At 43.7% G+C, this 70,654-nt stretch overlaps 3 protein-coding genes, 1 long non-coding RNA gene and 5 other non-coding genes across 11 annotated transcripts; 4 read left to right on the top strand and 5 right to left on the bottom strand.

Moving 5' to 3' along the window:
- The first annotated feature begins 20,958 nt into the window (after positions 1–20,958).
- On the top strand, positions 20,959–32,367 carry ctps1a (CTP synthase 1a). 2 transcript variants are annotated; one of them, XM_070846475.1, is made up of 19 exons: positions 20,959–21,141; positions 22,573–22,754; positions 23,196–23,366; positions 23,461–23,561; positions 23,701–23,817; positions 25,973–26,056; positions 27,696–27,776; positions 27,870–28,021; positions 28,150–28,282; positions 28,599–28,687; positions 28,792–28,886; positions 29,017–29,079; positions 30,520–30,563; positions 31,120–31,216; positions 31,298–31,353; positions 31,438–31,534; positions 31,659–31,803; positions 31,883–31,968; positions 32,046–32,367. In XM_070846475.1, the coding sequence occupies exons 2-18, from the start codon at positions 22,586–22,588 to the stop codon at positions 31,965–31,967; spliced, it is 1,779 nt and encodes a 592-aa protein (XP_070702576.1). In that variant the 5' UTR covers positions 20,959–21,141; positions 22,573–22,585; the 3' UTR covers position 31,968; positions 32,046–32,367. The 2 variants fall into 2 exon arrangements, with proteins under 2 accessions (XP_070702576.1, XP_070702575.1); XM_070846474.1 differs by having other exon boundaries at positions 32,058–32,367.
- Positions 32,368–32,370: 3 nt separating this feature from the next.
- Positions 32,371–34,335, bottom strand: LOC139215497 (uncharacterized). Its single transcript, XR_011585522.1, has 6 exons — positions 34,264–34,335; positions 33,609–33,670; positions 33,298–33,351; positions 33,073–33,125; positions 32,764–32,832; positions 32,371–32,589 (listed from the first exon to the last, which is right to left on the bottom strand). It is a non-coding gene; the product is annotated as an uncharacterized lncRNA (long non-coding RNA).
- On the bottom strand, positions 32,654–32,728 carry LOC139216095 (small nucleolar RNA SNORD99). The gene has a single exon (XR_011585556.1). It is a non-coding gene; the product is annotated as a small nucleolar RNA SNORD99 (small nucleolar RNA).
- LOC139216088 (small nucleolar RNA SNORA44) lies at positions 32,901–33,030 on the bottom strand. Its single transcript, XR_011585549.1, has one exon. It is a non-coding gene; the product is annotated as a small nucleolar RNA SNORA44 (small nucleolar RNA).
- On the bottom strand, positions 33,194–33,262 carry LOC139216092 (small nucleolar RNA SNORD103/SNORD85). The gene has a single exon (XR_011585553.1). It is a non-coding gene; the product is annotated as a small nucleolar RNA SNORD103/SNORD85 (small nucleolar RNA).
- Positions 33,431–33,567, bottom strand: LOC139216096 (small nucleolar RNA SNORA16B/SNORA16A family). The gene has a single exon (XR_011585557.1). It is a non-coding gene; the product is annotated as a small nucleolar RNA SNORA16B/SNORA16A family (small nucleolar RNA).
- Positions 34,336–34,719: 384 nt separating the features above from the next.
- rab42a (RAB42, member RAS oncogene family a) lies at positions 34,720–37,654 on the top strand. The gene is made up of 2 exons (XM_070846510.1): positions 34,720–35,359; positions 36,487–37,654. The coding sequence occupies exons 1-2, from the start codon at positions 35,145–35,147 to the stop codon at positions 36,926–36,928; spliced, it is 657 nt and encodes a 218-aa protein (XP_070702611.1). The 5' UTR covers positions 34,720–35,144; the 3' UTR covers positions 36,929–37,654.
- A 4,009-nt stretch (positions 37,655–41,663) lies between these two features.
- Positions 41,664–41,798, top strand: LOC139216093 (U11 spliceosomal RNA). Its single transcript, XR_011585554.1, has one exon. It is a non-coding gene; the product is annotated as a U11 spliceosomal RNA (small nuclear RNA).
- A 484-nt stretch (positions 41,799–42,282) lies between these two features.
- gmeb1 (glucocorticoid modulatory element binding protein 1) lies at positions 42,283–54,001 on the top strand. 2 transcript variants are annotated; one of them, XM_070847101.1, is made up of 10 exons: positions 42,283–42,325; positions 43,597–43,789; positions 44,017–44,069; positions 44,193–44,308; positions 46,132–46,235; positions 46,964–47,112; positions 48,056–48,181; positions 48,269–48,406; positions 48,714–48,851; positions 51,823–54,001. In XM_070847101.1, exons 2-10 carry the CDS (start codon positions 43,662–43,664, stop codon positions 52,674–52,676), a joined length of 1,806 nt encoding a protein of 601 aa, XP_070703202.1. In that variant the 5' UTR covers positions 42,283–42,325; positions 43,597–43,661; the 3' UTR covers positions 52,677–54,001. The 2 variants fall into 2 exon arrangements, with proteins under 2 accessions (XP_070703202.1, XP_070703203.1); XM_070847102.1 differs by having other exon boundaries at positions 48,729–48,851.
- Positions 54,002–70,654: the final 16,653 nt, after the last annotated feature.

Below are 70,654 nucleotides of genomic sequence, written 5' to 3' on the forward strand. Positions count from 1 at the left end.
CGTCATTATTTCCCCAACCAGGCAGCCAGAAGTAGCACAGATGAGTCAACAGCACACTCACAGAGTACATCTGGTGATGTATCTGAGCTGTATAACACATCGACACACGATTTAATTGTGCTGTTAGGTGTTTTTGGAGCAATCAACAGATTTCAGTATAGGCTGAAACAACCCCATTATTCATTAAGCTGGGCCTCTCTGCTGAGCTGAGTTGTATGACAAAAACACACGCTTGGTCCTGATTAGATGCTCGAGAGCACTTACTGATTTTCCCTTATGGCCTTGCAATCAGTGTAGGATCAGGATGAAACTCTCCCCTGACAACTCCCACGTCGGTAAATTGCGACTCAAGTCCTCACATGGCTTTATGACTCCTGTCATACGCAATTTTGATGTGCTGTATGCCTCCTTTTGTGCTCCTGAGGGGGTACAGTAATAATGTTTGACATTTTCATTTCAATAAATGTTGGTTTTTGCTTCTCATGGCAGTATTGCACTGTGTTAGGTGATATCAATACTAACAGAATCCCATCAAGTCCTCTAAATTAAACTTGTCCTCGTTGGTCCACACGTTTGCTGGTGTGACCTCACTGTTGACAGCAGGTTGTCAGTTTTCTTATCTTATATGGTTTTTGTCATCTTGGTTACCATAATAAAGTCTTGGTTACAGAACAACCGTGGTGAAAAGTACTAATGTCTGACATTCTGCCATTGCTGCCTGAGTTTGTTCCAACTGGTTCTGGTGGCTGTGTGCGTGGAACACTGAGTGAGATACCTTCCTTTTTTGAAACAGGAGAAAAGAAACAGTTCTTAAAATATAAAATATAAAATACTATATTTCCTCTAATAAAAAGAGGCAGACAAATAACAGCCGAGTCTAAATTAATTGCCGGGGACGTGGTCGGCAATAACAAATAAAGGCCACATTTTAATTAATTTATTTTTTACATTCATCAATATAATTAGACTATTTTCAGCACCTTGTTGCTCTGGATCACTCTCCAAAAGTGTGTTAATATGTGTTAATGTCCAACACATTCCTGTCCCAGGGCATCAAATACCGCTGCTTTGTCACGTCCTTTAGCATCTCATACAGACACACAAGGGCGCCTCTCCGCAACAACATGAGACACTCAGAGCAGCCGGATCAGTCAGTTGTCATTCCCAGTTCGTCAAATTCTGTATGAGGCGCAGGATCCCCCAACCGCGGCATACATACCGCACCTTTGTTGTCATGGTGACGACAATAATCACGTCACAGTTCAGAAGACTCAAGCGCAGATTCACTGGACGGAGACAGAAGTTAGGCAGCGCAGTGACTTTACTGAAGGGTACAGAATAGTACAGTCCGTTCCAGAAGTCAAAGCCATAAATCCAGGCAACCGGGCAGAGGTACAATGGCGTCAGGCAGAGAGACAAGTCAGAGGACGGGCACGGGTCAGGAATCCAGATGATCAATCAAACAGACAGGCAGGATACGAAGTAATCAAAGCACAAACAGTGATCTGGCAAAGAAACGAGACAAAAACACTGGTATGAGGACAAATGAGCAACAGGTGAGTGGCAGACTGAACAGCTGATTGGCAGACAGATTATGCAGAGGGTGCGGCAGTGGGTGTGGATGGAGGGTAAAGGCTGGCAGGTGCTGACTGGAAGATGAGCAGAAGGGTGTGCGCAGGAGGGGTGGGGTTTAGGAGCAGGAGGCTCCAGCAGTGTCCACGACAAATCATGTGAATAACGTTTCTAGACAGTTGCAGTTTAATCAGTCACCAGAACTATGTGGTTGGGTTCAAGAAAAGAAGATAGTTTGGGTTAAAATAAGAATGTTAATCACGTAAGTTAAGTTTTGGTTTCACGCAGGACTCGACCCCCCAGTCTCCAGGGAGAAAGTCCAGCGTTTGAGAAACAAAGGCCTCCCTCTAATACAAGCCTGCTTCAAATAAAAGCCGGGTGCTCTCTGCAGCTGAGGTAAATAAAAGCCCTGGTCAATATTTGAGGAATACTTTTGAAACCGATATTAGCAAGATAATAAGACAGAGGTGATTGTTTTCTACTTGGGGCCCCCTACTTCCCCCGCTACTACCCACAGGGCCATTGTCATCGAACTTTGATGCCCATGGCAGCAATCTTGGTGTCCTCTTTGCCTCAGAACTAAAAGTCCACAAACAGATTAACTCTGAGGTGAAAGGTTGCTGTTTTCAGCTAAAGAAGGTTGCCACCTACGGCCTAAGGCTACCAGGATTGATTTCAAAGTTCTATTATTTGCTTTTAAAGCTGGCACTCCTGTACCGTTCAGAACTTCTCAGCCTCGATCTGTAGGCCTCTTAGATCCTCAGATGAACTGTTCCGTGATGGTGGCTCGTGGCTAAGGGAGGTTGTGCCTTTGCGGTGGCAGCTTTGGAATAGCCTTCTGCTAACAATCAGTGTGTCAGTGGTCTTTGGCCGTTCTTAGTGTGAAATATTTTATATTCTTTTACCAACTTTTGTAAATCTATCTTACAAATTTTATTCAGTTTCTGTTTTACATTTGATACAGTTTTGCATCATTTATTTATTTTTCATTGCTATTTCTTGTTGTAATTGTGCCTTTTTTTTTACCACCATTTGTGCCCTTTATGCTACTGATGTCATTTTATTTCATTTGCACAGCACTTTGGTCAATTCTGGTTGTTTTTAAACACGCCATATTAATAAACATAATTTGATTTGATATCAGAAATAAGGGGCTGCTATTAATTTAAGCCTGTTCTAAGGCTGTCCTAATGAAGGGAATTGGCAATACTGGACTACAATACTGTAATACAATACAATAACTAATTAACATCTCACATAAACAGAATTCAGTATTCTGTACCATGTAATATACATCTCGCAAAAGTAAATATTCAGTATAAAACGGGGAAAAACAGCAGTGATAGTGGATGTGGTGTAAATTTTTCCATGGTGGTCTCATGCTGTGTTGCCATAGAAGCCTGATTCAATGTGTAATTGCTGATGGGCTCATTAGCGAGGGGGAGAGATGTGAGAGGGGAAAGGAACATGTCCAATGTTGTGATGCAGCTTCTTTTCATGTTAACTGTGCTACATCGATGCGGTTAGATGCTCTTTAAGTTGTTTTGAACATCAGCGTGACTTTGGTTGGCGAAGAGAGAGAGAACATTTCAGCTGCTGTGCGAAGACGCTGATCCTGATCCTTAAAGTTTCACAATTACCGGACATTGTCGAATACAAATTGACCGTGGACAAACAGAGAATTCGAGCTCACTTTTCTAAATCCTGAGTGCTCCAGGCGGAGAAACATGCTGACCCTGTACACACGAGTATGCTGACTGTGGGTCAAAGAAATAAGGGAGAGGGTGAGCTTAAAAAGGCTTTCCAAGAAGGATTACATGGACTGAGCTTGTTGTGTTGACATATACTATGTTTCAGAGAACTTATAGTCCTCATGATAATAGGTTGCTAATAGGAATAAGGGAAAAATAATATGTTTTACACATGATTTTTGTCTTTGAAATATATTCTATCGCCTATTACCATCTCAATTCTTTTGAATGGCTTCTTTTGTTTGAGTTATTACAACATTTTCCACCAGGCCTACACTTTACTGTTTCAAACTGTACAACAGATGGCTTTAGTTGTGTCGGTGTATTAGTCTAAATGGCTTTACAGCATGATAATTGATGTTTGATGATTTCCTTGCTGTAATAGAAAACATCACGTAGTTAGAGCACATCCAGTTGCTAGCCATGACTGAGATGGCGGTTAATGTGTTGTTATTTAGATAACCAGAGCAAAGGGAGTGTAGATTCATCTGGACCAGAAGAAAACATTCACTTAAAGGTTACTGCCTTGTCTGATTCTGTGCCTTCATCACGTTTCTATTGTTTTTTCAGCACAATTTATCCCCCTTTGGAGAAATCAAACAGTTTCCCAGAGCTCTCTCAATAATTCAGGGACTATCTCCTTCTCCTCCAGAGGAACCAAATTTGTTTCCTTGGCCGTGGCTCAGACATTCTCGAATGAAACACTGTTAAACAAGCAGCAGCACTGGAAGCTATGGGAAACAGCTGAGTGAAAAGCCCAGTCACTGCAGCACACGAGCATAAAAACAAAGAAAACAGAGATTCAGATATTAGTGGCAACAATCAAACAAAAGCACCTGTTTGTGCGGCAGAAGAGGAGACTCAGAGGGCTCGAGATGGCGATGAGAAAGGATGTTTCCATGCAGCAGAGATATTTACACGCTACATTCCTTGGAGGGTTTGTTGTTGTTGATCATATCTGTGCTTTTCAATTTCTATAAAAAAGCTATATACTATAAAAAAAACACAGAATGGCCTTTTTAATTCATCAGAAAAATTATCATCTGGCATAGTTGTTACTGCTCATGTTACCTGCTCATCAGTGTTTCTCAAATAAACTATAAAGTCACACCTGCATTAATCACGTTTCCTTATTTTGGTTTTTGTTTGGGTTGTTTGAGGGTGTTTTTTTTTGCTACTTTGGGGTAGCAGTCCACAACAAGCTAAACAAAATGTGCTTTTGATTTGGTGTTTTTCTGGCCACCTTGATGAATTTAGCTCTGTTTTGGTCACCACCAACTTCTGGGAAAAGTCCTTCAAACTGAATGACTTTGACTGTGATGGTAGAATGACATGCCAGTGTCTTCAAAAACCACTAAATCAATCCAGAAAAATCACTGTTGAAAAATAAATGATGGGAATGCTATGGCTATGGTTTACTGGGCGTACTAAGTGTTGAGAAAAGATTATGGTTGGCATTTAGTTAACAGGAGAAAAAGGTTGTGATTAGGGTTTAAATGAACCTATTATACTCCACTACGTTTACCAGCTAATCCCTAAACTATGATTGCCGTTTGGTGCTGGACTGGCATCGTACAGTGGGTTGATCAGAGCTTCTGTGCTGGACACAGTTGCCTGCTGCTGCTGGAAACAAGGTGGATGAGCTGTGGGACTGAACCAAAACAGCAAAACTGTTGGCTGTGACACCAAACCAACGAGCTGAAAGGTGTTAAGATGGTCAATGGAGCCGAGGGGAAATTTCCTGGAAAATTCCCTTTGTGGGTTTGTTACTTTGAGCAACCCACTTTCACGTTACACATAATCATCTCAGCTATGGTTAAAGAGCTAATCTCAAAGATTTTCAGTTAAATGAATGTCTGTGAAGTCACTATCTATCGCTGAATGAGTTAACACAATGAGTGTCGAGCCAACATTCCCAGCTAAAATCACAGGCGGCGTCCATCACCCAGCAGTGGTCAGTCTGCCAGGGAGGGTAGGCAGAAGCAGAGAACTGTTGTCTTCTATCTCTGCTGTGTGAATGGCTATTATGGTCAAACAAACACAAAAAAGATCGTTGACTACAGACAATGACATTTTAAAAACAAGTGCAAATCCAAAGAAAAAGAAACTAATTCCACATTCAGATGAATAGCAGTCAAAACCATCAGTGAGGCCACTGTTTGGATCTCTGTTAGGATGAGGTCAAAAAACACACCTGTAATTATTGTTTAATGCCATCGGTGTGCCAGTGGAGCGCATCGATTTAGTTTTAATTGATAAAATTATGTATTTTAGTACATTTTGACTAATTCATAGTACACTGCACATTTTTGTAGCTACAGTGTAAACAAGTGCAAGTACAGCCCACAAATACAATCCAGAAATACATTTAGCTATGATTCACTACATCTTGTCAAAATAGTCACATCATCACAGATATTTTCAACAAGTATATTTTCAGCAAATATGACCTGTTATCTTAATGTTATACAGTATTTCAGAGCTGCTTGTTAGTCCTAGGTGCTGCTTTGATTTCCTGTGGTGCAATTCCATGTAGGTGCTTTTTTGATGCAGTGGGCAGATTGTATTCGTCACCTGTTTTGTGCCCACACACACTCTGTCCACTGAATAAATCAAAGGCACAGAGTTAGCTGTTCAGACGTTTTAAGTGAAACATTTACCTCAGTGACCAGGTGTAGCCGTTAAATACCATTTCACAAGGCCACGCATGCATATGGCAACATATCTTACGAACGGATTTTGTTTTAACTCTGTTCTTGATTTGGGAGTAAAAGTTTAAACTGAGGAAGTAAAGAAAATGAGTGAAATGTCTCTTTTTTGTTTCATCTCACTGTTGACAGAGGTCGGTGTGGCACCTGGGTACCTGAGTGAACATTTTCCTAATGGGTTTATGGTCATAGTCACTAGTTTCAATCTAGCTTCAGTCTTCTTCAACACAGCATGGTGTCTGGTTTGGAAATGATGGACCATAAAGCAGGGTACGCTTTAAGGCGGGGCTACTTTGTGACCGACCAATCAGAGGTGCTTCATGCCTAAACCTAACCAATCAGAGAACCAGCTCCTAATAATCACATAATGGTAATAGATGTAAATACATTTCCCCTGCAATTGCTCTGAAAATCTATACATACATGCATTGTTTTTTAATCATTTCTAATATCCACAAGTGGCATCATCATTTTATTGTATTACATGGCAATATAATGACAATGAGTTTCTGGACTTGATCTGATGTGACTCAGGTAGAAACCACGTTCACCAACAAGTTCATGTATTAATGCTTTAATCGCATTATGTTTATTCACATTATGTAACTTCATTCTAATAAAACAGCAGCACATAATGTAACTGTTATCTTTTTAACTTAACCATTAGATGATACGTCTACCCATGCAGCTACTGAGGCTAACATTATGTAGAGAATTCGATCATGGGCTGTGGGGTGGCCCAGCACTGTTGTCTGTAGTCAAAACATTCATACTCCAAATGTGCACAGTGGCGCGGAGGCTAGCATGAGCCTCTTGTCATCATAGCACATCATAGTAAGCTATACTGTGATTATAGTTCTGTGTTACTGTTAATGAGAAAACAAATACAGATTTCTGGAACAGTGTAAGAACACGACTCAACAAAATACATCGATCTAACCATCTCTGGATATTCTAATGCAGAAATGTTACATATTATAGCTTTAAATGCAACTTGCTTTTATAAAAAATGAAAAATAAAATAAATAAATAAACAATAATGACAACTATTTATATGTGCAGAAAGTATTCATTCAGATTCATGATGTTGGAATTATATAGGTCTATGTAGAGTACTGACATTTAATCAAGTTATGATGGATTTATTTGTAAAATTGCTGTTACATTTGTTTGGTTGCTAAATGTTTGCGGATTGGAAAATGCATTCATTAGTAAGTCTTTGCATTTGTGTATCATTAAAAATGCATTTAGTATTGATCCAAAAAAACAAGAAAGTGAATGGGCGCACACTTCCCCATTGTTTTACAATACGTTTCATTCATTTTCATTACGTCACTTAATATAATCACAGCGTTGGTCTTATTCATGAAACTCCTCGGGCGTACAGGAAATGCTGATTTTTACATCTCCGGTCTGTTTGGAATAGATAGTCAACAGCCAGAGTGACTGATGGACGCATATAGAAAGTCAAACTTCAAGAACATAAAATTCTCAGCACTGCCCACACGTTGACTGACAGGTGATGTTTGGGTTGCCTGCTGTGAGCCTGGACGACACCAAAGATGAAAGCATAATGAAAACAGTTCTTTGGGATTATTACTTTGAACAGTTTAACAGGACATCTCTTCAGATATGCAGTATGTTTCCAGGATGGGGGGTGGGGGGTGGGGTGGGGGGGGCTCTTTGGATTCAGGCCACACGTCCATCAGCTAAGTTGTGATGACTCATGCTGTTACACCATGCCTACGCATCTATCCCTCTGCTGCACACCAGCTTTATCTGCCTCTGTCTTTCCCTTTCCATCCCTAACTGCTGTTGTCACACACACACACACACACACACACACACACACACACACTCACACACATTAATGGACAAACTCTCCTCCCCCTTTATTCTGCGAGGCAAAAAGCTAGAACACAGTATTCTTCACTGCCACCAATCCGTGCCCTCATTTTAAACATATCTCCTGCCTAATTCGCTCAGTTATGTAACAGACAATTATACAACCAATTCAGCGTGCTCCTCAAAGACCAGCCTCACAAGGGCACTCCAAGCTCAGCGGTAAGCAGGACACTGGTGATAGGGGGAAGAGGAGGAAATGTGTAAGTAATTTTAATAAAGAGATGGAATACAGTTAAGACCCATCATGGACTAATGATAGGAAATGAATAACGGGGGAGGGAAGGAGCCGGTGTGAAATTGTCAATTAGGATTTTCTTCCTGTGGTGACTAGAGGGAATTCAATAAGCCAGAGGCAATAGTAGACCACGTCTATATGGAGATCACAGAGGCCTACCTCTCCCTCTCTGTGTGAGCTGAAGCTCTACAAACTAAAGGCAAACTGCAGATTATAAGATCAGCTTTAATAAATGCGCTGAAGTGGTCATGGAGGAGGTATTTTTATTATCCAGTTACTGCCGAACACCTCTGCAGTTTGACTGATGACAGATTATTGGGGGAGAGGGGAGGGAGGGGTGAGGGGGGGTGTACTTGTAGATCACATCTAAACGGACTCTAATGGCACTCTCTCATCACATTTCCCAGCATGTTGTGTAAAGTCGAACAACACTTCCCACACTGTCAACAGTTCTCTTACTGTCAATTTTAGAAATATGTTAATTTTATAAATCTTAAGCAGACCATTCCAGTTATCACACGGATCCGTGTGGCTTCCTGACCCACCCCCCCAAAAAAATTGAGAAAATTGAGATTGATGCCGATGTGGGAAAGTATAAAAATAATAAAATTATCATATTTCTATGTATGATGTACTGGGAAGGAGCATTGATTTCTTTAGGCTATATTTTATATTATGGTTATGGCAAGACAATGTGAAAATGTGTAAAAGGGGCAGCTGGATGTGATGAACCCAGACAAGAATCACCTGAATCCATGTGCGTAGGAAGCATTAAAGCAGATCATTTCTAATAGAGCTGATGTTGTTTCCTGTATTCTGGTGCCTTCTAAGTATGAGTAGTATGAGTTAATGATAACCATTCGTCGTTTATTTAAGCTGGTGCTGTCTGTCGGGACAGGGGCTTTGTAACTAAATATGAACATCAAGTTAAATACTAAGACTTGGTTTATAGTAATTTATAAGTAATTGATTTCCTGAACATTTTATGGTGAGTGTGACCCACCTCAGCTAAACGTTATCTGGCCATCAATAACGTGCTGTGTGCATTAGTGACGGGTCAGTCGGGGTTTTTAACACCTGCGGCCACCTGTTTTGCGAGAGCCAAGCCACACCCACCGCCAAACCCACAGAAATATGCGTTAATCAAGCGGACCGCCAACTTTATTCATTACAGAGGCACAATTGACAGGACTGAGACGAGGACCGAATGTGCGGCCGCCCTCAGCTTTACAGAGCTCCACGGTGAGTGCCGTCTCGCTCTGTAGCCGTCCGGCTCACAGCTTTACAGGTTTAGTTCAGTCTCACAGCTCTCATGGCATCGTGGCTAGCGAGTTAACAGTTAGCTTGCCAGCTTCAAGTATGTCACCCTGACAGTAGTCAACTATTTCTAGCTAATGACTCAAGGGTCACTTTGCCATGACCAAAGTATGGAGCTGCGATCACATGATAACAGGTCATATGTTCACATGTTATGACATTAGAAGCTTGAGTTCAAAAATATTGGTACTGGCATTGACCTTCAGACATTCGGATCAAATGAATAAACATCCAATTCCATATCATTTATGGCTGCTTGGCTGCTCCCTTGAAAAGCAACACAACCAGTCCAGAAACGCTGTTTATTCTTCCTCATCCTGAAATAAACTGAGATCCTCTACTGTTTTCATACTGGTGGCCACGAGCTTCCCACTGCTCACCCACAACAGAGCCTAACATTCCTGGGAACATGTGATTTTCCCCTCTGCTTCCTCTCCCTGCCCCCCACCTCCCCGACCTCCATGACCACCCAGACACGTGACCACAGTGCTGTTACTCCCTGGAAAATAGCCTGACTAGGCAGCTAGGAGGCCTGCAACTGCAGATAGAGATAACACAGGGACTACTAATGCTGCTAATGCATGTACTACAGGCAAAACCACTGCCGCTGGTAGGACCACTACTATTGCCAATAATACTGCTACCATTACCACCTCAGCTGCAACTATTCTTACTAATACTATGACTATGACTCCCACTTGCTATAATTACTATTTTACCATCACTGTTGCTACAATTACTGCTGCTTTTTAATTCTATGGGATTTTTCACATTTCACATCAATAGTTCATTTACTCAGGTCTAGATTTGTGTTCTGAACTAGTGGATATTTCAAAAGAATGCTGACCTCTCTGTGAGAGAAACATTGCTATGATATTCCAATATACCCGGCCAAACTATACTAGCAGAATGCCAAATACTGCTTCACACTTCGCAAAGACAGTGTGCTGCCTTCAGACAACTGAGCTAATATTGAGCATGTGCGACAACATGCTCAGGAAGCATGATATGTTAATTTGTTGTCATTCTTGGTTCATTCTCCCGCTAGCTGCTACTTCTTGAAAGAGTTTGCAAAGCACTGGCTATGAGCTCAGGATTGTGGAGTTCACCCGGTAGTTTGATCGAATCAAGGTCGGATCACGTTCCCGCCACAAACAAACGGCTCCAGCTTCCTCTGGGACCAGGTCCGATCTAACTGAAAGGCACAGGTGTGCACAAACACTGTTATTTCTACTGCTACTATGCTACTTCTCCAACCACTGTAGCTACAGCAGTTGCATGTAATACAACTGCTACTACTACATTGCAGCTGCCACTGCTGCTAATGATACGTCAGCTATGACTACTGACGCAACTGAACTAAATTGCTGCTGTCACCATGCCACTTTAGTTGCAAAAAAAAGGAAACAAAACACAATAACATGCGGAGGCCATCGGTCCAGATGGATGTAAGAATTGCTGGATGGGATGGGGCAGTGTGCATCTCTTCTAGCCAAAATGAAACAGCTGTGGTGCGCCACACTCCAATCATGTACTGGCCACCATATCCAACAAGGTCAGCAGGCCAGCTGTTAAAACGTAGTCACACATCTGCTTCTTTGAGAAAAAAAACCATATATAAGCCCACTTGTGGAATATCACCGAATTAGAAGAAGTGAAGACACAAGAATTGTGTAGATTTTCTGCCATTGCGGAAAAGCCTCAAGCCAAGGTCAAATGGGTTCTGTGAAACATGACAACACATACTTTTATGCTGCATTCACACAGATTCAGGCAGACAGCACAGGAAAAGCAGTGCAACGGAATAGCAGGATGGCAAAACACGCACAATGCTAAAGTTATATAAATACAGCAAAACATATTAGGTAAGATTATTATGTGCATTACATTGTCATAATAAAGCAGCATACAGTAGGGTATGCATTATTGCAAGTTTTCTCCTTGTATGAGAGAGATTCATAAAATTCAAATTGTAAATCGATCAGGATGGCAAAAAGCTAAAATCTTTTACGTTTGGACAGCAGTGCCATCTATTGCTCACTTAATCTCTGTCAGCTTCATCTAATTTTTCCGTCCTACTCTCGTCCCCTTAAATTGATGTTTGCCGTCTTCTGTCTGCCTGAAACCACGTGAAGGCAACATTATATTTTTTTATAGTGTGTTTGGTCTTAAGGTGGTTGTAGCTGCCAGTTTATGTCTTGGTGGCTCCAAACGGCATCCATACTAAGAGGCTTGCTAAATGTTAACATTAAAATCCCAGCAAGGTGGTTTGTGGTCTCAAAAGAACACTAAAAGTGGCTAAAAGCAGATTTAGGATGCAATTTTTGGTCATTGTTTTTAAACGATTGGTTCTTGATTTCAGACACTGGTAAACCAAATGCTGGTTTCTCATCTTTAACCATCGGCCATCAATGTCTAGGGCTGGCATGTCACCAACTAATTGAAATGAACTTGTAATATTGCACTAACCTTGTAAAAGGGTCTAAAAGACTGTTTGAGAGTGTTTGAAGCATTTATTAAGGTTGGGACACTTTGAACAAATGTGCATCTGCATCTTTAAAAATGTGTTTTTCATACAGTGGGTGCAGTTCACCCTTAGTTTAGTCAACTGTGTAAAACACGATTCAATGAAAGCCTCAGCTTACCTTGAGCGGCTGTCAGCCCACCTTAAGGAATCTCATCTGTCTGACTGTCAGCAGAGGATCCTATGATGGAATAAACAACTAGCCCACATCTACTCCACAGAAGGGTAAACACTTAATCCGTGTAAATATTGGCCATATTTCAGCTCAAACATGGTCTAAAATGCTGAAACATATCATCTATGGCTGTGGTTTAGAGGACTGGTTTTTCTGGTTGAACCAGAGCTTGACCTTCACCAGCTGCACAGCAAGGGGAAGCACCAGCTCTGGATGTATACGATGGTCATGGTCAGGATCGTCCAAATGGGAAAAAAACATATCAACAAGAAGGACACCAAAGTAGACCTTTTATAAGTAGAGTTTATAAAGGATCAACCCAACCAAGGACAGTGTGCGTGACATTCAAACTCCCCTTCCCATTAAGCCGGTAATTTATATGAATGAGATCCTAAAAAAGTGGTTTTGCCCTTCGCCTCCCTCTGTCTCAATCAATGGCAGCAGGAGGAGTTTTGATTTATGTTTCCCAGGATGTGTGCTCCAGGAACAGCCCCAGCTGTTCCGTTGACATGGCTGAGGCCAGAGGAGAGATGAGTAATGACATTAACCAATGAATGAAAGGATGAAGATGGAGAGATCAGTCACGTGAGGGGGACAAGGAGCAGGGATACAGTTGCTTGCCGATGTTCCCACACGGCAGAGCCATATCTTAGCCTATACAAAAGCCCTGCTCCGATGTCATACTCTCAGCATAATTAAATGAGATACAAAGACGCAGCGGAGGAGTGAGCCTCAAAGCCTGCCGACTGCATTTGTGTGATGCTGCTCTATAGCGTCGGTTCATGTTTCTGTGATATGAACATGCTCAGTTACATGTCTGCAGGGGCAGCTCAGCAGAGACCCATACTGGCTAGTGCCAATACTGATGGTTACACTGGTGCTTAAGCTGCCATAATCTGAGGTTTTGCTAATATTAAAAATCAAATGAACTAGATAGATAGATTTATGTATATATTTCTGTTTCCTTTTATTATTATCACTTTTCAGTCACAGCTTGGTTAGGTTTAGGCACCAAAACTGCTTGGTTGCCGGTGTACATTAAAAAAAAACATACACCTGGGTGTAAATAGCCACATTGTCCATTCACACTGCAGTGCAAATGGCAAAAACACTCTTTAATTATGCATATCAATATGGATTATATATAGTCTGTAAATTGCTGTAGATGTGTAAACAACCCAGTCTCACAGAAGTTCATAAAATAGTCAGGAAATGTAATCTATGAGTTCCTGAGCACAAATTTCACTTACGTATAAATAATGTATTTCTATGGATGATCTTTTCGTGTCTCCATCACGTCAGTAGGACTTCTGTAGGACCTGGGAGTAAAAACATTATATACATAGCACAGCTTCTGTACTCCCAGGTCCTACAAGAAGTCCTACGACAGGAAAACATTCAACCACGAGATTTTATCTTTGTTTTCCTGTCTTTATTTAATTAGTCTGCGGCAGTCCAGAGGATCCGCTGTTGGTTCTTGATAAGCCAACAATGCAACCGCTTAATGCTACGACCATTCATTTTAATTAATTTCTCCTTCCATCCTGGTAAATCATGTTTTTTGACAGTTTTTAATAGTGAAAGCAGCTTGACCGTTTCCACCGAGGCGAAGACGCCCTGCTTTTCCACACTTGCTGATTTCCTGATAAACACTTCTCAACAGAAAAACCACGACAGCGTCCTTGATAGCTCAACAATACAGCGGACTACCATTAAGGCCATTAGTTTGAATTATTTCCTCTTTAATTCTAAAAGCACTCATGTTTTGTTGTCCGTGTTTCATAGCAGAGCTATTGTAACTAACTCGCTCTAGTCCAGCCAGCAAAATCAACCGCTCGCCAGCTACAGCAGCTAACCCTTCTTTGAACACTGGCCAGACAACAGCCAAAAGTTTCATTGGACAAAATGTAAATACCTTTAATAAGCTACAGTTGATCTAATCTGCCTCCAGCAACATTAGTCATCTTAACCGGTAAAAGTACTGGCTAAAAGTGAGAGGCCTTCATATGCCACCTATAAAACACAATCCAAAGCCTGACAGTTTCTGCTCAGGGACATAGTTTTGTGAAGAATCAGTATGGGTGGGTGTGGGTCACCTTCAGTTTAGTCATGTGTGTGAAACACGATGCAATGAAAGCCTCTACTTACCTTGAGGGGCTGTCAGCCTACCTTAAAGAGTTTCATCTGTCTGACTTTGAGCAGAGAATCCCATGATGGTATAAACAACAAGCCCACACCGTCTTCACAGAAGGGTAAACACTTAATCCTGAAGTCTGCATATGTTCCCTGAATGTTTTCTAAACTGATCTTTGCTAAAAGAGTGAGGGATAAAAGGTTTTCAGAACTTCACTTGGACCTGCCTGAGTCAGAAATGTTCCTACACACAGAGGCTTTTGATGTCCTATTTTCTGTTTCAAGGCACTCAACAATACACATGAATATTACATCAATATACCAATTTATATACATAATGTATATACACAATTTTGGATATCAGCTTTAAAACTGGCCTGACAACTGCCAATTTAATTATCTGATCGGATATGAAGACATAATTACAACACGCAAGAGTCGCCATTACTCCATTATATCCTCACATAGCCAATAGTTGTTTAATGCTGCATTTATGGTCTGAATATTGTGCAAGGTTTTTGTTTACATGTTTAGAAAGAATTATAATAAATACATTTTAAAAAACATGATCTTTCCCCAAACATAACTGCAGAAACGTTGAAGAATGCTGTAGTCACTAGGGCTGGATAGTGTGTTTCAAGGTCGCCTATTGTAACAGAAAATAAATGAAATACATTGTCAAAGAACATTTTACAAATACATTCACAATCAACATGTTTGCAACTTGTCAGGAACGCTAATTAACAACATCTCCTCAATCTGTGAATAGAAAACATAATTTGTTCGGCATTATATTTCCCTCAAAACATATTTGCTATTGCAAATTAGTTGCACATAAACAGATATTCTAGGAGACAGGGCTGTCTCGAGGCACTACGTTTGAAAAAGCAAACATTAAACAGAATTGAATTCTGCTATACTCTAAATGTCAAAATGTCAGGTTTGACACAGAAACAAACCTTTGATCCCCCTGCAGTATACTTAAGTGCGTGACAAAATGTTTGCACATGCAGCCTCCTCACCAGCCCTCGGTGCGCTCTCGCCCATTAAGTGGTTAATGGTGTCATGTAATGAGCGTTCTCTCACAGTGCTGCTCACAAGCTCCTCTGTCTAGACGTCATCAAAAGAGATCAGTGTGTGTTCTGGTGTTTGCGTACAGCGCTGCATTCTCGACGCTAACTCGACAGACTTGTGTGGAGACCAAAATTGATTTGGCTTGGTGTAATCTCTCCCTCTGAAACACAGAAAAATACAAATTCTTTCTTAGGTGGATTAGCAGCTTTTTCAGCTAGAGTACCGTACCTCGCCTATAAAGGCACTATGAAACTAAATGCCATTAATTACCAGATTGATAATGGCAAAATAATGGATAAAATAGTGGATGCAATATATTATATTATTCTATTTTCAAATAACTATCTGTACAATTTAGGGGGGGAAAACACTCCAATTTGAGAGCATGAAAGCCTTGACTGACAACTTCCTGCCCTTGTAAAGAGGCGGTCGGGGTGGACGGATGGGTCAAACATAGGAATTTCACCCAGGAGACAACTGTTTGCGTTCTGGGGAAACCGAAAGTCAACATTGAGATATTTTAAGTTACATCTCGCCTATCGCCCAATGTCAGCTGGGATTGGCTCTAGCACCCCCGGGACCCTTTAGGCTAAGTGATATAGATAATGGATGGATGGTGGATGGATGGAAGTCACATCTTATATATAACTTAAGTCTTCCAGCACCTCCATCTGTTCCCTATATAGCATTGAAGACCATATTCTTTTCATAGCCTAAACCTAACCAAACGGTGACAGTTTCATAATAGTAAGTTATGTACCTAATGTAACTCAAGTTTATTTGCTTGCTTGTAGAGGACACTGAAAAGGCTAATATATGTTCTTTTGGGAGTCATAGGAAATCGAGCCATTCTGTTCTGCTTTGGTATGAGGACATGTTGTAAAAGTGAAGACGCCATCTTGCTAAGTCAGCTCCATGAACTGGGTACTTCACCTGTTCTTCATCTTGTTCACCTCAATAAGAGTACTCAACACATGATTCACTTATTACAAAAACACCACAAAACAACAATTAATTATAATGAATAAACCACAAAACATGTGGGCCAAGTTTGGATAGTGGATGAGAAAATCTAGAGGCAGATTGACTGTGAGAAGAGAGATGAGTTTCCCTTGTGCTGTAGGTCATTAATATTTAGAAGTTTAAAAAAAAAATCTATCACTGGTGCTTCCAGAGAGAGACCAGAAAACACTTTTCTTCATTCATTTAATTACTCTCCAACTAATGGTGCAGTCTGAATGAAGCCATTACAGACATTCACATAAGATACATGTGCCTGAATGACGAAACCCTTCACTTTCACTGTGATGAATGATGCCAGCGATGTTACGTAGTCCATGTCTGTAAAGAGCTTTATTGCTATAGGGAGTCAGTTGTCCAGCTAAAACCTACACAGATATCTAATGAGACAGAAAAGGTGGAAACCCGTGTGGGCGTTTCATTTTACTGTAAAAGAACCATGATTTTTTTTCATGTTCATTTCAGTTTAGCTGGAAATTCAAGGATGTTATCATGTTATTTGACCATATGATTCTTTTTATTTATCCATTTGGAGATTAACTCCTGAAGTTCCACCTTAAAGAAGGATATTTTATGGTACAAATTAAAGGGTACACATAGTGTCATTTGGTTCAGTTTTACAGGAGTTTAACTGAACTGCATATTATAATCCCTTAATTTCTCACTAACTAAACCAAAATACCTGAATACTGTTGGAAAGATCTCTTTAAATACAGTTCAGTTTCACCTGAAGCATTTTAACATTCACAGGACCCTTATATCGTAGTTCATTTGTTAACAAAGGGCTTTTGAAATTAAAATGTTTAGAGGTTTTTTTTTTCTCACCTTTTCAAATTAAGGGATCTCAGTAATTACATCAATGTCAGCTACATCAGAGGCGGATGATTTAACTGAATGATTGTATCTGATATCAGCCCATTCCATTAGCAAACCTGCTGGATATGTTTCTCTAAATGCAGAGAGAAGAGGAGAAGAGACAGTGTGCACAAGAGAGAGAGAGAGACTTCATCACCATGGTGTAAGACATTGTAATCTGCCCATCCCCCTTCACAGCTCTACTCCACTCTGCTCTGGGCTCGCACACTCACACGGAAAGGCAGTCCTCAGCACTAAACTGCTTCAGCATGGTGTTCAACCTCCCCACTTTATTACTAAAGCTTTCGTAAGACAGGCCTACATTTTTCACACTGAAAGAGTGGGACGGACTCCAACCACGCTCAGCAAATGTGATGGATTTGACAGCGTGATCAGACAGATCTATGACCCTGCTCTTTCACTCAACTCACTTTTAGGCAAAGAAATATTTCAGTCTTTTGGGAAAGGTTGCTTATTTGCTTTATTTTCTATATAGGGGTGAGACGTCTGTGCCTTAAAGGGATAGTTCTTCCCTGCAGTCAGTGTATATCCTGCAGTAGATGGTGGGAAAAAGCATTTCATGACACGTCAACACTATGGTGAAGGTTTGGTTAGGTTTAGACACAAATATCATAGATGAAATACCATCGTGTGGGTTCAAATAAGCACTTTGTTAAGGTTAGAAACACATCTTGATTTAGATTAAAGGTCACTTGACCTTCAGTAGACCTCCATGGTTACAATAATAACCATTTGGTTAAAGTCATGGTTAAAAGAATTAAACCAATGTTCACTGTGAGTAGAAAACAGGAAACAAACTGAGGACCATCATTGCCCTCATCCCTGCGTGGACTTGGTGGCTTGCTCGCTAAACAAATCATATCCTGACTGCAGCGCCATTCTACGGGATACAACATGTAAGAAAAAAATACAGTGGGTAGGCCTAATGTAAAAAAAAATTATTAAATAAATAATACAATAGACATATTTTTACTTTGGACAAAGCCATGCTAGCTGTTTTCTCTTGTGTCCATTCTTTATCCTAAGCTAAGCTAAATGCATCCTGACTCCCATAGACACAAAAATAATACTGAACTCTTGGAAAGAAAACAAATAAGTAAGTGTATAAAATGTTGAAGCATGTCTTAAAAAAATGCACAACAGAGCACAGCGTATCCATGCTGAAGCATCAATGTACGTGACCACCGGACATGTACCGTCTGCAAGAGTACATGTTTCTATAAAGTGAAGTGAGCCTCGTCGCAGGCTGACCTGCCTCCCTGCCTGCTGCTTCTGTTAGGTCTCTAATAGGAGGAAATGGCTTGTGGTGCAGAGAGGATCCAGCCCTTCTGTGGGAGTTTAATTCAATCACAGCTCCGGTCAAAAATGAATTAAAACTCTCATTAAAAACCCCCCTCCTATGTTCCAAAGACTAAGCTGGCTGCTAAGGCTCACAAGTAGAGATTTGGGTGTTACATGGAAGCATCCATCAGCTTTTTGCAGTTATCTGTCTGTGAGTCAGCCATCAGTCACTAACTCCATCATTTTGTTATTTTAATTTGCAGTGCTTGTGCTCACCCACACAGTGAGCCCAATGAACCCAGTTGCAGATGATCCAAACAACAGTGGGCTATGCGGACGCCTTGTTGCTAAATCCAAACGAGTCACAGTTTGACAAAATTGAGACCGCAGCGTTCCCTGCTTGGACTTCATATCTCACTGAGCACAATGAGGATAATATACTGTGATCCACATTGCAGGATCATTGACCTTTCCTTCATACACTGTAACTTACCACTTTGGACTGTGGCCATTTTTATTACATGGAGCAGAGCAGCAGAAAGTGTTGTTTTTGTCAGGGAGAGAAAGAGGAACCTGTGTGCTGTAACCCCAGAGGAAAACATCTCTGTGCCTCCGACCGCTAAAGTATTTCTGCTGCAGGATCAATTCAGCCTCGCTTTGTTGCTCCTGAGCAGCAGCTTACATTATCACTGGAATCACACTGATACATTGTTACATCTATTGTCAGGACAAAATGGCTCTGACAGCAGCATTTAGGCTTATTCTATTCCTGGACTAACAATGAATTCTAGACAGGGCCGGACCTGGCACATTCAGTACCCTAGGCAAGTTTACCAGAGGTGGTACCCCCACTACAGACCGGCCATGGAGCTTGGGCTGATTTTATTGTCAAAATGTATATTAATGTTTTTTTGATCATTTGTTTGATCATTAGTTTGTTTTTCTGGGTGCGATTTTGGTGCAACCACTTTGAGTGACACCCTAGGGGGAAGAACCCCCCCCCCCCTATTTTAGTCATTCTTTATGGACTGAAGATAATAAAAGAATTTTCACACAGATGATACATTTGAAATGTTGTGATGTTTTCATTGCTGGAAACAAGATATGAACAATGCGAGGAGCTGCAAGCTGAGTGATTTAGTGCTGACAAATACCTAGAACAATCTGTAAAGCCAAACCAAACATGTAGTCTTCTTTATCAGCTGGCTCGAAGCCTCTCTGCATGGGGAGAAGGCAACTTTTTTTCTTTTTTTTTCTTCTTCTGTCCAACATGAGTCCTCAAACGTGAAACATGAGCTCCCCCTGCTGCTTTGTAAATAGAAGGTGTGCTGCCTTCAGGTGCTCATAGTGCATGTGAGGAGTTTGTTGTAATAACCAAAATACATAGACAGTGATGGAGAGTAACTAAGTACATTTATCCAAGTACTGAAGTGTAGGACATCTTGAGGTACTTGTTCTTTACTCTAGTATATCCACTTACTTTAAACTTCTATCCCCACAACAATTCAGAAGCAAACACGAAACTTTTACTTGACTACACTTCTTTTTCTTCAATGTTTATGGCTGAGTTTGAAGATTTTACATGCAAAACATGTGATTACTTGATGATACATTGTTATAGATGAATCGGCCCAATAGTAACATTAATGTATCCCCGACATGTTAACAATACTGCAGTGATAATGCATGAACAGTATAATATCATAACTCTCTGAAAGGGGTGAGCACTTTTGCAGTTTGAAACATTGTTGACGTGCTGTGCATAGACTGGACATTGTGGTGTGGACGCAACAGTGTAGTGTTTAATACTCACATTTGCAATAGGATTATTACTGGCATAAGCTCACATTCTTGTGCTAATTTTTGCTGAAGCTTTTAGTTTTCATGCATTTCATTTTTTTGATGGTGTTAAAGGAACGGAGCTGCAAGTATTCAAAGTGTGTTTGTATTGTAATACATATATATACAGCTGCTATTGGTTAATACCACTACTTATTGCAGTTAAATGTTGTATGCTGCTAAAAAAAACTTTTCACGAGAGGGTTTGGTGTGGTGTAAGTATCAAGGTTAAAATTAATAAATGAATAAATAATAGAGGTCATTTGTCATAATTAGAATCAGGTTTATCGCCAAGTAGGTTTGCACATGCTAGGAATTTGTCTTGGTGTTTTGCTGCAGATCAATAAGCCTTAAATAAAATGTCATGAAGTATCACTGTGGCTGTTATGGAGGCCGAGAGGAACCAAAATTGATCAAATAATGTCAAAGTATCACATATGTGAATAAATGAAGTGACACAAACAAAGTCAAATGTCGAACACACTGTCAAGTGAGTAAGAGCCGTTTACGAGGCGCCCCTGAAGGCAGCACACTGTTGTAAGTGTGAATTGAATGATGTACCGCAGCCCTGAATCGTGCTCCATACACGTGTAGACTCAATTTGAGGATACATGGGTCTGTAGGGAAGCACGAACACCAGCTCGAGCGTCGCTACTTGGGTCGAGATTCCGTCTTGTGAACTGCTCTCGCCGTCGACGATTTGTTTTGAACGGCGGCCGAAGAATATTTTGGTGAGTTGAAATTTGATGCTGTGAAAAGAGGCTGTTGGCTAGCTAGCAAATAGTGTTAAGTTAACGATAACGTTAGATGCTAAACATTATAAATAAGCATGACTTCCGGCCCTGAAGAGTCAAAATAAAGTCCCGCTAGAAACAACACGCGCTGGAATGTAACGACTAGTTATATTTCAGCTCTGGTCTCGTTACACAAAGTGGAGTGTGTTATATAACGCTGCTAAAGATGGTCCGCTATAACTATTTCGCTGTTGTCTTGCCACGTGTTTTTCTCACGCTAGAGTTAAATGGCTGCAGTCGCTTTTATTTTGAAAGCAATGTCGGCCATTCTGGTCACACGTAAGTTAGTGAGCTTGACACAGTTGTGAAGGAGAGCATGTTAGCTACCATTTGTATTTAAAGCCACTGACTTAAACAGGCCGTGGTGCTCTGTTCGGCGAACGTTTAATATGTCCGTTTTCCTCTGCGGAGACCATCAGGGGCCTCGGTTTTATGTTTGAGTTTGGTAGTAATTGTCGTACACCGATATCACCCCTAACAGTTAGCCACGAGCTACTTGCCCTGGCGGTATTACTTTGGTCTCGTTGACTTTGGTGATGGTGCTCACGTGGACGGGCGGTGCGCTTTAGTTGCCCCCTTCTAGCATAAGGAAACGGGGAATTCCCCACCCGCCCGGCCCTTACTGTGTCTTTAACCGAGCGCTCCAAATGTGCCATGTTTTATGCGGTGGAGCTGTTGTGTTGTGGGGAGGATGGAAAACTTTTAAGCTGTCAGCTTTTACACACACACGCATGTGGTGGCTTTATGACTTTAATACAACGTTAATTAACCTTAAATATTTAAGGGTTTGTTTATTCGCCTCCATCCGTTACCGTGGCAACGGTTGCTGGTGTCCACGTTGTGGAAGAGGGACATGGAGGATTAGCCAGTGTATTGGTTAGGTGTCTACTAATAAACATTACTGTCAAATATCCAGAACAGACAACAGTTCAGGGTCAGACAGGCTGCAGAGAAGTGTTTTACATGTATTTACTTTATATATATATATATATATATATATACACACACACACACACACACACACATATCTATATTTCTAGTGAAGGGGTCTTTAATAGAGATTTTAAACATAATGCACTTATAAATGATAAAATGATGTTTGACTACAATCCTTAACCCCTCTTCCCTATACTAGGTGCATATAATAAACCTTCAAGCTTAGACAGATTGTGTCCTCTGGTCTTTGCGATGTTTTTAAGCTCATGTTTTATGTTTTGTATTACTTGTATGTGAATAGTTTAGTGTTTAGTTGGTTTTTTGTACATCCATTACTTAAGCCAAAAACAAATTTCCCAAAGCACAATGCACAAAGTTTTGTACAGTCTACTGTTTTAGTCTACTTGATTGTGATCACTCACTTGCCTACAGAGACCAGAGCACAATGATGAAGTACATCCTGGTGACCGGAGGAGTCATCTCCGGTATCGGCAAAGGCATCATAGCGAGCAGCGTGGGCACAATCCTGAAGTCATGCGGCCTGCACGTAACTGCCATCAAGATCGACCCCTACATCAACATCGATGCAGGCACATTCTCACCCTATGAGCACGGTATGTCTCTTAAACTCAGCCGTATTCGAAGGATTACCTATCCCTTTTAAAACCCCAGTAAGCCAAACAACTAACCAATCCAGGCAGCGGCAAAAACTAGCACCTGCTGTATTCTGCGAGGTAAAATGACTGTTTTTGTCAGTGGAATCTGGTGGTGGCAGATCGGATCGGACAGTTCTGTCTCTGTAGGGATCCTTTCCATAATGTTGAGAATCTGAGCCTGTCAGTGGCGACAACAAGTGGACAAGCTTTTAGTGGACGTCTTTTTAAGGCACAGTTGCTCCAAACGATTTACATAGCAGCCATTGCAGGCTGTTAGCGGCTGTCGGCTGCTACTGGACCAGTTCCAAATCTGTTGTTCCTATGAGTCATTTTGAACCCCAAAATGTGTCAAAGTGTCGTCAGGTTTAGAAATCCCAAATTTCTGCTTGCTCTTTCCAGGTGAAGTGTTCGTGCTGGACGACGGGGGCGAGGTGGACTTGGATCTGGGGAACTACGAGCGCTTCCTCGACATCCGGCTGACCAGAGACAACAACCTGACCACCGGCAAGATCTATCAGTCGGTCATCAACAAGGAGAGGAAGGGAGACTACCTGGGCAAGACTGTGCAGGGTAAGCACAGCTGCTTTTAAAGTTTGGAAGAGAGCGCCGCGCTGAAGAGAAATGGTTGGCCGTGAATGAATTTGCGCGTTTCTCTCTTCTCCAGTGGTGCCACACATCACAGATGCCATCCAGGAATGGGTCGTGAAACAGGCCAAGGTGCCCGTTGATGATGATGACGTAGAACCTCAAGTTTGTGTAATAGAGGTAAGCCGTCATATTGGAAACTGCACTGCCAAATCGCTTTTATTTTGCACCGTTATCTTTCTGTGTCAAGGCCCTGCCGAGGCAATATTTGATCTTTTGATGTTTTCGATGATATTTGTGGCTGTGTGCATGTTTGCAGCTGGGAGGCACCGTTGGAGACATCGAGAGCATGCCTTTCATCGAGGCCTTCAGGCAGTTCCAGTTTAAAGTGAAGAGAGAGAACTTCTGTAACATTCACGTCAGTCTGATACCACAGGTAAGACAGCAGCACCCCCAGGCCCTGCTGCTTTCATCTGAGGGCAAATGTGTCAGCAACAACTGACTCCGAACACGCACACAGCCTCGAGCGCAAGCAGCGTGTCTCATCCAGCGCAGGTACCAAACAACAAAAAGAAATGCATGTCGAAATTAGCACTCAGAGAAGATTTGAAGTGAGTAGAGGAGACTCTGCCGCTGTGAAGTAGAAATTCAGATGACTTGTAGGTGTCTGACAGTAGTGGTTTGGTATATTAGATGGTGTACGGGTAACAATTTACATGCAGAAAATAGCAACACTTTTTTTCTGCGTAGGTTTAGGTAACCTGGTTAACAAAGGCATATATGTAAAAACTGATAAATAGCCCAATTTCATAATGATAGTTACCAATACAGAAGTTAACATGGTAAGAAATGTGCATGTAAATTAAGACTGGAGGTTGTGTAATGACACAATGACGTAGTTGTCCAGTGCCTTTTTAATCGTGCCTCTTCTTGCCTGTGGCACTCCTCTACACAGAGACCATGGAATCTTCTATGTCATATCTACTAGACACAGGGACCATTCACTTCTGCGCCAGTCTCGGAAACAAACCATAACATCATGAGCGCGTCTCGGATATTACGGCCCAGCAGTAATTCTGAATACAAGCCTAAAGAAGACCCACTATCAGATGATTAGCTGCTGTAAAGGTTTTAGTCTGCTCTCGCTGAGGACCCTCGAGACGCACACATTGTCTTTACGAGGAGCATCAGAGTTTGATTGATGATGTCAGAGTCATCGCTGTCGCCCAGCAGCATCTTCCCCGCTCCGCTCAGCCACAACTCCTTTTTTTCTCAGAACTGTATCTGTCAGTGAGCTTGCTGTCATCGTTGCCTAACCCTCTGGAGCTCTGCTTAAACACCAGCGTGGACAGGAGTCATGTCCTCTTTCAGAAAGTTGGTGAAATGCTTTCTCTCTGAGGTCTAAAAGTAGGAGCAGAAGCTCACTCTGACACTCTTTGGCTGTTTTTAGCACTGGTTTCCTGCTCTGAGAATTTTAAGAAATGGGCTCAGAAACAAGCCTTTTTGGCATATAGTTGTAGTTTTTGCTGAGTGTATAAGTGAGCACAAGAGCGGTTGCTCTGACCAGTGAAGGAGCGGCCGGCAGGCGCCAACACGAGTAAACCATTGCACATGTTAGCTCGTCGTGTGACGGCTGAAACAGGAGAGGTGGTCTGGTAACAACATCTGTGTCTGCAGCACAGCCTTGTCAGGTTTGTATGGGGTTCTTTCCACTGTGAAAATGTCCACACAGACAAGCAGCCTGTTCAGCCTTCAAGGATCCCTCTGAAGGCAGTGTGACTTCAGCTGCAGGCGTCGGGAGAAGTAACACATAATCTATTGCCTTCGTGAGCTTTACATGTTGTGTCTCCGTCTGTCTGTGATAAAACACCCGAGTGAGCGGGGCTGAAAGAACAACTCGATTAATCTATTCGACAGAAAATCAGCACACTCCAATAAATGGTTAAATAATTAATCAAGGGGAAGTGCCGAACCTTCCCTGGCTTCAGCTGCTAAAACAGGAAACCTTGGTTACCTTTCTGTGTCTCTGTGCCTGTAACAGCTTTGGGTGTTGGACTGCGAAAATGCAATTTAAAAACGTCGCCTTAGGTTCTGGAAATTTTACACCATTTTCTCAAGCTTGATCTGCTGTTTTTTAAAATTGAATGGGTGGATCAATGGTAAAAATGATTGCTAGAGCAACTGTTAATGAAAGTAGTCATCAGCTGCAGCCCCAGAGTTTGTTCGAGGGGAATAGAAGCTTTGAGCTTTGGGTCAGCCAAGTCCAGGGCCGATTTATCATGAAGTTGGACGATAGCTTTACCACATAATGTTTGTGTCTTACACGCGAGGTCAAAGGTCTCTTGTAGCAATGATCCCACACTGCCTGCCCCCTGTGACAGAAGAGCCCCCCTGCTGACTGCATCAGAACCTTTCGAGTACAAATTCAGCTTCTTCAGAGATGCTAAACAGTCCTGGGTTTTCAGGGGAACTGAGCTCGTATTCAGTTTGTTTTTCACTTTCTTCTGTTGCGACAGAAGCCTGTTTTGTCCCGATGCAGCTAGTTCTATTGAGCCGCTTTGATATTAATGTGATATCTCTGCTCTGTCCAGCCCAGTGCAACAGGAGAGCAAAAGACCAAACCAACCCAGAACAGCGTCCGAGAGCTGAGAGGACTGGGTCTGTCCCCTGACCTGGTGAGTCCACGTGCTCCTGTACTTCCTGCTCTGACTTCACACTGCAGTGTATTTCATGAATCAGTAGTGATCGTCAAATGTGTGCAATATCATGGACTTCAGAGGTTTGTGTTCCATGGTGACACCGTTAGACTGTTAGATTCAGTGGGTCAGGTGGCTTCATCCCTCCCTCACTGTTATCCACTTATATACATACGTTAAAACACCTTTGGTTTTACTTTTATATTCGATGACGGTATCCTTTGAAATGATCCTTATGTAGCGAAGTTTCAATATGCAAATCACTCAATTCTGCCCTCGCGCACAAAGTTTAGGGTCATATGCTCAGTCCTCCGAGTACAGCCGCTTTCCAAACACCCTGGTCCAGATGTTTATTTCTTCACACAGGTAACACAAGACTTTTAGCTGGGCTATCTGCAGGTCACCTGTCATCAGGATTTATTGTTCCATCCTACTGGGAAATACTAAAAACAAATGTGGTGTAATAATCTTTCCAGGCCAAGTCGTCCCCACTGGTTTTATATCACAGTCTGGACTGAACCATCAATATTTCCAGTAATGGGTTTTCAAAAGAATAACTTACTCTTTGTCATTTCAAATTCTGGTGTGTAAGCTGTACATTTTTTTCTTGTTCGTAACTTTTACGGAGGAGACTATTTAATTCTACTTATTGCATCATCTAATTCACCTATTTTGATGCAGACGTTTTCATTTAGCAAAATTAGGAATTGGGAGTTTTGTGTTAAGAATTTTGCACGTTGAAACTTACTGTAATTGTGAAAATGATGTGAATTTTTGTTTCATTCAGGTTATTCAACACCAAATTCAAATACAATGTAGAGTTTGTTCTTGGAAATGAACTCCAGCAGCTAAATGTACAAAGAAAAGCAGAGTCTTAACACAAACCAGCTAACAGGACGTGTCCTCTCATCATTGGCTGAAATCGTTATCAAGACTTTGGTCCCGTGTGTGTGTATCTGTGTGTGTCCATAGTTAATATGGAAAAACTACTGGACCAATCAGCCTAACATTGTTGTGTGCTGCACAGCCTCTTTGAAAAAGCTGTTTTATACTGTTTTATTGACTGCTGACTCCTTACTGCTCTTAACCAGCCGCAAGTTATCAACAAGTGCTTCAGTTTGACATCACAGGGCAGAAGGCATATTCAGCAGTTGGCAAGGCAGCAAGCCTGAGCTAGTCTGTTGAAGTCGTAAGAAAAGTTTAGTGTCGTTGTGACCCAGAGCACCTACAGATGAATCCCATGCCCATTGTGTTACCGTCCACTGACGTTACACACGATACGACATGAATAGATCCCTGTTTGCTCTCTTCGTTGTGTGTTGACAGCTGTTGGGTTGTTCCCATGGCGGTGCCCTCCCCAGGTGGAGCTGGGTCATGGTTTGGGTTTGGTTAGGCATAGCAGAGATCTGCAGTGCACTTTTCTAGTTGTAAACTGTAATGTTACCATGAGCTCATTTCCATGCTAAATGTTGAATTCATGTTATATTATGCGTTTGACATGATGTGCATCATGATGTCGTCCTGGGTCTCTGTAATCTAGAGTGGGCCGTGTTCTTCTCGATGTCCTCTCTGTGTCTCCTGTGTAAAAATGAGGGTGTTGTCTCCTCTTTGCCGACAGATCATGTGTCGCTGCTCCACCGCTCTGGAGAACTCTGTCAAAGAAAAGATCTCTATGTTCTGCCACGTAGAACCCGAACAGGTATGTCGCTGTCAGACACTGAAGCACATCGGTGACGAAGCAGAGCTGTGAGCCTCTCAGCCCCTCTAACCTCACCGGCCTGTCTTGTCCCAGGTCATCTGTGTGCACGACGTGTCGTCCATCTACAGAGTACCGTTACTGCTGGAGAACCAGGGCGTGGTGGGCTACCTCAGCAGGAGACTGAACATGCCCATAGAGACTCGACCCAGGAAAATGCTGACGAAGTGGAAGGAGATGTCTGACAGGTGAGTCAAGGACTAAATTGTCGATCGATGAAATAGGGCTGAGTGCGGCCTGTCTTCTGCCCTCTGTGATTTGATGATTTTACTCCAGAGAAGTGTTTCAAATACCAACATGCACACTGTTTCCACAGGTCAGACAGACTGCTGGAGCACTGCTCTATAGCACTGGTTGGAAAGTACACCAAGTTTTCTGACTCGTATGCTTCCGTCATCAAGGCGCTGGAGCACTCAGCCCTGGCCATTAGCCATAAGTTGGAGGTGAAGGTATGTAGTGTCATTGACACACACTGCTCACTATCACGTTTTATTCATGTGTGCACTTTCTTCACTCAAACAAAACAATGGCAGCATCACTGCCAGAGACCAACATCCCCCATCGCCCCTGCTGCATCTGTGTGTCTGTTTAAATGCACTCTTTGAATCTGTGGAGGCTGCATGTTCAAGTTGAACTGGGATGTGAAGGCTGTCTATGCTGTAGAAAGACACATTTTTGAAACTGGTTGTACCTGAAAAACCTTCAATAACCAGAATGCACTGCACCGTTAACCTCACCTAAAGTCTGTACATCTTTTCCCCTCAGTACATAGACTCTGCATACTTGGAGCCAAGCACTCTGCAGGAGGAACCAGTCAAGTACCACGAAGCGTGGCAGAAACTCTGCAGTGCTGAGTGAGTGCCCACACACCATTTATTTGGGGAGGGGGGGGTATAATACAAGCTGCACATTAAATTTGTAGTTTCATCAACTTTTTTTCTTCTTCCTCCATCTTCAGTGGCATCCTGGTTCCAGGAGGTTTTGGTGTCAGAGGAACTGAAGGAAAGATTCACGCCATCAACTGGGCCAGGAAACAGAAAAAACCTTTTCTAGGTACAGGAAGCTGCTACGACGAGCACCGCCACACTCTGTTAAACATTATCCGGTATAACTAATGCTGTGATGTGAAGTGTGTTACATTCACATGAGTAAACACACTGTACCGGCATCCATGTTTCTGCAGGTGTGTGTCTTGGAATGCAGCTGGCTGTGTGTGAATTTGCCAGGAACACGCTCAATTGGACAGGTAACATAAATCCCCCCCCCCCACGGGTGCTGTGTAGGGTTGGGCAGCTGGACCAATGAATCCATCGCCGGCAGGTTCATTTTTTTTGGGTGCTTTTTGTCATTTTATTTAGCTAATTTAATGATCTGCCTCCTCACAAATTCAGCTCAGTAAACAATGAACTGTACGTGTGTACGGCCTTGTCAGCTGTGTCCTGTTTAAAACAAAGGCGTGTCCAAGGTGTCCAAAATCCCGACTTAACTTGCTATTTAGTGAACTAAAACAGTATGTGAGGTATTTTAGTATGAGTGGAACCAGTAGTACAGGAAGTGCATACTATTAATGGGGAAACATTATAGGATACAAGCAGTGGACAGTGTATCCTGTGTAAAACCCAGCTGTTGGGAGTTTGAGTCGGAAAATGGAAGCTTATCGTCCAACCCTGGTGCACCGTTTTTGAAGAAAACTTTTTTTTTTTATTGACGAACGGAAAGCCGCAGTGATTGAAGAGAGTTATCACAATTCATAATTAATGAACTTTATCTGAAGTTGCAAAGCCAGTTTCCTTGTTTTTCTAATCCAGGTGAAAGACGTCTGTGTAGTCTGTGTATTCAGCTCTGTGCCAATGTAGTGCTGTGACCAGAGTTTCCTGTCAGACCTGCACTGAACACAGCTACTCAGCACACAGGAGGCTTCAAAATGAGACTTGTGGAATTTGCAGGGTTACAGCAGCTGCATTCTTTAGATTAGACCATTGTCTTGGGACCGGAGAAGTTCCGTCTTGACTTGCTGGGATAGCAGTTTGATAAAGGGATCTTAACTCCAGGTCCACTTGCTGAGATTTTCCTGGAGCTTACTGATAAAACCTGCAGTTAAAACATGAAAAAAACATCTATACTGCAGGATTGAGCTTTAACACCTGTTGGAATGAAGAGTGTTGAGAGACCAGTGTTAGACCAGGTTCTCACTGAGGTGCAAAACAAACTGAACTGACTCCTGTCAGAAGCCAGGCAGGAGGCGAGCACAGAGAACGTTCTATTGAGTGTGTTGCATTGAATTTATTGTCCTATTAATCAAACAATATGCCTGTGCTATGTTTATGGACGTTCATCTGCATTTGATACTGTATATGCTACTGTGTATATCAGTGGAAAGGCTGTAGGGGCTAGAGGTGGATAGTAGGATCATCAGATGGGTGGACGAGGTGCTCAAGGAAACAATGGTATTATTATAATCATTATTAGATAAATTACTGCACGTCCAGTGTTGGTCCAGGCGACTGCTGGGTTTGTTCTTCATCTACATTTCAGAGGTGATTAAACCCCCCAGGTGGAACCCAGTTACATGTAACACACTCCTGTTGGTGTAATGTATGTGGACTCTCCAAAGGGCAGGTAGCAGGGACTCATGACGACGCACTAAAAATAACTGACTGCATGTCTTTGTCTGTTTTACATTTAGATGCCAACTCAACTGAATTTGACCCAGAATCAAAGCACCCAGTGGTAAGTAACTGTTTTTAAACCAGATTAAATTCACAAGTCATGTACAAGGTATTTCAGACAGGCTAAGGCAGGGAATGTAGTCAATTATTGGGCCACATCCTGGAAAATCAGGATATTTTGTGCTATATCTTATGTAAGAAAATAAAAACGTGTTTATTCCCCAAACCAAACATTACTAATTTCCTTCTTGGAGTTGTTTCTTGTACGTTTTGATGGTTACATGAAATTTTAGGGCCCATTTCTCCTCCTCAGCTCCCGGTCCAACATTAGCAGTCTTCTGGCCTTTGAATCGATGAGCGTATGAGGCAAAGCTGGAAAGTGTATATTTTAAGAGCTTTGGTTACAAAATGAGCAGGTTAGAACAAAGAGCTGCAGCACTGAGGCCCTCAGAGACCGCAGTCTGATCCCCCCAGTCTACAGCGCTTGAAATGAGGCTGACTTTGCATGTTATAGAACCTTTTAAGTGATTTTTCATACTGGATCTGGATCCTGGATCTGGTTGTGATCTGGCCCGAGAAGTGCTTTGGTTTGAAATTCTCATGTTTAATGTCTGCAGGTGATCGATATGCCAGAACACAACCCCGGACAGATGGGTGGAACCATGAGGCTGGGGAAGAGACGGACCATTTTCAAGACCAACAACAGCGTTCTGCGTAAGAAACGCTCCCAATTCCCTTTGAACCCTGTATGGACATGTTGTGTCTGCCTTGTGCTCACAGCCGTTTGTATTCCAGGCAAACTTTATGGAGATGCAGAGTATGTGGATGAAAGGCATCGACATCGCTTTGAGGTAGGACCCCCCCCACACACAGTTCACCCGCATGAGTAAACCACTGTCTTCTTTTCTTTAACCTTGAATGTTGTCCTTTTGCAGGTCAATCCTGACCTCAAGAGTCACTTTGAAGAGAAGGGCTTCCGCTTCGTAGGTCAGGACGTTGAAGGGGAAAGGATGGAGGTCATAGAGCTGGATGGTACATATTAGATTTTTATCTTGTGGCCAACCATGTCTACTTTCAGGGTTTTTCCCAAAGTCAGCAATTCCACTACAACTCTGTACTTTAAAAAAAAAAAAAAATCTTTTCATCTGTTTTTCAGATCATCCATATTTTGTTGGGGTGCAGTACCACCCAGAGTTCACCTCTCGCCCCATTAACCCATCACCCCCCTACCTCGGTTTGCTGCTGGCTGCTGCTGGGAAGCTGCAGAGCTACTTACAGAAAGGCTGCCGCCTGTCTCCAAGGTAAAACACCGTCAAAGTATGGCTGAAGTGTACAGGCTGTCTAATCAGCAGACTGAGTTACCGTCTGTCTTTGGCACAGGGATACATACAGTGACCGGAGTGGCAGCAGCAGCCCAGACTCTGAGATATCAGAGCTCAAACTGCCTTCCATCTCTAATGAGTGAGGTACATATCTTGTAAATAAAATTCACTATTGAAAATGAGAAGTTGTCAAACACTAACTTAAAATCCTCTCCCTCTAGAGTTCCCTCTAGAGTTGCGAGTAGTTCTGGACTTGTTGGGAAGTGGATTGTGGACTCCCTATAGCACTGACCAAGGCTGGATGTCAATGTTGCTGCAGACTGCTCTGAATGAAGTGTTCTAGGAGGTCCAGTCCTGGAATGAACTTTGCAATGTTACATTGAGGCTCAGGAACTGACATTTTGCCACCTCTTGGGGACACGCAGTTCAACAACGTTTTGTCCACCTCCATGCTATTGTGGCCTTACTGTAAATAGGTACTGCTACATGGAGTTTAAGTTTCCTTTAACTGTGAATGCAAACTGAATAAAAAGGATTCCAAAAGAGTTGGTTTTGTGCATTTTATTGAAAAAGACAAGTTTACAAAATGTTCATTTTTTCAGTGTTAACTTTTGACTGCATCTTGACATTTACAGATGACACTCCCAAAAAAAAAAGTCATTGAACTGTAGGCGTTGCCACTTCCTGGACGGCCTGCAGCGGTAAACCCAGACAGACTAGGTCCCAGCACCCTGCACTCTGAGGGTCTCCAGTATTTCGCCAAACCTGAAAATACACATGTAATCCAATTAGTGCAAGTCAGCAGCCCTTCCTGAACACAACATAAGAGGGCTGATCTCAGTCCCATATCCGCAAGCTTCATCCAACAGTCCTCATTTAGAAAAGGGTGTCATCATGGATCAGAACATTTTAGGAAAACATTACAATTCATTTACACACCGTCAAACCAGGAACGTGCAGGAGGCCATGCAGCTCCAGGGTCCCTGAAGACCACGAGCAGATCGATGCCTGCGTGAGGAGATTGATGTTAGACTCATGGACAGTCATTGGAATTTATTTCAAGTATCACTTCTGGCAGCTGTAGGACAGTTGAGTGGCTGCTGATGGCAGAAGGGGCCACAGCAGTCAAAGACCACCCCATTGTCTTGCATGCACTTGGAGAACCTGAAGCTACACACAAGCTCCAGTCCTTAGGATAGCATGCTGTCATGTGGCCTTAGGCTAACTGGGGATAATAAAAAAAATTACCTTTAACAAAAAGGTTCTCATCCAGTCACTTCAGGATCAGCCATGAGGGTCACCTAAAACAAAACAGCAATTTGTAAGTTTCTAAATCAGTCACCTTCATCCTAAAGCTTAATTTGGCAGATGTGGCTCAGGAAAAAGTGTCTCAATCAAGCCTGTTCTCAGTGAGGGCAAGTTTGTCATCACAGCCAGAAGTGCTCATATTCAAAGAGGAAGTCTAGAAGTTACCTGCACGTGAGCTCGGCACTCCATGGCCCTTCCATCTTCAGTTTCATCCAGTACCTGCGGGAGGGTGGAGCACAGCGATGAGCATACACTCATTTCATTCATGGCTTGATCATCCATTTAACACGGTAAGTCAGAGTGTCCTTCCCCTAAATGTTGCTGCAACAGTTATTTTCAAACTGAGCAGCGACCGTCGGTGAAAGTCTTCATGTCGGCTTCCTGTTGACCGCTCACTGCTACAGGAGAGCACGAACGGCTTCGATAGGAGCCTGTTCTAAAGAAACTGAATGGTCCCTTGAAGGGAAAAAAATTACCTGCTTTCTGTATAGACAGCCATGACTGAGGGGTTTGGTAGAGCTCCTGTTAGCAGTAGGCCCTGCAGAGAGAAGTTAAATGGTCAGTGCATGCTTTAGTTAGACTATACGGTGTAGCACTAATATCTCGAGTCCGAAAGCATTACCAAGTTTAGTTCGGAAAGAGGACGGGTTAACACCAATAAGACCAAACATGGTGGACAGCAGCCAGTACATGAAAATGCATCGTTTTAAACATCAGGTTACATCATGGAAGTGTTTGGGGTGAAGGATTGACAAAGATCTAGCCACGTGGTTCACGTGTATTAGCATTAAGCTAATGCTACGCCATGCTATGAGCTTTGGCCTAATCACGTCTAATATTTTATAGTTTTATTAAACTGCACCACCTTGCTTTGTAAGTTGTAGAGATTTGTAGTAGAAACCCTGTGTCGTTTATGAATAATTAATTTTACCTGACTATAGTAGCTACAGAAGTTATGTTAGCCGCTAGCATGTTTAGTACAACCATTAACTCGGCCTTAACATATCGATAAACTCCACTATACAGTATGTCATAAACTACAATAAGTCAGAAACACGTAGGCTAACCGCAGCAAATCATTTATGCACATGTAACTTCAGCTAAAGACATGAAGACGAGCCGAGGCCTTACCCAGACTCCGTGTTGTCCCCGCTTCTCTCCTGCTGGAGGACTGGAAGAGGAAGAGGCGGAAGGCTCTGTCCCCTGTTCTTATATACGTCATCGCCGACCATCAACCCCGCTGTTTGGCCTGCGTACGTCACGCAGATCCGTTGCATGGCGGGATATGTATTTTTCTAAGCGCTTTTAGGACCCCCGTGCTGTCTTTTGGGTGTAGAAACATTTACACCAACCGCAAGCAGAGAGTTTGACGTTTAACACAACTCATATGTTTCACGGCGAAAGGTGGAGCAGAATATATTGTGTTTAAGGGAAAAGACACACAGCAAAGGCCGCCATAGCAGGACCTGAAGCCTCTGTAACGTACTTCAGAACCACGGACAGCAGCCGGCCTCTAACCACCGTTATCAGGCTTGTAGTTTGCAGACAGCCGCGCAGTGTCACACCAGCTCACACACAGTAGTGAAACTCCGCTCTTACGGGCGCCATAATCGGAATTCCTGCTGCAAAAACAAGCAGCTGGCTCGCGGCTAATGTAGAGCTTAGGAGGAAAACGTGAATTCTGTTTTTTTTTTTTTTTTTTCTGTTTTATCCCACCACGGCTTATCTGTGACTCCTTTATAACGCACTATTGTGTCACTGGCGGCAGCAGCAGCAGGTTTGTGGCTGTGACTCCGCCGTAGTGGACCATAGGTAGGTCCGTCACATGATGTGCTGCGGTGCGGCGCTCTGAGCAGCAGCGGCAGCAGCAGGAGGAGCAGGAGGAGCAGGAGGAGCAGGAGCCGCCGGGGCTTCATGTAAACACGACGCCGCGCACAGGGCTTTGTCTCACACACACACACACACACACACACACACACACGCTCCGCTGGTATCCCCCCTCTAGTCATGCCATGGATATTTTGTGGCAATACCAATTCCGAATCATTCTTCTCGGGGATTCGACGGTGGGGAAGTCGTCGCTGCTGAAGCGCTTCACGGACGGAATCTACAGCGACGTGGCGGACCCGACGGTCGGGGTGGATTTTTATGCCCGCTCGCTCGATATCGAGCCCGGGGTGAAAATAAAGCTTCAGCTCTGGGACACGGCCGGCCAGGAGAGATTCAGGTACGGAACGAGAGCCGAAAAGATGAAGGCTTTAAACAGAATGTAACTGAGTAATTGATTGCAGTGACCAGCGTTGACCGACATTATTTATGGTTAAATAACGGAGAGGCCTTGGTTCAATGTAAAACGAAAGGCTGTGATTTAAACAAAGGCCATTTCCTGTTTCAAAGGGGGGGGGGGTGACGAGGTGAGTAGGGAAAAAAAAGGGTCAGGTGAGGATTATATAGCCCTCGATGTGGATAACCCTGTATAAAAGCAGTGAACATGGAGTTGCATCATTGCAGGGATGATGGGCAGCCTCCTCACACTCAGGCCCCAGTCTGACTCCGTGAGATGCTGACTCCACAGTCTCCAGGGCAACAGAGGATGACAGCCCTGGACCCCAAAAATCTAGATTTTGCCTCCATTTGCCCTGTTGCTGGTTCTGTTTCATGTGTCCCTGCTGTCATGGATGATTTCCTTTCAAGGCGCTTCTCCGTGTGGAGCAGCAGCAGCTCTCAGATCTGCGTTCTCCTTTGAAGCCCAACGCTTCAGAGGGTGTTTTCCTGTCAGGCTTCACCACACTTAAGTCTTTCACTTCTGTCTTAACTGAACATGAGAAGGACAATTTTCACACCACCGTGCATGGATTAGGACTGGTGTGCGTGTGTAGGACAGGATCTTTGCAAGGCCAAGAGGGGCATCGACTCCCAGGACCCAGAGCTTCGGTGTCCTGTGTTTGTGGTCATTATGCCCTCGTTATTTCAATGTACGGCGTCTTGTGCAAACAGAGGGGAAAATATTGAGGTGCTGTTGTTTCAGGGCTCAGCAGAGTGGGACCTGAGTGACTTAGCGTCACATACCTGGTGCTTAATGAGACGTGACCACACACGTGTCTTGACTCCTTTTGAGACTTGACTTGGACTCTACCTGGGTCACCTGACACTTTACGTGCTTTGATGAGTCAGCAAAGACTTGACTTGTCTCAGCTGACTTGGGGCTTTCTCCAAAGGCTTAAGCACAGGGTTTTTACATACAGTGGTGTCAGGATATTATGAAGCCTTTGCTGACGGGTCACAATTGTCTCCAAGATTGTTTCCATTTTGCCTTGAATTCCTAACAAAGTCTTTTACCTATGTGCCCACCAGGTCCATCACAACATCGTACTACCGTAACTCCGTGGGTGGGTTACTAGTCTTTGATCTCACCAATCGCAAGACCTTTGACCACGTGAGGGAGTGGCACAAGGAGGTGAGTGAGCACATCCTGCCTCACCACATGGTCTACATCCTCATCGGCCACAAGAGCGACCTCAACAACGACCGCAAGGTGAGCCGGGACGAGGCGGAGCAGCTGGCGGCCGAGCTGGGCATCCGCTACGTGGAGACGTCGGCCAAGTGCAACAGCAACGTGGACCGGGCATTTGAGCTGCTCACCAGAGACATCTACGAGCTGATGAAGATGGGGGAGATCGTCACCCGCGACGGCTGGGACGGGGTGAAGAGCGGCCTCACAGCCAAGGTCCTCTACCCGACCGAGGAGGAGGAGGAGCTGGCCGCCACGACCGCCGAAAAGGGCTGCCACTGCTGACTGAGAACTCTCCGTGTCCAAACACTGTCTCACCCGTCACACCAAGAGCTCACCTCGTCTCACGGCAGTCCACCGGCACCCCGTGATGTCACCATCCATCACCTTCGTCACCTTGTGCTCCGCGCCCTCTCTGTGTGTGGCGCCCCCCGACAACCGGGGTGCTTTTCTACATCCCGACGTGTATCCTTTAGGCAAGTTGTATCTCTAAATTCATGTGGTGTAGCATGAGCCAACCTGTTTTGGACCTCGTTAGGTTCGGAAAACACAGAAAGCGCGCAGAGATAATCGGGCCTCGGGGCCTGGAGGGTAGCCAGTACTTCTTCTCACAGCCCCGGAATTAAAGGACTACTGAGTATACTGAAGATCCAGATAAAACCACGGACTATGATTCACTGTAGTCTGGCATATATTGTGGGTTTCTACCTGTCAAAGTTTGTGCAATGCTTCGCCTGCAATCATTTGTGACTGTAATACTGTAAATAATAGTCAAATCTATAGAGACGAAAGCTAACAGGTCACTGAAAGCTATTTAATTGATAGTGTGAACAGACACAGTGCACTCTACAATAAGTGTCACCATATTACATTTACGTGCTCCTCCTGCTACTGTAAGCTGTGTGTGCACTTATGCCAAACTGACTTAAACCTTTGATCATCCTGTGAATAGCTGAGTAATGTTTTTGTAAAAAAAAAAAATAGATTATTTCTAGTTTAGGTGTATACATAGAGACAAGACCTCCTCAATTAGGGTTGGTGGTCCCATTTAGGTATTTGTTTCATAGCAGCGACAGGAGGCATCAGGCGTGTTTGACTAAGAACCGACGAGAGTTTGAGTTTCACCCGCAGCTGTTTGCAGCTGAAGGCAAACAGCTGCGTCTTTCTGTTCAACGCTCATTCCACGAAAACAATATTCTCCTCAGACCTGAGCCGATGATGGATGCCAACTTATTAAAAGCCAGTGGCGTGGATGTTTTGCGCTGCTTTGAGGGCCAACACTTCACGCTGTGTTCCACTGGTGACGAGAGGAAATGTGCCAGGTCAGGGCTTCCGAGTAGAAACAGAGATTTGTCAGCCCCTGAAGATGCTAAAGCTAACGCTAAGTTCTCCAGACCCGCCAAAGGTGGATCAGCAGTCTGGGGAGCATACCATGATGCCACGGCACCCTGGGTCATGCTGTTTGCCCCTCTCACTCTGATTTCCTGTCCTGTCACGTATTTCCTGCCTGATGAAATGCATGATTTGATCTTGGCAGGGCCTTAAAAGAGTAGATCGACATGTTGGGAAATAGCTGCTCATCTCTATGTGTGAAGTATGGAACTGGACACAGGGGGGCAATTAGCCTAGCTTAGCATTAAGACTGAAGGCAGGGGTAAAGAGCTAGCCTGGCTCCTTCCTTAGTTGTGTCTGTAGGTGTGTTTTTTCTCTCTGTACCGAGCCAAGCTAGCGATGCCCCCCCCACCCCCCCTGCTTCCAGTCTTCACGCCATGCTAAGCTAATCACCTTCTGACTCCAGTTCTACAGTTGATGCACACACGTGAGGCCGGCTGGAATCAGATGATCATCTAACTCCCACAAACAGAACACATAAGTGTATTTCCCTAAATATTAATCTGCGTCTTAAAAGACTGCAACCCCCCCCCCATTCTTACTTATGTTGCTTTTCAAGGCCAGCATTTTATTAACCTTAATAGTCTAACACTGCACTTAATGTTACTAAAATCCTTTGTTAACTCAGTAATGCCACAGCATAACTTAACCTTTTACATCGGTACGATTATTTGGGATTTACAGACTTGTGACGGCTGTAATAGAGCCTACGTGCAGCAGGCCGGTCTGACCAGTGAGCCCCATTTATGATGAATGCATGTCTGTACACACAACTTCCAAACATAGCAGTAACTACATCTGACACAGGATCACGTCCGCTTTCAAGTCTCCGGGGGCTTTGGACTGCAGACGCAATTAATCTGTTGTTAACAGGCATGGAGCCTATAGTGCGGTACAGTACAGTACAGTACAGTACAGTATGGTACAGTACAGTCAACGATAGTACACTTGGCCTGGGATCTCACTTCCTTTCCCACCGCTCATTCACCTCTCACCAGCATCTCACCAAAAACCTGTTCACACACACACACACACACACACACACACACTGTAAACAGCAAGAGATTATGCATTCTGCAGATTTATGTTTTTCATGTGAGCGAACATTTTTCTGTCAGTTGATGAAGGCTGTATGGGCGATCCGGTCGATGTGCCGTACAGTGTGTGGTTGCAGCTTGGTATTTTGTAAGGAATGTATTCTAATACACTTGCACCATCCCTTTATTTTTAATCTTTCAGTACGGATTCAAACTGTGTGCTTCCTGGTAACCCTCCGCCTGTCATAGCCAAGGTTCAGTTACAGTACGCACGATGAGATGTTTTTTGTTTGTTTGATGATCACGTGTGAACATTTCATGCTTTTTGGCGCATGGGGAGGACTTAATCACATAGCTAAATGTCCTCGCAACATCCAGAGTCACCATTCAGCAACCAGTCTGACTGTGTTTAAGACGACAACTACCTTCTTCGTGCTTGTATCTCGTCTAAACAGGGTGAAATTGTGTGATATTGTTCGAATTTGTATGTTAACTCTGTGCCGTTGGGGAACTTGTTCTCCAGTGAGCGTGATTCCCAATCCTGGGCGCTGCACATCAGAAGGGCCCGTCGTACTGCGCGGTGTGGAGATAGCAGCCTCAGAGCGTCAGGAAGCAGTGGTTACATTTAAAGGACAGCACTGGAAAGATAAGAAGAAGAAGAAGAACCGGCTTTTTGAAAGACTGACGCTATGGGAGGAAATAAGGTCATTCCTCATCAGCCATTACTCTGTATCAACCAATGTTAAATAGCTAAAGATTAAAATGAAATAATAATTAAACTAACAGCAGCATTCGTAATGTCACGGACTGTAAACTGACTGTGACCATCTTGTGTAATGATGATCATAATGATGGTGGCCATTACTAACCTGTAGTCCAGATCCAGCCGCTCTCTTACTGTTGTCTTAAAGGAATAGTTCAGCGTTCTGAAAAATGCACTTATTTGTTTTCTATCCAAGAATGAAGATGATACGGTTGATACCACCCTCATGTCTGTGCGTCAAGTACAGAACTGGAGATGGGAGGGGACTTGGCCTAGCTTAGCGTAAAGGCTGGAAGCATGGTGGGGGTGGGGTGGGGGGCAACTGGCCTGGCTTGGTCTTAAATTCACTATTTCTTGGCCCCTACTCAGACCACTGCTGAAACTAGCAGCACAGTCCAAGAGGCGGCTGCTTCACACACAGACATGAGATTGATATGAAATCCTCTCCTCTCGCTCTCAGGATGAAAATAAATGAGTGGATTTCTGAAAATGTTGAGCTATGCCTTTAATTTTTATGTTGTCCCTATGATTGATGAAACCAACCCACTGACAGGGCTTCTGTACCAGAGAACATCAGCGGCTGGTGGGCCTGCATGACGGTACACAGCACAAATCTTTCCTGATCCCCATGGTCACACTTCACAGCTTTACTGAATAAATGTTATTTATTTTATATATTCTGTATAAGGGATTTGCCTTTATTTGATGTGATTTTATGGATTGATTAAAAAAATAAATAGATGTTCAATGAATAAATGTTTGCTGTGTGTTGTTTCTTTAACTGGGGTTTGGTGCCCTCTGCTGACAGACTGAAGGAGGATCATCGTGACCTACATAGGTTTCACTGATTTATTAATAACGGTAAAGGCTAAGATTTGGACAAGGCCATGTTATTACATGTACCAAGCCACATCTACCATGCCACCTTCCAGCCAGTACAAGAGTTACATTGGTTCAGATTACATTTAGCAGCTCATAGTGGGATATTGCTACAATCAGGTCCAATGCGAAAAAAGAAAGAGACAAACCAAAAAAAAAAATAGATCTATATTAGCTGGTAGGCCTAGTTTGATGATGGATGTCATAGAAATGAATTGTGTTTTATATCTCTGGTGACAGTGTGGCTCTCCTAATGGGATTTGTCATTTCTCCACTCAGAATTCTATCCTGGCAGTGCATAGAGGGATATATCAGTATAAAATACAATAGTGCTGTTAATAAATGAATAAAATCTTAAAACTATAAGGAAAAATTCTGATAAAACATTGAGGTGTGGCTCCCCTGGGAACTGAAATGCACAATCTCAGTATTTCTAAAGTGCTGGCAACGTCCTTTACATTATCTCTGCAGTAGATTGAGTGTGTATGGCTGATTGAGGGACAGCAGAGCAGAGAAATGTATAATTTACAGAAATCTTCTGTCAGGAAAGACTTCATTGTCAGTTTGAACCAAATCTCTGTAATCCCACAATAAACATTTCCAAGATTTGTTTCTTGTGGATTGTCGATTCGATTTCCCCACATTACCTGAATGCAGCAACAGTTGTAAATGTGCACAGCAACCAATGAGAGGCAAAAAGATTTGGTTGCCCCGCCCCTTTTTACCCATCATGCTCAGCGACGCTCAAATTAGCACAACCAAATGTGCTCTAAATGTCCACGATAGTAACCAATAGCAACATATTTCAAATAGTAGTTCTGGGCATACGCTAATATTGCATAATACACCATTAAACACACAAGCACGGGGGCAATGTCACGGTCCCTGAACCCCTCAGTGAGGAACATGTTGCCCCTGGACAGGACGTGAGACGCCTCACTTACTTATTTAAAAGGGCTTCTGCCATGTTTGGCACAGGAGGGGTGGGGATAAACCACTCCTCCTGCGGAATCGCCATCAAGAGATTTCGGAAGCACAATTTTTAAACCGGGGGTTGCTGGTGATCACTCATCCTGGCGCCCCATCTTCAAAAGTATAAGGATAAAACGTTAGTTCATTGTTACCACGGTTACGGTGAATCATGGGTGGTTGACCATCAGGACGTCGACAGTCAGGGGATTAAATCTTGCCTTAGCGTTATGGTTTGGATCAACAACTGATTTTTTCAATACATGTAGAATGTATGCTGCTAAGATCACACTGCCCAAAGCTTCTCTATTACTAATGTCACCGCTCATGCAAACACTACATTACCATCCCATTGTTTCACCTATGGTAACACGTACTAGGACACAGGCAGAGTGCTGACCACCTAAGGGGATATAACGCAATGAATGACGCATGTAATAACAGAAAATGTCCCCAGATTAAACGCACCCCTCGCTCCGCTATGTGTGCTGAAGTTACTTAGGTCAGAAAAGAGTTTTGTTGCGGTTTACAGGAGCGTGAAAACACACGAGCGCTGTTCAGCAGGAAGTCAAGCTACACCGGCCAAGTGCGCATGCGCCGCGGCTCTCCACAATCTAGGGCTGCGTTTCTCTTCATAAAACGGTAAGGGCGCGCTCATTTTTTATTATGTCATTTTAAATATATTCGGTTGTTAAATACCAGCCGCTCTTATGACACCAGTGGTAGTTTTAGCGGGGGGTTTCGGGTGTCTTGCAGGGGCGGGGGGGGTTCAGCCAGCTCAGGCTCGCACAGAATGGAGGGGCAACGCCGTCGCCGTGCCGTTGTTTGCTGTACGTGCCGCCGCACAGGGAGACGTCATTTTGAGGGGGAGCGGAGAGTTAAAATGCAGAGTTACGAAAGGACGTACGGTTCAGAGACAAGCGGCACGTAACCGTCACACTGTTAATGCAAAGCTTTACCCGTCCCGGGCTGTATAGTACACAATATTGTCCCGTTTTCCACACGTCAAGTTACGCCCTCGCGTTAGCCATGATGGCTACCGTCGAGCCTAGCCTGAGTAGCTGTGTGGATCTGTGTAGCGAAAAGCAACCGGCTGCCCGCTGCGGTGATAACCCTCCTAACTTTGGCAAACGGGGAGTCATTTACGTGCACTTAAACGGGGTGGATGTAGCTGTGGAGTAACAGTGAACGCCCCACCAACCCCACTTTATTTGGCATCACTTGTCACGCAAAATTGCGGGTTCTGTCCCCCCCACTGCGCGCGGAAACCCCACTAACGCTGTGTTTGACTGAGAAAAGTGACAGTTTTAAAAGTGGGGCAAACATTTGCATGGCTAAGTTTCCGACAGAACACGGTTTCTTACCATTTAAATCTGTCCGTTGTGGACTTGTGATCAATGTACCGCGAAACAGGTCATTTTAAAAAATTAGCCTTTTTTATTAACCTAGTTAATATTGCGCGCATTAGTTAGCAGACATGAAGAACTACTAGGTCAATGGAACCATTTCTGAAATATTGAAATGTTACTGAAAAAAGGAGCCAGATGTTTGGTATAAAGTAGTGGAAATAACCTCATTACATACCAGACTAGATACATACTAGACATATTTGTCATATTCCACAAGTGGCTGTTAACGCTACAGTTTCTCTCCTGGCAAAAGAACATAAACCATTAAAATGACACATTTGTAAATGGAGTTTGGTTTACGGTTTTGCTCATGTTAGGGAGAGTGAAACATGAACACTAACACACACACACACACACACACACACACACACAAAATGCTGTAGTTGTTGATGTTCTGTGAAAGACACATTCAGTCAGCAAGGCTGAGTTTGTCTTTGTGCTCCCCCGTCTGAACCTGCGCTCTTCGATGATATGGTTTTTGGGAATGTATTCATCCTCTTTCAGATGAACAAACTCCTGGGTAGCTGTTCTGTGAAAGCGGCCCCCGTCTGCAGTCTGCTCTGAGCGTGATGGCGACCACCGAGGAGGTCACGGTGTCCATGGCGGAGGTGGTGATGGTGAAGGCCGATGGTGAAGGAGACCCTGACGATCCTAATAAGACTCAGGTCATCCTCCAGCTCCAGCCAATCACTGCTGGGTATGTACTAAAGCCAGGAGTAACCTAACGGAGACCAGGCTAGGTTAGGACAGGCACTCAAATCACAGTTCACTTGAAAGCAGCTACAGAGATTCTGATTGATCAGCCATTATTAGGTTTTAACTACAACGGGACCAAGTGTAAGTAGATATTTTGTTAAATTTAAGACAGGGACGTCTTAATTACTACAAAGACGTGAAAATATTCATCAGCTGTTTTCTTTCCAGAGACGAATCTGCTGAAACAGATGCGGCTGTCATGGCGGTTGAAGCACATCCAGGTAAGGATGACGTTTGGACAGTTTGAAAGACGTAATGATGCATACATTTATCAGATTAATTTACAGAAAGCATGTTTTCCCTCTTCGCATTCAAGAGTTGTGTGTGTGTCTCTGTTCTTTTAGAACAAACGGAGGGAGAGGACGTGGAAATCGGCTGCCCCATAACGTGCGGCGACAGTAAAGCTGTGTTGCTGGTGAAGAAATTTGTGTGCCCAGGAATCAATGTGAAATGTGTGAAGGTTGGTGTTGATCTTGTATGTTTTTTAAGTCCACATTGAAGCAGGAGGGTTTCACTATTTCACTTCAAAGGAAACATCTACATGCAGTTACATTTTGAGTGAAAATGAGTCACAAGATTCAGAAACAGCAACAGATGTTGAAGAAAACAGTCAGAAATGGTTGCTGCACGTGACAAATGACAAAAGATAATTGCCAACTATTTTTGAAAATCAAATAATTGTTTGCTCTTCAAGCAGGAATACCAGAAAGATCTGGTTCCTACTCCTTAAATGTGAGGTTTTTTTTTCTTTTTTCTTTTACGTCGCTGTACAAATAAACGTCTTTGGGTTTCGGACCATTGATCGAGTGAAACAAGACGTTTGGAGATGTGACCTTGAGCTCTGAGAAACACAGATTAGACGTTTTATAGGCCAAATAAATGTACTGAGAATAATGAAAATAATCATTAGTAAACATAGTGACAGGAACGAGTTGAATCAAAGAGGTGCGTCCCATGATCAGTCATAACTGATCAAGCTGAACCTGTGATGAGCAGCCAAGGACAACACATGTGTAAAACACTGAGCTTCAAGGCTCACAGAAGAAATGTTTTTAATTGTGTCCCATGATGCAACACAACGCAGAGGTGGACTGTTTGTCAGTGGAAACGGTGTTGCTGCAACTCAGGCACCCGTTCAGAAAGCGGAAAGTGAAAATGAATAGCCACATGTGATTCATCCAGTCTTGCCTATTGTTGACTGATTGATGTGATTTGAGTGAGTGAGTGAGAGAGAGAGAGAGAGAGAGAGAGAGGATGGGGCGGGGGCGGGGTCGCATCCTGATGTCTGAGGAGTGCGTAGGTGTTTTCTGCGGCGCTGTCCGTGGTACTAAACGGAGACAGACAGACTGAACACGTAGCCCCTGTCCAGCTAAGTGTTTTCTCCCAGCTGAGAACTTCAGGCACTCCTGTGGAAAATGCACTGCAGGGGGGGTGGGGGGGGTTAGGGGGGTCTGAGAGCACTTTGGAGGTGCTGTGTTTTCTCAGCAGAGACGCTCTGGTCGCTATTACATGGGATTAAAAATGAAAGATGGGAGAGTATTTGTGCTAGTCCAGGGACATCATCTGGAACAGACGTTCAGCTCCCCCAGAGAGCCTGGATAGAATGATCCTTTGTTTCACTGCCTCATTTTCACCACTGGGACGATTCAACTGGGAGATTGGCAGTAGACTCAGGCTCCTTAGATTTAATCCTTGAAAAATTGACTAAAAAATCCAGAAAACATTCACATTTGAGAAGCTGTAATCAGAGAATTTTGATGGGTTTTTTTCTTAAAAATGGACTCAAAACGATGAACTGATGATCAAGATAGTTGGTGATTAATTTGATAGTTGACAACTAATGGATTAATCAACTAACAGTGGCAGCTCCAGTGTCATGGTACAAAATAAGGTACCATGATTTCACAATGCAACACTATGCCTACGCGTTTTTAGTATTTTTTTTTTTAATTAAAGGCCAATATCAGCAAAACCAATATCTATAAGAGTATGAGGACCAGGCGTAAGGGGTAAAGAGTGAGAGGAGGAAGATTATTTGTATTTTGCATTTTGAGAATGAAGTTGAAATGTCAAAATAAGCATTTCAAGATTATCGTGGAACTTGTAGGTGCTGACTCAGGTAGTTTGATTTGTTCTCAAAAGTTTAACTTTATTCTTGAAATGGAACATTAGTCTCTCATCAGCTTTTATATGGAAGTTTAATCTTGCGTTGTCATCTCTGCTGTGGCCTCTACGTTGCACTCAGTGGCCTGCTATCTTGATAAATCCTCTCTCTCCTCCTAGTACGAGGACCAGCTGATCAGCCCAAAGCAGTTTGTGCACATCTCTGGAAAAGCCACTCTGAAAGACTGGAAGAGAGCCATCAGGATGGGTGGAGTGATGCTAAGGTGAGGGGCCTTTCAATCGGATCGCTCAGCCAAATGCCATATTTCAATATTCTGAGTGCTGGTTGGCTGCTCTGCTCAACATAACGATTAGTCCTCATCACAGACAGAGATGTGACTCATACATCCTGAATAAATATCCAAAAATGATCAGTATGGTGTGTAGCTTCATGTGAGTGAACTAACTAGACATTATTCCATCACTTGTGAGCTGTAAATGAGACAATAATTGTGACTCCTGGCTTTAAATTAAACCTCCTGTCTCTTTGACTGATGGAAACATTCAGCGTCTAATAATGGCCTGAATAATGGAATAATCTGGAACAAAGTATCTTATCAGGGATACAACAAACACTGTAATTTCTGCTGCGTACTTTTATCAAAAAGAATGTTCTAAAAGTGGAAATGGTATTGTGCCATTAACGACTGTATGTAGAACAGCTACCACAGCCTGTCCTGTTCAACTTTACCTTTAGTTTAAAGCTGCCACCAGTCAGTAGCTGCACTTCACGCTGTTGCTCTTTAAAATTATTAAATTAATCAGAGTAGATGTGCTGAGTTGGAAGCACGCCTGACGACCGGCAGCTCAGAAAGTGACGTTGCAAGAGTTGAATGTCGGCTTTTAAAGGATGCAGACGTTTTTGGTCGTACAGATGGGATCGCTGGCGACCAAAAGAAATTCTCTTCCATTTCCTAACTGTGTGATAGCCTCGCTCATTTCTGCTCTCCAGAAAAATGATGGACTCAGGTCAGCTGGACTTCTACCAGCATAGCACTCTGTGCACCAACACGTGTCGCAGCACCAAGTTCGACCTTCTAATCAACAACACCCGCTTCCCTCCTGACGGCACCGGGCTCAGCACGCCCACATCCTCTCAAGGTGAGAACACACAGAGGCCATGGCTGACAAATGTGATATCGGCCTGTAGATCTGTCCGTTGCTGTGAGGATTGAGTTTATATACTGATTCTGTGTCAGATTTTGTCATGTGAGTAAGAGAACTACATTTGATTGTTTAGCAGATTTAGCCTGCAGAATCATTTGTCCCATACAACGAGGTATTTTGTGAAATATGCTCTATGTAGTAAGTTATACTGTATGTTTGCTGTTTTACTCTTGTCTTTACTTTGGACTTTCCCATGTAGCATTTGGTGGTTTGTAAAGATTACAGAAGGAGACTTCAATGTTCTTTTAATGCACTGATTACATCTTCCCGTATCACTGCAGTCTTTTTTTAAGGGCAGCTTCACATGCTCTGCTACACTAGCTCGCTGCTGTACCCAGTAATAACCGACATACTGCACTTTCCATGATGGCGATGGATGACGAGGGTGAAAAGCAACTTGCATCGAGAATCATGCAAAGATCAAACACATTTGAATTAGAATTTTACTTAACTTGTTACACAACTAATCCTAGCTCCAAGCTCTTCAGCTGCAGCGTGCTCCACTCTTACTGTCCTCACCTTGACTTTAATAGTGGCTCATTAATTTAGAACTGCAGGCAAAAAGCAAAAAAAAAAAAAAAAAGAACTAACCCTAACCCAAACCCAGAACTGGATGTGTAAACAGCAGTGCAGTAGGTTTGAATTTACTACCTAACAAGTAGCCAGTGTTTCCAATCCAGTTGAGGATGGTGTGAAACTTAATTTCCACAGATGTGAAATGAGAGAAATCAGTCACAGAGTCACTGTATGAGGTGTTTAATAAACCAAACAACCACACGTCCTCACTGCAGTGCTGCTGGACTGCTCACCCTCACATCTCAGACAGTGGAATGTCCATGTAGCAAACACATTGTGTCTTCTCTTGTGTCAACTGCAGCTCAGGTGGTCCTGGGTAACGGCGGGCTGGTGGGCGAGGACAGAGCCGAGGCTCAGAGCGGGAAGGTGGACTGGAGCTCGAGCTCACTGGAGTCTGCGGATAAGAAGGAATCTAATGAGATCTCAGGTCGCAGAGAACCCGACACAGACCATTCACCTCATCTGTTGTTGATCTTACAGTGACTTACACTTGTATCTGCCTGTCCGTCCACAGAGGACACGCTGAACTTCTGGAAGGGCATCGCAGATGTTGGTTTGCTGGGTGAAGTGGTGACCAACATCAGCACGGAGCTGCTGGAGCTGTTGAACGGCGTGCAGCAGCGCAGGGAGCCAGCCGGCTTACAGGACACAGGTACGCAACAGCGCTAACGTGTACTGGCTGCTGACGCCTTGGCATCGAAACAGAGCGTATGCAAGAGTTAGGAAGGTGCGCAAAAACGAGAAACAGGTGGAAAGAAAGAACAAATTCAGCTGCTGTTGGAAGCTGACGGACGAAGAAAGAACCAACATCAGAAAGCTTCTAGACTGGCCACTGTTGGTTTCTGTAACAATGATGACTGAATACTTGTTACGTGATTTGATTGTTTACAACAGCTGAATTTGTTCCTCCTTTCTGACTGACCAAGTGACCCTTTGATTGATTGCCGCACTGATCCCAGATTCCTGTCTGGTAGAGGTGGCGGTGCTCAGTAACCTTGCCCAAGTGTTCGGCCTGCTCGACTCGGTAAAGAAGATCCTGGAGAGGAGGAAGCAGCAGACGGATCCCTGCCAGGAGCACGTCCTCAGCACGCTCACCAGTGAGTACACTCTCTGTCACATTTCCTTGAACTTTTTCTGTCCAGACGCATCATCATCTTTTTCACCCAAGTTCATGTGTTATTAGGGTTGTTTCTATTTCTAATGGAAGTCCAAATGCCAGAGGTGTTTTCATTAGATGCTAAAAAAAAATCAATAACAGCCGCAGAAATAATGATGTCGACCTCAAAGCCACACAACAACACATCTAGGCTTAGGTTTCCATGGTAATATGCTCAAATGGCACAATGTGTGGCAAAAAATTCTTAGATTTACAAGCTTCTTCCTGGAGGTTTCATCTGCATCTCATGATGTTTTGTAAGTGGACGACTGCTTTTTTTGTCAGATTACAATTTCCAAGGCCAAGAATGATTTTTGGTGCTCATTACTTTACTCATATTCATATTCACAATGAGTGCATTCAACCATGCGGATGCAACAAGAATCACACAACTATATCAAATATTGTGCTTCAAGTGCCACATTTGACACAATAAGAAATAGAGAAATGTGATTATGCTGTTATTCATTTATTCATGGGCAGTGGGGCGCCCGCTCCACCGTAGTGCAGCCAACGGTAGGTGGGCCCCTGTCGTAGTGATTGGTGGACATTGGATGGGCCTGAGCGTATTCACAGTATGGTAAGCAAGTCCCAGTAACCTGAATGGGACGGGGGCAGGGTGCAGACACACGAGGACCAGACACATGTTCCTGATGCTCGTGGCTCACAGGTTAGAAGCAGCAGCGGAATCCCACCGTCCCAACCTGCAGACGAACCCCGGAGAAGCAGAACTAAAGATAACACGGAGCAGCTTCACCGAGACACGAGGAATGAAATGGGCTTATGCATCACGTACACGGAAAAACTTCCAGCAACCTCTTGCATGTTTAAACCAGCTCTGTATGCAGGGTTTGTACAAAGGGTTGTTTAATGTCAACCATCGTGTTTTCAAGGTTGGAAATATGCCTGAATTTGAATATACGCAATTGCGCAATTTCCAACATAATCAAACATAATGTTTTATCGACACAATCACTCACTCATGAAACGATCCCGTCCTCATATTCGTTTGTTGTTCCCTGGTGTCGCACACCACACGCAGAGTGGGCCTGGAGCTAGATTGACTTACTTTTGCTTCTTTGAAAGGGCTCGAAAAGTGCTTGAATGTTCCTCTTAAAAAGCTGCGCTAACCCCGTGCATTTCACCGAGCGTATCTGAGGACGGACGACATGCTGATTATTGTTTCATGTGCTCCTCTAACAGCCTCGGCAATGTAGGTGGCGAGTGCAGTATCACCACCAGGTCACCATTAATAAGGAGAAAACTCAGCTGCAGTTTACAGCCCATTTTGTTTTATATTCTCCTCTGGTTAAAAAAAAGTACTCTCTCTACTTTCCAAAACTTGGTTGACATTCTTTCAACACTAATTCGACTAATGACCATGAGAGCAAAGCCCAGCCTCTGAACCAGGAAATACAGATGGTGCACTTGAGGTAAATCTGATATGTTGATATCCAAATAGAGTTGTGAAGCTACTTCAAACACGACTTGTTCTGGAAATACAAATCCTGTCTGTAGCCTTGGACTGGCATTAAACTCTCCCCGCTGTATCATCAGTGCAAAAGATTAACAGCTGTGTTACACCACAGGCTGGAGTACTGGATATTCTTTTGGCAGGAAACATCCAATGGAAATCTTCTTACAGTGTTGAGAAAAGTGACTTTACGATCTATAGCTTAAATCAGTTTACTTTTGGACGAATGCAGTCACTAAGGTTTGATGTTTGGTTCACTAATTCAACACTTACACACCATGTTCACTTGCACACTAATGTTGCTATTCTGACTGCATGTAAACATCAGATTGGAGCATTCTCCAGTCACACACGTTTAACACATTTTCCGATTCAGGATACAAGAGCATTCTCTGCACATCCATACAGCGCATTCGGAATATGCGTCTTCACTGGGTTTTTTTACAGCGGTTTGCGACATGTGACCACTGGCCCGTTCACAGCCAGTTTTTGTTTAAGCTCTGGGCGCTGTAAACAAACCGAGGTAGAGATGCCGCCCACCATCTCCAACTTATCTCTGAATCAGGTCATTTCTTTCATCTGCTCATCCACAAGAAGTAGTACGCGTTTTTATTTGTTCTCGGCTGGATTACTGCAGGGCACTTTATTTAGGTATCAGCCAGGTCACACAGCTAGTGGCAAAGGGAGGTCTGGGTTTTGCTATCAGAGCCCCCACACTGGATCTCTGCACACTGAACTGAGATACATTAAGTCTCTGGCTTTATTTAAAATCTTTACTTTAATCTATCTAAAACTTTTGTCTTTGTGAAAGCTTTCAGTAATGTTCCATATGTTTATATCTGTACTGCTAGTGTTTATGTTCATTTAATTACATTTTTTTACTTCCTATGTGCTTATGTCCTGGACTAGAAGGGGGCTCCAACTGTCCCACTTTTACATGACAACATGTTAGGACATCCAACTATATGAGACACAGCGGAGAGTCCCAAGTACACACAGCTGCATGTAAACAGCTCAGTGAGAATGTTCTGTTTTTCAAAATAAGAGCAAAAACCACAATATTCACTGCATGTAAACGTAGTCAGTGAAGTAGCTTGAATTTGTTGTGCACATCTGACTGACCGATGCTCGTGGGTATTGTAGTGCTGTAGTATTTAGAGCCAAACTGAAATTGTGTTTCTACAGCACTTTAAGTAAGGAGTCAAACAGCTGTGTGTGGCTTTACGTCACCACAGTGTCTGAATACTAAGGGTGAAAAAGGACAGATGACATTTTTATTGAGTCAATGTTGTGTATGTATTGAGACTAGACTTGACATTTGCCCACCATCTCAGATAGATATTGATATCAAATAGCAGCATTAGGACGTGCTAAATAAACTGGCAGAAAAAAGAATGTCTGGTCCTCACTTCAGCGCTGTGCTGTGTGTTCTGTGCAGACCTGGAGGTGCAGTTGGAGGAACAGATGAAGCAGCAGCAGGTGCGAGCTCTCCTGACCTGCCCTCAGCCTGCCAAAAACAAAACTCCCACCAAGCGCCAGACCAAGCGGCCTCGTCTCCAGAGGCCTGCGTCCACCACCACCCTCCTGACCTCCCCCATCAACCAGCAGGCCGCCCTGCAGCCCCAGCAGTTCACCGTTCTGTCCCCCATCTCGCTGTCCTCTGTGGCTCAGCCGTTCACCGTGGCAGGCCTGCCCATCGCTTCCCTGGCTCAGTCCTCCAACACGGTCACCCTGCTACCCGCCGGCTCGCAGCTCTTCACCCGTTACATGGTGACCGGAGACGGAAAGGCAGACACCATCACCCTGCACCCGTCTTCGGGCCTCACGCTGTTGGGCACCACCGCCATGCAGGACTCCAGCCAGCTGGGCACGGTGGTGAGCCCCTTAGAGCTGGTGCACCTGAGCCAGCAGGCCAGCGGCACAGAGATGGTGCCCATAGAAGGCCAGGTGGTGGACGGCACCATGATGGTGCAGCAGCAGGTGATGCAGGGCGAGGTGGAGGCCGGCCAGGAGCACACCGTCATCGAGATCAACCCAACTCCGATGGAGCAGGCGGTGGGAGTGATGGAGCTGCAGCTGACCGGGGAGTCGGGCCGAGATGGGACCGCCATGATGGTCCAGAGCGGGATGGAGGTTACGATGGCGGCAGGGGGGGAAGAGACGCAGTGCCAACTGCAGGAAGCACAGACTGAAGGAGTTCAGGGGCTGCAGCTGGATGCCAGCGGACAGTTGACAGGTGTACAGATAGTAGTGATAGAAGAAAACACTCAGGAAGAAAACAAGGTCAAATGAGACACACCTCCTGTTTTATCCAGCAGAGCAGGTATGGACTCGTGCTGAGCTAAAACAGACTTGTGAAACTGTAAATAAACAGAATTTCCAAATCCACAAATTGCCTTGGCCTAAGACCAAGCACTAGGGTAGCCATTTTTGCTTTTTTGATGTGTGTGTGTACATGCTCCATTCGACTTCCTGTTGATTTTTTTTATTGAGATAAAGAGGCGTAACAACATAGAATATGCTGCGTATGCCTCCGTTTGTTTAGTATTTAAAGGATGATTCTGGTCTAGTACATCTCAGGTCACACGCTTGTAATTTTGGCTGTCATTTCTAGCTGTAACATGGCACTCACCAGGTCAATTACTGAGATGGGAGAACATGTCCGTGTTTCTAAAAAGGAGTCACACGGGGTGAGAAACACGAGTGAGTTGGGAGACGGGTTCTCATCCGATCATCTGACTGCTTGTGTTTCTTGCCCCCGCGTGACTTCATTAAAGGGATGCCGCCGTGTTCGCCAGGCCAATGTCATCAAAACTGAAAAAACGATGGCCAAAACTACACAAACGCCTGAGCTGTAATGACCTGAAATGATCCTGCAAGCCTCCATGAACAACCTGAGGGTGAGAGAATGTACCGTAACTGTAGAGTCCACACGCAGAGCTTTAATGGTGCTGATGGTTCGGCAGTTTTGCGTCCTCTCGCGCTGACTCGGCGGCAGCCCTGTGCCGCTGACCAGTCTCACTACCAGTAACAGTGTTGGTGTCACTCTGGCTGGGATTAATTGCACTGTTGTGTCGTAGTGTCGCATCCAAGCTGTATTGTTTTTGCACTGTGCATCTTCCTTAAAGGACTACAGGAGGATGCTTGCAACAATGCCTGCTCTCTAAACATTTCTTTAAAATTTTACCACTCTGTCAGGCATGCAGAGTGTTTTTTTTTTGTTTTTGTTCTGTGCATAGTTAAATGGACAGGGACTTCTCACTGGAAATGCGTTGCTTATGCACTTAGTGGTTTCTTATTACCTGACTTCATTCACAAACTCCACTTATTTTCTTTATTGCTTTATATCAGTATGATAGGTAATGTGAGCAACTGGGCTGACTGTTTGTCAATATATAAAAAAAAAAAACATATATATACTTAACGTCAAACTATTTTACACTTGTGAAGTAGTGTCATATTTATTAGTTTCCAAACTGAGGAGATGGACCTCTCTGTTTAAGCTGCAAACTTGGATTAATTTATGCTCTTGGCTGTAGTTCACATCAACAAAAACCTGTTCAAGACTTGTGCATTTCCAGTAATTTAATTTAACAAATGAGGGTATTTGCATACTGACTTTGTAATGTGTTTTAATATCAGATTAAAACTGAAAAAAAAAAAAACCCCGAGGATGAGTGGTTGTGTCAGTATTTGACCACCAGAGGGCGGTGTGTGCTCACTCCACAACGGGCTGAAAGGGGAGATGACGGTTACAGCTACATTAATAGAAGTAGTCTGCTGCTGTAATCTCCAACCTCTCCATGTGTCAGGCTTATTACAGAGCGAGGCACAATCTGCAGTGTCATGGGTGCCGTCCGTGATGGGCATTCGTGTCTGGAGGCTGCGCCGTGCTGACAGGGCACCGGGGCGCGTTGGTTATTACATTCCCCTCTTCATGTAGCCCCTAATACTCCCAGACAGGCTGTGTGAGGGGCGAGGCACGAGGATTTGGGTTATACAAGCAACCAAAACAGGTGCACTCTCAAGCTGAAATGGAGACCTGGCTTGGAGGTGTGGGTGTGGGAGCACAAAAGGTAAACCTCCCGACATCAGCTGCTGAATGTGAAGCCACTGGGGGCCATGTGAGGGCTAAGAGGTTGGGAAACTGAAGCGCAGAGGTCATTGTGTGGTGTGGGATGAGAGGATACGCTGTCCGAGTAAATTACAGAGGTCTCCCATAGGCTGAAGATCAGATTTCCTCACATGTTGTGCGCAAGACAAAGAAAACGGGAGCAGCAGAGGCATCAATTACATGTCGGAAATGTCTCAAAGACTCCTGAGGGATTGAATCTTGTTAAAACGGAGGCCAACACGTTTGACATTTTGTTAGAATTGCATCAACTATAGCAGGTTTGGCTGAGAATAGATACCCCAACGTGACACCTCGGAGTCAGTGTATCTTATAGGCAGGCCTGGGAGCTCTATCTATAGCATGGGAGGAGGAAAACAGGCTCATAAACACACTCTGTCATCATATTCCAGCACATTAAACACACACTCTTGACTTAAGAAAAAAAGAAGAAAAAAAAAAGAACGGACAGACACGGAGATAAGCCATGTGTTGAGAAATAAAAGGGCATCCGTTGGTTTTAATCATCACAACGAACTGGGATTGATAAATGAATCATCAGAAGGCTCTTTACCGTCTACAGCTGTCCCCTTTTTCAGATAGTTAAGTTCGAATGATTTGAATTATGTGAAACTGAGTCTATGAATTAGTTTTTGACATCTAGTACCAATATTTCTTTCGTACTTTGCTGATGCTAATCAGTCAGGGGTCGCTTCACCCCAGAACTGAGTTCTTGTAAGGATGGAAGTCTTTCAAACAACATGTAAACTACCACTGACACTGGTACAGCAAGGACAAAAGATCACTCCACAATAGGTTTGCTGAACAGTTATTTATTCAAAGCTGCAATTATTTCTTTTTTTGGAAGCCCCAGACACAGAAGCATGAGAAAGGCCTGACATATGCCCCCGATGAGCAACTTTTATCGGACATGATGGGGCTACATCTTTGAACGCAGTAACCAGCTCTACCTTAATACATTCAGTTTGCACATACATGGCCACAAATCTTGGCCTTGGCCAGAGTTTGGAGTCATACTTCTGGCCAGCTAGAGGTCCAGTGTTCACTCTCCTGTTACCTCTGTATTTGGTCTCCACCAGTTCTTGAGAGAAATATCTGCCTCTTTAGATGCTACACGCTCGACAGCGGTCACCAGCTAGTTGCTACTGTAGTCTGTCTGTCATTTAGGGCCGGGCAGGTAGCATGCATACAGTTTAATACAGCATTCTCTGTGCATTCATTATTATGAGCGACACCCTCCACGTTATAGTTTACCATTTCATCTGCTAAACAACACTGAGTGTCCATAGCCATGCAAACATATGCTAGCATGGCTAATGCTAACATATGCACCATAACAATGCTAACATGCTAATGTTTAGCAGGAGTACTGTTAGCATGCTAACTTTTGCTAATTAGCCAATTAGCAGCAACTACAGGATTTGCTTTTCCTGGCAAAGCATGTTAATACATATTTGACGGATGAGGAAAAGTTAAGCAATGTCACTTAATCACTGAAATGATAAAGAAGGTTGATGAGAACAGAGTTTATGGGCCAGAAAACAAGAAAGAACAAGCTAAAACTATGACTTAAAGCCTGTTTTATCGTCCAGAGTCTTTAAAGGGGAACTGCAGAGCTGTAATTCTGTGTGGTTTTACTACGCATGACATTTTTCACATTACAGAATTATTTGATGCATTGTTGATATGAAAATAATGATCAATGCAGCTTAAGGTATCAACAAACGTCAAACATTCTTTTGTTCCAGCTTCTCAAACAAGGAGATTTGCTGCTTTTCTCTGCAGATTAAATATCATCAGAAGGCATCACCATGGGGCGCCAGGAGCTGCTGTTTAACACTTTTTTTTAATATATGAAACAGTTCAATGGTTTTGATAAGTTTGACATGTTTGTTTGAAAAATAATCTTCAAACAAAGAATGGTAATAATTATTTGTTTCAGCCCACAAGAGCTTGTGGTCTGCAGCCCAGGCCTGTTTTTATTGCAGCTCCTTCAAGCTTAACTAGGCAGGATTTAAACCTTTCTTATCAGTCTTAAGTGCCAATTATGGAGATGCAGTGATGGCTCGAGCTGCTGCCAAAAGATTTTATAGACCATCTTCACCCCTGCTTTTGTTCCCTGAAGGTTTTACTGATGTAATGTTACACAATTTCTGGGTAACAAAATCTCTCAGATTTAAAAACAAAAAAAAAAAGTGGATAGCAGTTCTTCACTGCCTCTTGGGGCAGCCACATCACAGGGCTACCAGATGTAGCTGTAGGGCAGGGTGAGGAAAGTGGCTCTGCAACCCTGAACCCTGAACACTGAAAACCTTTGCCGGTGTCAAGTTAAAAAAAGAAAAATACAAGGCTAAATCTCTGCTTAGAGGCCCCAAGAGGGAGAAATGTTCCTTACACCCTGCAGTTCAAAAATATACTGTAGATTTTCCTGCTGTCAGAGCCTCATGAGCAGTGGATCTATATCAGAATCAGAGTTACTTTAATAATCCCCAGGGGGACATTGCTTTTTGTTACACACAGCTCCAAAAGAACAAGAATAAACTTCAAACACAAAAGATATATAAATATCTTTATTTAATAAGACCCCTCATTACACAGGAAAGCTATTACTTTTACCCAGTGGTTCTCAAACAGGTGGGGCGTGGGGGCATGGCAGGTGGGTGGGGGGCGCGTGACCGGTCCTTTTTTTAAATTTTTTTTCCGTCGGGAAAATGTAGCGCGCGCGGAACTAATGTTTGACGACTCGGACTGATTTTAGGGTGACACGCAAAAACTAAAAAGCGCGTCTATGGTGATTTGACAGAGAGAGAGAGAGAGAGAGAGAGAGAGAGAGAGAGAGAGAGAGAGTCCAGGTTTGGAAAATGGATAAATAAATGACAGGGTCGACAAGAAAAACAGGAGAGGCTTCAGCTTCGAAGAAGACAAAGTGGGACGACGGTAAGTTAGATCCCTGCACTGTTCTGTAGCACAGACTGAACTTTCTTTGTTATTGTTTTCAATCAATCAATCAATCAATCAATCAATCTTTATTTATAGAGCACCAGTTCACAACAGTGTTATCTCAAGACTCTTTCCATAAAGAGCAGGTCTAGACCAAACTCTTTAATTAGAGAGAGACTCAACGATTCAGGAATAAAAAATGAAGGATTCAAGAATCCCCACATGAGCAGCATCAGATATTATATTAGGAAACAGTGGAGGAAGAACTCCCTGTCCTGAGTCCAGTGGTGCAGTGACCTGAGCCCTCACTACTTGTTCTTGTGTGTTTTTAGCACACACTTACCTTGATTTGTTAGTTTTGAAAAGATGTGGTTCATTGCAGACAATAACACTGTGATCCAGTGACCTGAGTCGTCACAAATGAAGAAATACCTGCACTTGTTTTTGCTCTTTCGCACAGGCTGCACTTTATTGTTGCTGTTTTGGAAAGATGTGCAGTGGAAAACAGGTTAATTGTTGTTAATAGGTTCTGTATTTGTGGTTCAAATTGAACTGATTGTTTTTGTTGTAAAAAAGGTGATTACACATTTTGTATTTTATTTTTTTATCTGTTTTTGAGAAATTACAGTCTGATGGAGCAATCTAGTTTGGTTTAATGTAATTGTTCTGGCAAAGTGATTGCAATTTCTATTTGATTTTCTTTATTTTTGGAAAAAGCAGCAATCTAATGACAAAAGAAAAGTTTACTAAGTTGAAATGGAAGTTGTTTTTTTACTTGCACAGCAAATTACTCGTAGAAAAGTAAAAAGAAAGGTCGTGATCTTGACCTTTTTGGCCATTAAAAGTTAAACTTGACCCATTTTGTCACAATCTTGTTGGGGTGGGGGTGTGTGGGGGGAGGCAGGGGGGGGCAGGGGGGCTGAAAGAAAAAGTTTGAGAACCAGCGGTATAACCAATAAAAACAATGGTCCCACATGGAGAAAGGGTCCATCCTCTGGGGATCATGAATGAGCTCAGTGAACATTTCATCTATATAGTGGACCTGATGTTTGTGTTAGAGGAAGGATTGGTATACTTCCTGGCACTTTCCCATTGTGGTTTAAACTTCCCCATTTTGCATGGCTTGAGTCAAAATCTAAAAAAAAATCTGGGGACCATGAATATCCACAGACAGAGGCATGAGATTTATGTTGTCAGTAGCTAAATGGTTGTATTGAGGCAGTTTTAGGTGTGACGACAGCGGGTAGCAACTTTTTGATCGAAAACAAGTGTGGCTGCTCCTCGAGAGGTTAGCACAGATGCTCCTAAAGCGTTGGGTTTATCTTAAATGGAGAGTATTTCTTCATCAAAAGAGCAGCAGTACCTCCACCAGGCTGCAGTGCTGCATTATGTGCTTCGCTGGTCCCATTGGATGAAGCTTGTGTTAGATGTGATGAACAAGTATTATATGAACGCGCCTGCTCTTTTTCAAACAGTTTCCATGGACGACTTCCCACATGACAAACTATCTAGTGCGTCACGTTAGTACAGATAGTCACCACTGTCACCAGGAACGTACATCCGGGGGGGGGCAGGAACACCCAAATGTACGACAGTCTGTTTAAAAGTTGTGACCTTGCGTGTTGACTTGACAATCTGTCCATTACTTGTTAAAATATTTAGTTTTGGATTAAAGAGCTAAATAGACTGAATAACATCACCTCCCTTAGACAGACTAAAAAAATACGGCCCTGTGTTGACACAGTGGAGTGTTCGGGGGGTGGGGGTCAAACTCCGAGGACACAAGAGTCATCCTTAGCTCAACTTTTGCCCCAACACAGTCCAATGCACGGTTCATTTTGCCACCTGATTTTGATTCAGTTTTAGTCTCTAGACAAAAATGCACTTAGTTTTTGTCAAATTGAAGTCATTTGATTTGTTAGTTATAGTTCTAATTGACAGAAACTAAAGAGATTTTAGCTGGTGTGTCCAATTCTCGTCATGCATCGTCCATTTATCATGTCACCTAAGCGTTTCGGAGCTATGGCAGCCGTCGTCTTTGTCGCATACAGTTACCATGGCGACAGGAAGTCACTGTTTAAACAGACGGGCGCAGCATCCGCGTCGCTCTGCTCTGCAGCAAAAACAACAGACAGGTTCTCCTCTGGAAGTCCACTTGTCATTTCTCAGCCAGGATTGTCAGAGAACGTGGGGAGACTCCTTCAGAGGGACGTCTACAGGAAGATCTAGAGGGCTCACCGCTGGCTGACGTTAATGCTGGAGCTTACACATAAGTAAACATTACATACACGCTTGACAGCCCCTGATATTGTTACACTGGCTTAGAAATGTCAGCTTTGCCCGCATGTTGTCGCAGTTTTATTTCTGAATATGCATTACAATTTGTTTGCTAAAAGTAACTGATTAGTAATTTCATATCTTAATAATAAGTAAATAAGTCATTTTTATACATTAAAATCTTTTAAGGCATCGCCAGCGCTTTCTTCTCCACAATCAAGTCAGGGACTTTGATGCCAACATCAATAGACAGAAGTAACTCTCTTCAAAAAGAATTCTTTGTTCCTGCCTTCATCCAATCTGAATGGGTTTTGAACATAACAATTCTAGCAAGAAGTCGGATGAAAGATCTCCTGCTTTTGTTGAATGCCCAATATGTCCCGTCTTTCATGGTCTGCCCAAATTACATCAATCCATTACTCATCCATTGTTAATCTCCCCTCGGCCTGACTGGTGGTCTGACTGATCCTCTGTTCCTTCTTTTCTTGGGGATCCTTGTTGATATATTAGACACTATTAAAGAGGTTTTTTTTTGGGTAATTAAGCTGCTATCCTGTTAACTTTAGAGCGTACGCACACACATACATGCATGAAATAGGTCTCGATTCTGTTTCCTGTTACCTGAACTAGCGCCCTGATGGAATTCTGCCTCCTTTCTCAGTATCTGGATTCGTGCTCTTTGCAAGTCCAGCAGCGAAGCCGTGGTTCAGCGCTTTTGCCTCGCCCCGAGCTTGTCTCGTTGTGGGTGTACGGGAGGAGATCTTCATCTATAACCCACTCTGCTCCTTTTGTCCAAGATAGCTTTGTGGAAAAGATACACTGATGATACCGTAGTCACGCGGAGAGGAGTGTTAAGAGGGGAGCTGTCTGAACTTTCTCAAATATAGAAATTCTGCTGTGTTTCGTTCAGCTTGAAACCCTTTCTAGACGTGGCACATTACGAGGGAATCAACGGCGCTATTGGGACCGTTATCCATCAGGAATCCCTAAAGCAGAAACACACTTCTAAAAGCTGAGAGCATCCATCCAAAACAATTCATCTGCACTGCTCCTGTTGGAGATTTTGGAGAAACTGTACTACTGTTACAGATTTCCAGTCTAAAGCTGCAGAAACAAAAGTTTATTTCAAGCATAGGGGATGTTCTTCATCTCTTCCAACCCTCAGAGGGCCCTACATTCAGAGAAGGGATCCATGTTAGTTAAGCAAACCAGAGCTGCCGGTACTTCATCACGGATTACTTCCTCTGAGTGCTCTTCTCTGTGCCTCCCCTGATCGTGTTTAAATGTTCCTTCATCCTGACACTAGAAAACCACATGTGAACGCTGGCTCCTGGGTGTTTAATCAGCCACGTTTCTTCTGTGCATAACGTTCCAGCTCAGCAGATAGAGACCAAGAGACCAACATCCACCAACTGGTGTAAAAAAAAAGGAAAGCAGAAAATCCTTCATCGTCTTCAGCCGCACACGTCGTCCACACGCTGAAATGTCCTTGCGGTCTGGCCTATGTCAGACAAAGAGAAGAGCTTTAAACATTTGCATATCTGAACATAAGACTGCGACGCCTACACATCACGCACGAGGCTAACCGCCGCTCTGCGATATCATTAAAGCTCCGGGGATCAGAAAGAGCTTCACCTACAGGTGGAGACATCGGCAGCTCAGCAGTGAGGTCTGTGTTGTATTCCCCCCCCGTTGTCTCTGACATGGGGTCAGACGTGGCTCCTGGACACACCTGAGGTTCATCACCAAGCCCCGTCCAAGCAGGTGATTGACCACACGTGTTCATGGCTGCGTGGTCCGCTCTGACTCCGATGGAGACGCAGTACTGTCACAATGTCTGGTGTTGGATGTTTCCTGCTGAGGAGAACCTGGTTCAGCTGCGTGCTGCTGGAGGACGCACGGAGAACTCTGTCTCAGCTGTAAGTTGTTAATTTGTCCATTCATTTGTGTTTCACGTTCTCATTTAGTTTGCATTAGTTGACGTCTAGCTCTCACGATCCACTTTTAACATTAATGAAACTCTTACCAGTTTGGATCTCTTCTTTTGTGGTTGTATAAATATTTCTACATATTTTTCATCATAGTTTTCATTGACAAAATGAACACTGATGCAAGCTCCCCTGCATCGGCCAATCTAAGATGTTTAAATGAATATTTTTCTATTGTGCTTTGTAATGTGAAGTCCTCAGCAGTGTTCTAATCTGCTATGCAGCGTCTGATTATCCTTCAAACTCATAGAACCTCCTGGATCTGTTCTTCTTTTTGAAGCCAGGTGCTTCAAGTTAGTCCTTTTTGTATATTAATATTAAGGTGATGTGGGCGTTCAATAATTGCTGAATGCAAAACATTAAAGGCCAAAGGCAAAATAAACTTTAAAAGCGTGAAAAACTGAAAAAATAAGTAAGAGTTTCAAATGAAATGCTAATATTCACTGGAAAAGGGAGCTGCTGTATCAGCTTGACACAACTGAAACCACTGACTCAAGAAGCGGAGCTGTTGGTGGGCTGTTAATCCGAGCTAGTGTATCATCCCAAACACTCCACTCAGTCTTGCTTGAAGGGATTTCTGGCTCTGAGGACCGCCATGTTTACAGCACAGACAAAGAGCAATGTCAACTTTGTCTTTTTTCTTTTTTTGGCCAGCTGAGGCTGTGAAAAGAACTAATAAAACTCTGGCAGCCTGCGCCGCCATGTGCCACCCCATCTCCTCCCTCTGCCAGCCATGTTGGCGCCCACCGGCAGCAGAAGGTGAGATTTCCCCTCTCTCCTGGGCCCTGACAAGCGAATGGGGATGGGAGGGGCCCCCGTGAGCGATGACGGGAGCCCTGCTGATGGACAGAGGTGTTAACCCCATCGTCGGGCGGGGAGAGATAGCGGGGTTCTTGTTTACACACACTGAGGCCGGATTGTCACCTTGTCTGTCAGGGAAACATCCTATCTGCCTCCTCTTATCTCGCCGCGAGACAGCCAGCTACTCTGTTGGAGGGACCTGCTGCAGCCTCACATCACCATAAATCATTTCCCTCAGCCATACCATTGTTGCTTTTCATGTTATTTTTCCCCTCACTCCTCCAGATACTACACACTCACCCCCCCCGCCTCTCGTCCTCAAATAGCTTCCTCTCAAACGCATTTTCCAAACTCAAACTCAGACAATTACCTTTGTGCTCTACTGCGCCCGTGAGGTGCTCAAGTGTATAAATTTCCCTAAAAACTCCTTTCGTGAGATGAAAACTTACCATGACGACACTGAGGTCATCAGCTTCTCTCTCCGTTATTAAGCAGCCTATTCATTAAGGAATGCTGTAAATGTCATTTGCGCAGATTGTTAATCTTTCTGAAGCGTTTTCGACTGTTTTAACACTGTGACCTCGCGCCGAGCAAATTCTCTTATCTTGACTGTTAAACTGTGGTTCTGAAGGAGGCCGAACACCCACCCCCCATTATGAAATATGGCTTTTGTTTTGAAAATCAACACATGCAGTCATATGTCAGCTTCGTGAGCTCTTTGAGGGGGGGGGGGAAACATCCGACTCCACAAGTACGCCAGGGGGGTTAAAATGAATTAGAATAAAGCTCTGCAGGAAGGAGACACACCGGAGTAAATGAAGCACCACGCTGCTCAAGTTTAAAGAGCCCGAGGACATGAAGACAGTGTGGATGTGCTGCTGCCGTGATGGACAGTTACTCTGGATATAGATTTCAAGGACTGAGGGGGCGAGAGCGGTGGAGAGAGGCGGAGAGAGGAGCCCCAGGAGGTGAACATTTTCATAAATTGATGCTATTGTGGGGGGGGGGCCAAGTGGAGAAACAAACTGATTGTCTGTCTCTTATTCTCTCATTAAAAGGCAGGAGATAACATGTTATCAACCGCAGAGTGGGACTTCCCATGTAAAATTAAATAAGACCAATCAGCGTGCAGGGCGGTGTCAGGCAGATAAGACAGAGACAGCAGAGGGGGGGGGGGGTGGGGGTGGAGTCGCTGTTGTGGTCGGTTGGAGGAGTTCTGCTCCTGTATGCATGGACGCCCGTATGAACTGTGTCTGCATGTGTAAGGATTTTTCGTGCACATGTGTTTTTTTGTATTTTACAAGTGCTTCTTGGTAACAACGAGGCCGCTCAAGCACAGAGGCGCAGCATGCCTGTAAATTACTAACGGCTACACGGTGGGTGTTGACTGTTGCTTGACTAATATTTCAGAGCATGAACAAAGTGAGAGCTAGAAAGAAAGTACTGTGTGTCTTGTCAAATGAATGAACCTCAGTAAAAAAAAAAATCGATTTTTATATCTCTTTTCCAAAATATGAAGTGAAACTATTGATTCTCAAGGGGAAAAGTGGGACGTTGAAACAATGGATGGTTCAGAATGCGGCAAAGAAAAAAAGACTCAAAGAGAGATGCGCTATGGCAGAGACATGTACCGCAGTAAGTGCTACGTATTTAAACACAATTCTAACATGCAAGAAACACCTAAACAAGGGTGTGTTTGTTCTCGGACCGAAACCACCTTTTCAGCAAGGTCCCGGTCCAGGTACAGCCAAACTCTGGGCCGGTTTGTTTTGTAGGGAGAACATGCTCCGACCTCCATCCGACCCGAGCGCAGGAAGCACTTTGGATTAAACCGGCGACCTGAGCCAGCTGTGCTCTGCTCCCTCTATTCATTCGTCAACACATTATTTCCCAGCCACAGCGACGCCTCAATTTCAAACTGTATCCAATGCAAACAGCGTAATAAATGATGACCCAGGGCCCAGACCGGACCACGCAGTCATCCCTCCGTCGCCACACTAGTTAATCTGTTTCTGGAAGGTCTATTTTTCTTTTTTACTCGATTTTTTTTACTTCCAGGAGTTTCCCCAAATAGGGAATTCTGACCAATTGCTCTTGGAGCCAGAGGGGCAAAGTCGGGGTATCTCCAAAGTCATTGGGATTCATCCGCTGGGGATGAACGTCTGTATGAAATGCCATGGCAACTCGCTCTCGGAGTCACAAAGCCTCCGAAATGATTAGTAACAGCCACGACCGTTGTCTTCAACTGCACAAGCAGCGGAGAGAATCAACACACAGGACCACAGCTGTTCTCCCTAAAAATGTCTCCTTTAAATTCTAAAACAGACAAAGAGGCCTGGTCTTGTAGGTGGGGATGTCTCTCTCTACCTGATAATTGTCTCTTCATCCACATTTTTTATACGCTCCCAGACTTCCTCGCATGTCACATCTAAAGGATGACAGGCGCATCCGTCAAAGCCTGATCGGAGCGGGCCGCGACGTCAATCATTTGACGGAGGCAAGAGGGGTGAAACGATGTGCTGTTTCAAGTGGAAAAGAGATGATTTACTGCTCGGCGCCCTGACGCGACGTGCGACGCTCGGGCACGATGAGCGTAGATCACAAAGTGGGGCTGAAGCGGAGGATCCAACCTGCTGTAATTTAGTGAAACACTGTTGGGGAGCCGTGTTTGAACTTATCCACCGCCACCCAGCTGCCCACTGCTCAGAGGCAGAGCTCAGCCTTAGGTAGATGGATAGAAATACTTTATTGATCCCTGGTGTTACAGTAGCAGCATTCCCAAACTATGGAAAATAAAATAAGACGGGGGACCTGGTTGGGGGGATAGGGTATGATGGGGCTTGCCAGACTTGCCAACGTTGCTGTCAGAGCAGTCTTTGCGCGTACTATAAAGGGCAAACTAACATGTTCCCAGTTAAAATGAGTACAGCTAATAATATGGAAGCAAATAGCTTCGTTAATATTTTACTGTGCATGTGGAAAAGTTTTGTGAGAGAGGTCATATGTGTTCGTTTTCTTTGTCTTTTCAGCGTCTTAGAAAACAATACAGCGCATTTAAATTTGTGACGCAACCACAGACCGCACAGAGGTGACTAACAGCACGTCAATGGGCGGCGTGCTGATTACCGATCAGCTCGGCCATAAAAAAATTGTATTACGCAAAGTATTTGGGGAAAAATGTGCCGGTCACGCTAGCGCCTGTATGCTTACATTACAAATCGGCCTGTGCCCTATAGGTGCTTTAAACATCAGCGTTCTGTATTCTAAAAGGCCACATCAGGGTTTAAAACCACCTCATCCAGCATCTCTTTCATCTGTTTTTTTTTTTTTTTTGTGAAAACGTGAAGCGAGTCCCTGGAGACAAATCAGCCTCCACCGCAGCACTTATCAGAGATTGAAACATTTGTGATTTAAAGTTAGACAGTGATGACTTTCTGAGCACAGGAAAAAAAAAAAAAGTGCCCGTTGTTTCCAGCTGTGATGCTCAGCCCACAAAGGTCTGGGAGAAGCTTTCATCCAAGGTTTGTTAGTTAATAGCATTGTTACAAAGGTATTTTTTTTTTGTAAAAGTTTTTTTTTTTTTACTTTTTACTTTGAACTGTTGTGACTGAGGTTGCATGACAAGCTTTCTGGGTAATGAAGTCTTTCCCCTGACTGACACATGGTGCAACCAAAGCCAGAAGCTGCCTCCTGCAGATTTAGAAGCTTTGATATAAAAAAAAAAAAGTTCTGTGAACGCATCGTATCAAGATGAAGGCAGAATGAGCACTGAATTAGTTAAACCACGGAATCTGATCCATGATGGACCAAAGTCCAAGCTGAAATGTGTTTTATGCATGCTTTTCTGCTTGTGCATCAATGCTTTACCAACTTTCCCTCCCCCATCTTGCAAATGAAGACATTATTATTATTAGATTTTGTATGTTAAGGGGCCACTTGAGGGATGATGACAGCAGGTTTGAGGTGTTTTGGATTTGGCTTTATCATTTTTTTCTTTTTCTATCTCCTTGTCCAACAATATTTGCAATTATAAATGTACACCTATAAAAATATCTCTGCGCCTGTCACTCAAGAGAGTTTACACAGAAATAAGACATGATAATAGTTCTGTTTTTTAAAAGGCAAGATGTTTCACTTTTGTATGTGCTGTATATTGAGCGATGAGGTCACACGAGCCGAATTTGAAATTTGAAGAATGAGATAGGAATATGAATACATTAGTAATATATAAAAATCCCCTCACTGCACACGTGCCTCCACACAAGCTCTACTACAAGGGACTCATATCTTTAGTAATGCTATTCGATCGACCTGGCTGACCACTATAATGAGACGAGGGAGATGGAGGCTCGTTCCTTTCACAGGTCAGCGGACTGACAAAGCCCAGAGTCCTGCTCTGGAACCGGGGAGCTGTCTGCCTTGCCGGGGTTTGTCTGGGCTGCGTGCGCGCGTTTGGAGGCGATCTGTATTCACCTCCACGGTGCCGTGGCCCTCCTGTTTAATATGGGCCTGCTGTAGCCTCCCCACCATCACCTGGCACTGCAGAGTTCATTCTCAGTGTGTGTTTTTATCAGCACCCCTAGGGGCGTATGTAATTGCTCAGTGCTGATGAGAGCAGCCCCGGCTCAAAGCACCATCTCATACTGCAATTACACCCATGGAAGTGCTGGGGGAAAAAAAAACAGTAAAAATAAAGAAACTACCCGGTGCGGCGTGGCGGGTAAAGGACTACGGCCTTACCTCCTCCTGCTGAGCCGCGCCAGGCCTGATAGAGGACTAAAAGTCAGCCATCTCCTTGGGGATTAAGCTGTTAATCCTGAGGTGAACAGCTGACATTTGAAGCCTTTTATGTTAAAGTTTCCAAAGCTTATGGCTGCGAGTCAAGACAATAAAGGTGGTAAACTTCCAGAGGAGCCTCCCGTGTGTGTGAGCTGTACACACAAATGGGGGAAGTCTGAGTGGTGCTCTTGCCCAGACTATGACAGCTCGCCGCTCCTCTGGTTATGAAAATAAATGCTGACGAGTGTTGAACTGGCCGGGGCGCTCGGGTGTCAGCCGGGGAAGAGAGACGGCTCTCCGGGCTGACAGGCCGACGTGCCTGGTTTGCATTGAGATGCATGACGCAGCCCTTCGCCTCGGCCCCCTATTCAGCCTCTGTGGCCCGACGGTTGCTGCTGGCAGAGGGGGGGGATTTGGATGGCGACTGGAGCAGAGCTGAGGCCAGTCGAGGTTCACAACATGTCCCTTATCAGTATTCCACTGTGACGAGTGCTGATGCTGCCCTGATGCTGCCTCGATGCTGCAAAACTTTAGCCTGCCTTTGTCTCCGTCTGTCATGGCACTTTTCTTCTGACATCCCCAACTTTTGCTTTGAGGCTGTCTTTGCGTGTGTGAATGTTTTTTTCTTCTCTCTCTCTCTCTCTCTGTCTGTCTGTCTCTCTCTCTCTCTGTCTGTCTCTCTCTCTCTCTCTGTCTCTGTCTCTCTGTGACTCTCTGCATCTGAATATTGCTCAATATTTGAAGTGGCCCACTGCCAGCTGCTTTTGTCCACACGCCCTTAAAATTTAATAACTTGACCTGTGCTGGGGAAATTTTCTGCAAACAAAACCTATTATACTAGTAATTCATAAGCTGCAAACACCAATTCTGCTGCATTTCCTGTCAGTCTGTGGCCTGTAACTGGTATTGGTAAAAACAAAACTCTGCAGCCGTGCCAGCGGCTCTGTGGCAGCACTTCGGCACGGAGTTGCTCCGAGCTTAACGCTAACACGCCGATGTTAAGCTGGTTAAATAATCACCACGTTCACATTTTAGAGTAGCGTATTAGGATGCTAACGTTTTGTAATGAAGCACGGCAGAGACCGACGGGAGTGTCACTAGATTAGCAGGATGTCACCTTTGCCACTAATCAGTCTGTAAAATGTCTGCCCTGGTCAACTGTACGCACGATTATTGTTAAACGCAGAGAAGTTTTGTACCGACTGCACAAAAAACTGCTTTGCTGTCTCAGCCTGTTTACAGCTTGAAGACTTAAAATGCCACCAAGAATATTTTTGTCACACACAAGATGACAGTTCAAATGTATGCACAACAGCAGGTACAGTAAGGAGCTCTGCTCTGCCCCTGGCTCACTGATACTAGACTAATCTGACCTGAATTTGACTCCAGACGAGCACATCTTCTACCGCAGGAAAAATAAATCCCCTTCTTATAAGTTTATTCAGTCTGCATTATGGCAGTTTCATGTGACCTTTCTCTGCATTCGCCGTCTTCCTGCAGAGGAGGGGAGTGACGGGCATTATTCATTATTGTCGGGCTGCAGGGGCGAAGAATCATTTTCATCGCAATTTCAGGCAAACGTTTTTTAGACTGATTTAAAGTTCTAAACCTCAAACAGGTGCCGTTTAATTGTGAAGTGTTTTGTGAATTTATTCAAATACTTCAACAGCTGTTAAAACTACTTTAAGATTTGGCCATTTGTATTCAGCTTGTAGTAAAAAAAATTGTTTCTTTACTAATGTGTTTGCTTTTTTTCCCAGTAAGTTTTTTTTTTCTTTATTTTCTTTAATTTCATTTATTTGCTTTTAAATCAGACCTGTGTCAGATTAGTAACAATCCCCTGGTGAGTCAACTTGACCTCTCTAATCTCATTTCTGTATCTCATCCCTTGTCTACCTGCTCAGACATGGTTCCGTTCACTATTAAAGCTGGAGAGAGTTGTCTGGGTTGTAGCTCTGATTCTCACATTAGCGGTTGTGAAGAGCTGACACCATTAGACTCGAGAGGTCACCAAGTCGTCAAGTATCACACGGTTTTAAAGCGTGAACGTGCATCGTAAGGGATGCGTGCGTGCAGGTGTTTGTGTATGTACAGCAGCAGCAGTTTGAACACACAGACATGGTGCACAGAGTTTTAGAATCCATATGATTTTGACACCAGCAGGGCTTATTATCCATCACAAATACATGTCCACAAAGTCACTTAAACATCATGGAGAAAGACACCCCTTATAGCACAGAACTTGCCTTGAGATTAATTTGATTAATGCATTTTATTAATTATCGGTAATTCACTGATAGTCGTTCGTACATGCATGGGTACATTGTAAACAGGAACTGCTAATAGCTAATTCGGCATAGTTTTAACAGTGCTAATACACAGGGAGTACGTGGAGGTACTGAGGTGAGGCATATTATATCAGTTGCATGCAGCATTATCCGACTGGCACAGTGCTGCCTTAATTAATGAAATCCATTTCAAGTAACATATGTAGGCGTGTATCTTGGTTTAGTGCGTGTCTCCAGCCAGATGTTGCCTCCCAGTCTGCTTCCCTTCGCTGCCACTGTGAGAGTGTACTTCTGCTGAGTAAACCTGATGTCATTAAACTTCATTACAAGTGATAAATAGCTGTGTAATACTGTGTTGGGACAAACTGCAATTCACTTGCTTTCCCGCTTGATGCATAAGGCTGCATTAGCCCGTGTCTCTGTATCCATTACGCTCTCATGCACGCCAACGGAAAATGGCCCTGGATGCGGCCAATATTTTCAAGCGAAGGGTTCTTTGAGGGCATTTTGCGTGGACATTCATCATGAGAGCTGCGTCGGTACTTGGTGTGGATCTGCGTACAGCAATGAGCGCACACATGGGAAGATGCAGCCTAAACAACAAGGTGGATTTGATTTGTACAACACAATGCCAAATCTGAAAACTGGAAAGAAAAGAACGAAGAGAGAGAAGGACCTTCATTCTTCATTCAGTGTGTTCACATGTGTACCGGTTTTCTCAGTTATGCCTGTGTTTTTGTTAACACAATCTCGTCTTGGATAAATTCTACTCCAGGTGTTGAGAAACCTGGAGATGCCAGCTGGAGCACGGGCTAGTGTGGCACACCCCTGATCACTGTCTGCCATGTGTGTGGGTGTGTTAGTGTCAGTAAAACAAAGCACATGATGATACTTAATACAGATTGCAGTGGATTTGATTTTGATGATTGATTTTGATTTTTAGATCACAGTAGATTGGCAACGAAATTTATACGCTAGTCAGATAGGCCATAGCAGACATCACATAAAGGACAAGCTGCCACAACAACAACAAGAACTAACACAAAGACTGGTCTAAATATTACC

The sequence above is a fragment of the Pempheris klunzingeri genome, chromosome 16, assembly GCF_042242105.1.
Source record: "Pempheris klunzingeri isolate RE-2024b chromosome 16, fPemKlu1.hap1, whole genome shotgun sequence".
NCBI lineage: Eukaryota > Metazoa > Chordata > Actinopteri > Acropomatiformes > Pempheridae > Pempheris > Pempheris klunzingeri.

What these genes read in the sequence shown, in the direction of transcription:
- ctps1a (XM_070846475.1), top strand. Translation starts at nt 22,586, where the DNA reads ATGATGAAGTACATCCTGGTGACCGGAGGAGTCATCTCCGGTATCGGC. An exon ending in ACGTCAGTCTGATACCACAG is followed by an intron (nt 23,818 to 25,972) that starts GTAAGACAGCAG and finishes TGCTCTGTCCAG; the next exon opens with CCCAGTGCAACAGGAGAGCA. An exon ending in TGGGTCTGTCCCCTGACCTG is followed by an intron (nt 26,057 to 27,695) that starts GTGAGTCCACGT and finishes CTTTGCCGACAG; the next exon opens with ATCATGTGTCGCTGCTCCAC.
- rab42a (XM_070846510.1), top strand. Translation starts at nt 35,145, where the DNA reads ATGGATATTTTGTGGCAATACCAATTCCGAATCATTCTTCTCGGGGAT. An exon ending in GCCGGCCAGGAGAGATTCAG is followed by an intron (nt 35,360 to 36,486) that starts GTACGGAACGAG and finishes TGTGCCCACCAG; the next exon opens with GTCCATCACAACATCGTACT.
- gmeb1 (XM_070847101.1), top strand. Translation starts at nt 43,662, where the DNA reads ATGGCGACCACCGAGGAGGTCACGGTGTCCATGGCGGAGGTGGTGATG. An exon ending in ATGGGTGGAGTGATGCTAAG is followed by an intron (nt 46,236 to 46,963) that starts GTGAGGGGCCTT and finishes TCTGCTCTCCAG; the next exon opens with AAAAATGATGGACTCAGGTC. An exon ending in AGCCGGCTTACAGGACACAG is followed by an intron (nt 48,407 to 48,713) that starts GTACGCAACAGC and finishes CACTGATCCCAG; the next exon opens with ATTCCTGTCTGGTAGAGGTG.